This window comes from Ascaphus truei, chromosome 1, assembly GCF_040206685.1.
Source record: "Ascaphus truei isolate aAscTru1 chromosome 1, aAscTru1.hap1, whole genome shotgun sequence".
Lineage (NCBI taxonomy): Eukaryota > Metazoa > Chordata > Amphibia > Anura > Ascaphidae > Ascaphus > Ascaphus truei.
In genome coordinates this window covers 57,525,413-57,597,501 of record NC_134483.1, presented here as the reverse complement: position 1 = coordinate 57,597,501, position 72,089 = coordinate 57,525,413, and the positions used below count along the sequence as shown (strand labels likewise).

At 44.1% G+C, this 72,089-nt stretch overlaps 1 protein-coding gene across 1 annotated transcript; it reads right to left on the bottom strand.

The window, feature by feature from the left end:
- Window positions 1-51,275: 51,275 nt before the first annotated feature.
- Window positions 51,276-65,947, bottom strand: PTGER4 (prostaglandin E receptor 4). The gene is made up of 2 exons (XM_075588607.1): window positions 64,517-65,947; window positions 51,276-52,958 (listed from the first exon to the last, which is right to left on the bottom strand). The coding sequence occupies exons 1-2, from the start codon at window positions 65,357-65,359 to the stop codon at window positions 52,362-52,364; spliced, it is 1,440 nt and encodes a 479-aa protein (XP_075444722.1). The 5' UTR covers window positions 65,360-65,947; the 3' UTR covers window positions 51,276-52,361.
- Between the last annotated feature and the right edge of the window lie 6,142 nt (window positions 65,948-72,089).

Here is a 72,089-nt window from a genome sequence, read left to right as displayed (position 1 = left end):
TGTGGCTGCTGTTGGGAAGCTACAACAATTTGGGCCTGTGGCTGCTGTCGATAAGCTTCAACAATTTGGGCCTGTGGCTGCTGTCGATAAGCTTCAACAATTTGGGCCTGTGGCTGCTGTCGATAAGCTTCAACAATTTGGGCCTGTGGCTGCTGTTGATAAACTTCAACATTTTGGGCCTGTGGCTGCTGTTTGGAAGCTTCAACAATTTGGGCCTGTGGCTGCTGTCGATAAACTTCAACAATTTGGGGGTGTGGCTGCTGTTGGGAAGCTTCAACAATTGCGGCCTGTGGTTGTGGCTGCTGTTGGGAAGGTTCAACAATTTGGGGCTGTGGCTGCTGTTGGGAAGCTTCAACAATTTGGGGCTGTGGCTGCTGTTGGGAAGCTTCAACAATTTGGGGCTGTGGCTGCTTTTGGGAAGCTTCAACAATTTTTGGCTGTGGCTGCTGTCAATAAGCTTCAACAATTTGGGCCTGTGGCTGCTGTCGATAAGCTTCAACAATTTGGGCCTTTGGCTGCTGTCGAAAGGCTTCAACAATTTGGGCCTGTGGCTGCTGTCGATAAGCTTCAACAATTTGGGCCTGTGGCTGTGGCTGCTGTAGATGGGCTTCAACAATTTGGGCCTGTGGCTGCTGTAAGATAGACTTCAACAATTTGGGCCAGTTGCTGTGGCTGATGTAGATAGGCTTCAAGATTTTGGGCCTGTGGCTTCTGTTCTGTGTCTTCATCATTTTGTGGTTGCTGCAGCAAGGGTGGTGTGGGTAGAATACACTGTGGTACACAAGGTTTCTAAGTGTGAAGAGATGTAGTAACAGCACATATAGGATATAATTTTCGCTTTGTGCTACTTTTTGCTTGTGTGTCAGTAGAGCCTTCAATAATGGCAGACAATAGTGCAGTGATCTTTGGTGCTGACAATTGAACAGGTGTTCTGGGAGATTTGCCAACAGATGTCTCTAGAGAAAAAACAGGACAATCAAAGGCTTCCACTTCTTCGGAAGTACGCATTCCTGCATCACCAGGTTTTGCAGATCACGAAACTGATGATGTTATATGAAATTTGCAGCTATTGATTGAATAGATCTGTTCAGAATTTGAAACTCAACAGTATTTTGTACTATAATATCTTTTATACTGCTTATTTCAGATACCATCCTTTCCTGAACCCTCATCAGTTCATTATGCAGTGTAATTTGGCTTTGCAGTAACCGATATTCAGCTAGCTCGATAGCGGACAAATTTTCTTGGTTGCCAGGATCAGGAGGTGCAGTTGAAGGCTGATTTGGTGGTAATTCCAGACTGGGAACATCAGTATCGAAAAACAGACACGATGAAGCCTCAAGTCCAGAGATTTGTCAAGGAGATGGAATATCTATTTTGACAAAATGAGTAGAGCATTAATAGCTTGTCACATAAAAAATATCATGCAGATTGTTAGTTAACCAATGCATGTAGATTTCATTGACAGTAATACATTCAATTGTGTCATCAAAGTCATAATAAATGAATTTTTTAAATGAAATTGTGCATCAATAATTGGTCCAAATGTTAACAATAACTATTGATTGTGAATCTTAACAATACAGATTATTTTTGAATTATCATAATAAATGCTTTATATTAACCAACTAAATAACTACATTTAGGTTACTGGATCATGATATATCTTAACTTTTATTATCTAACTGGGCAGATATAACTCACATCTGGTATGGTCCTATGCTCATATGAATGTGGAGTTGTGGCATCTAAATTGACACATAACATTTATAATTTTAGGGCCTCACCTTCAATTACGCGTGTTGCAACTTCTGAACCTGGTGCTGTCAGCTGCTCTTTTTAGGGAGATGCAGTTTGCACTATGTAAATTGGAGATAAGACAGGTGTTAATATTTTTAAGTATATTTACATAAAATTATGATTCCTTTTAAATTAACACTAATTTGTTTGTTAAACTTTGTATGTGATAGTTTAACTGATCAGCAGCAGCTGTATATGCTAATTAGTAGAAAGGTTAGCATTACATTAAAATGATAATTTCAAATACTATGTTAAATACTTTATTCTGGGAGTATACATAAACAGTATTTGTTATGTCTTTTTTTGTTCACCTACACTATAAAATAATGTTATGACACGCACAAAATTAAAAATGCTAATGATATATGTTTAATTTTTTAAACACACAATTAAGATAAAAAAACAATTTCTTGCAGTAAAAGTACCGACTGGGTGAAACGGCTGATCGTATACCCCGATATCCCTATCACCAGACAACCCTTCAAGCATTTTTGGTAATATTTTCTCCTTTAGCTGCTCTTCCAAAGGAGTCAGACTTATATTGGGTGCTGGAGGTCCTCCTCCAGTGCCTGAGGCATGCAAACGTTCACTTTGAAACTTTGATTTTAATTTTCTTTTTATATCATCAAAGCGTTTCCTGCAGTTGTCATACGTTCTGGCCTGATTTCCACAGGCGAATACAGACACTATAATCTTTTGCCATAACTCCCTTCTCACATGTGAAGTGGTTCTGCCTTTAAAAACAACAACATAAAGTTGTTCATGTAAATCTCTTAAATTCAAATTTGTGGTAAAACAAAATGGGATAACGCTACTAACATTTGTTTAACATGCTGTTTGACAAATAATATACTCTGTATGTAGAATTTATTTTAGCAAGAAATTTATTAAATGTTAAGTTTTAACCACCCAGGAGTGCATTTGATAAATGAGCTACTAGTTGGATAGCGGAGGCACAAATATGCTTCTGCTCTCCAATTTTTTGTGAATCCATTAATATCAGCTCATCAACTGCACCCAACTTCACACTAGGCATTTATGGGCACATCCACTTAAACATTACACCATTACTTTAGTGAGCTGTATATTTTGTTTGTATTTTAGTGTTGACAAATAATATCAATGACACATGAACATTATCAAAATTAAACTAGATAGTAAACAAATGATGAATAATAATATAAAATCTTAAAATACTATTCTACACTTGCTTGAAACTTATCCTGGTTGCAAACACTGAATGATAATGAGTACCTAAAAAAAACTAGCTGATCTACCCGGCATTGCCCGGGATTTAATTTTCCTGCTCCCCCTGTCTCTCCACTCCCCCTCTCTCCGCTCACCCTCTCTCTCCGCTCCCCCTGTCTATTTCTCCACTCCCCCTCTCCTGCTCCCCCTCTCTCCACTCACCCCTCTGTCCGCTCCCCCTGTATTTTTCTCCACTCCCCCTGTCTCTTTCTCCGCTCCCCCTGTCTCTTTCTCCACTCCCCCTGTCTCTTTCTCCGCTCCCCCTCTCTTTCTCTGCTCCCCCCTATCTCTCCGCTCCCCCCTCTCTCTACGCTCCCCCTGTCTCTTTCTCCGCTCCCCCCTCTCTCCGCTCCCCCCTCTCCCATCTCTCTCCGCTCCCCCCTCTCTCTCTGCTCTCCCCTCTTTCTCCACTCCCCCCTCTCTGTGTCCCACTTCCCCTCTCTCCCCCACTCTCACTTTTCTCCGGCGTTTACCCCCTTCACATAAATGCGATGGGTGGCGGTGGTGCGTTGTGGGGGGGAGGGGATGGGAGGGTGTTCAGAGGCACGGGAGTGGTGGCGGCCATGCTGTGCCCTGTGGTGGCGGGCGGTGGGGCTGGTTCCCAGCGGGGGCGACGGCGGTGCGCTACAGTGGCGGCGGAGGGTCGGTTGTCGGCACCGGCTCTGTGGGGGGGTGGTGCGGGAGAGGGGGAGGTGGTAGGGTGTTCACAGGCATTGGGGGTGGCAGCGGTGCGCTGTGGGGGCACCTGGCTTCAAGCTCACTGGGGATGGTGGCGGTGCGCTAAGGGTGGGGTGACTGTAACGCCCTGCGTAGGCGTGGCCTTGATGTCAGCCCACCCCACAGGCCAATGAGCTGTGGCCGTCCGCCGGCCAATCACAGGGGGCCCAAACTAACAGACAAACATTTTTTCACTTATATATATATATATATATAGATGACTTTTTAATGCAAATGTCACTTCAATGTGAATTCCTAAATGTAATGGCACAGATGGCTATAAGATTAGTAAAAATCCTTGTAAATAATTTTCTTACCTACTAAGTTCCCATAAAGCTGATCATAATGCTCCAAAATACCCGCCACAAGCACATTATTCTCTTCTTTATTGAAATGGAGATTTCTTTTTTTGCAACTTTCTTCTTACAACCAGCTGTCGCCACTTGCTGACTGCCATCCCCTTCTTCCAATGGAAGAGACTGCAGGAGCACAGCACCATCGCCACCATCAGAGCTACCACCACCAGACACCCCACCACCACCAGTCCCCTGACTCACACATGCACTCACATGCCTACTCCCCCCACCAACTCTACTCACACCACCACCAGCACTCCCCGCATCAACTCCACTCACACCACCACCAGCACTCCCCCCACTAACTCCACTCACACCACCAGTGTAAGGAATCTGCTCCTGGGTTTTGCTGAAACCTTTTCCTTACAGAGCCTTGCAGCTTCAAGACAACTCCCCCTTGAACCTGCAATCAAGAATCACCTGCTTCTGCAATTAGACTGCAGCCTGTTTCTTGCTGCCTCCTATGCAGCTTTGTCTCATTGGCTGTCTGTTCTATTTAACTCCTGCCCCGCCCACCAGGAAGTGGCTGAACATAGACTTTCTCTAGTAACTGTCTTTTTCACAGGCTGTGTTTGGCCTGCCTGGCCTTCTTGCCATTGCTCCTAGTTACTGGCAGACTCTGCCGCGGCTACACTGAAGCCTCAGTGTTTCTTGTCCTGTCTGCAGTGCCAATCTCCTGCTTCCAGTAGCCTCCACTACTCACAGCTGTACCCGGCTAGGGAGTGCTGTTTTGTGCTGAAGCACTGGATCTCCTTCCCTCCTGCAGAGGCCTGCATCGGTGTTCCTGTTACCTGCTGCATATTCTCCTTGTAGAGGCCTGCATCATTGTTCCTGTTACCTGCTGCAATCTCCTCCTTCCTTTGGCCTCCACTACTAACAGCTGTACCCAGCTAGGGGGTGCTGTTTTGTGCTGAAGCACTGGATCCCCTGTTCTTTTCTACGTTTAAGCACCTTTGCTCAAGCGTCCTGTTGCCAAACCCCAGCATGGCTATCGTTTACCCAGCCTTCTCTATCCTGACCCCGGCTTGTCCACGGATTATCCTGCCTTCTCCAGTCCTGACCCAGCTATGTTTTACCACGGAATGCGCAACCCGGATCAGGCTTCATGGTCTAAGGTCGGTGTATATCTATCCCCACCTCAGCCCCGTGGTCCGGTCCAGGTTTGTGATGAGCAAGTATGTTACAACCAGTCCCCTGACTCACTCGAGCACTCACACGCCTACTCAGCCTTACACCACCAGTCACCCCACCATCAGTCCCCTCACTCCCATGACCACTCACAAATAACAAATAAAGAAATGAAACGACAAACTTCCAGAACACTTTCAAACTAACAATAACACAAATGTATAAACAGAACAAAACAACACAAGACAAATCTCTCAAAATACACACCAACCGAATCAATCACCAAACCTCCAAACGCCTAGCAATGTCAGTCTCTCACTACTCACTCCCAACAACACAGGGAAAGATTACAACAAACGCTGCCTTTAAATAGACTGCTCGAGACATTTTTGAGTCTCGCGAGATTCTTGCCAAATTCAACAATCACATGAACACACCAACCCACCACATTCCCGAATTTACAGATGGCTGAGAATCTCGCCGCCGGAAACTCACTAAGTTTAAAATTGTGACTCTCACAGATATTCGGGCCTTTCTGCATATCGTGAGAGCAACTCGGCAAAAACATGGCGAGTTTAAAACCCAGGCGGATATTTATATCGAACTTTAGAGCATAGGCCCCATTGATTGTATTTTATCAATTGTGTATTTTTTTAGGTTGCCCATTGACTGGCAATGTGTTTATCTATGCTCCTTTGATTGTATAGATGACCACATTGACAATCAATGCCTTTTTTGGCAAATGTTTGTTTTTATTTAATTACTAGCTGATATACCCGGCGTTGCCCGGAGGCCGTGAGGGGGGGGCGTGAAAGGCAGGGGGGGGCGTGAAAGGCAGGGGGGGGGCGTGAAAGGCAGGGGGGGGCGTGAAAGGCAGGGGGGGGGCGTGAAAGGCAGGGGGGGGGCGGCCGGAGGCCGTGAGGGGGGGCGTGAAAGGCAGGGGGGGCGTGAAAGGCAGGGGGGGGCGTGAAAGGCAGGGGGGGGCGTGAAAGGCAGGGGGGCATGAAAGGCAGGGGGGGGCGTGAAAGGCAGGGGGGGGGCGTGAAAGGCAGGGGGGGCGTGAAAGGCGGGGGGGGCGTGAAAGGCAGGCGGGGGCGTGAAAGGCAGGGGGGGCGTGAAAGGCAGGGGGGGGCGTGAAAGGCAGGGGGGGCGTGAAAGGCAGGGGGGGGGCGTGAAAGGCAGGGGGGGGCGTGAAAGGCAGGGGGGGGCGTGAAAGGCAGGGGGGGCGTGAAAGGCAGGGGGGGGGCGTGAAAGGCAGGGGGGGGCGTGAAAGGCGGGGGGATGTGAAAGGCAGGGGGGGCGACACACACACACAGTGTCACACACACACACAGTGTCACACACACACAGTGTCACACACACACACACACACACACACACAGTGTCACATACACACACAGTGTCACACACACAGTGTCACACACACACAGTGTCACACACACACACACAGTGTCACACACACACACACACAGTGTCACACACACACACAGTGTCACACACACACACAGTGACACACACACACACACACACGTCACCTAGAGCGACAAACACGTGACACCTACCTCTACTTCCAGCCGCCGCCATCTTCTCACTCGGCGCCGCGAGGGAAGAAGAGTGTCCTTCCGGGCGCGCCGCCATCTTAGTCGCCGCAAGGGAGGAAGGGGGTCCGCTGCCTGTTCCCCCGCCGGGGATGGAGATGAGGCGCCGCGAGGGAGGAAGGGGGTCCGCTGCCTGTTCCCCCGCCGGGGATGGAGATGAGGCGCCGCGAGGGAGGAAGGGGGTCCGCTGCCTGTTCCCCCGGGATGGAGATGAGCGGAGCACCGGGAGAGGTGAGCGGAGGGAGACGTGAGCGGAGGAAGGGGAGAGATGAGCGCCGGGAGGCAGGGAGAGATGAGCGGCGGAGCTCTACTGGCGCTGCAAGGGAGGAAGGGGGGGGAGAGATCCGGGAGGGGAGGGAGAGATGAGCACCGGAGAGAGAGAGAGGTGTGTGTGTGTGTGTCGCGAGCTGAGGGGGAAGAGAGTGGCAGTTGGGTGACGTCACACACAGCAATCTGATTGGCCAGAGGCTGAGGACCAATCAGATTCACCGCAGATAGCACTAACCTCACTAACCATTCGATTTTATATATTAAGATGTATTTTATTTTTTGGATTTTGTTTTAGGGTGCCCATTCATTGCCATTGTGGTAATCCTTGCCCACTTAGTGGGAATAGGTTACCACAGTGACAATCAAGTGGTTTATTGCCTACTATGTAATGTATTGTACTGTTATTTAAATATTATTTTATTGTGTATTTATTTTGTTTTGAAAACAAATGGGCAAACATGCTACGAGCCATATTTGGCTATTAGTGCTTTTGCCCATGTGCATGTGTGGTGACAGCAGTAGAGGGGGTGGGAGATTGGGGTAATTGCCCAAGGAAGGGTGGTTAGGCCTCCCAGGTGGGTAGCAGGGGTTAGAGGTAAAGGAGGGGGAGGATGTTGGGTGACCATTGCTTGCTAATGTGGCTATCTGTGACCCCTTGAGGGCATAGATCACAGTTGTACCGCTAAGGAAAGGGAGGAATTAATCCCTCATGGAAGGACTGAAAACTCATCCTGGGGCAACTATGAAGGTGGTAGCGGGATTATTTAACCCTTCATTACCTTAGTGGGAGTAACCTCTAAAGTAATAAAAGGGTTAACTCCTCCTGCAACCTTCCCGGTAGGCCTAACCACCCACTCTATGGCAACTACAACCTTCACCCATCCCCTCTACCAACAACTAACCGGGCACTGGTATTTAACCCCCTTACATTAGCGGTTAGCTGCTAAGATAATGAAACTGGATGTAAATGTATTTTTATTACATACTGTAGGATGGAAGCGTGGGGTTTCCGGAACTGGTATTAATGCTGGTCAGCTCTGCAGACCCCTGGATTCAATATGATATAGTAACAATACATTTTCTCCATCAGATGCACATCACGTATCCCTGGAAACCTGCGAATTGCAGCTGCGATCTGCATCTCGGTGGTACCTAAATAGCTCGATTTATCAAAAAATACGAGTTTGAGCATTTGTTGAGCTACCACTCGGTTTTTCTGAGTGGGAGAGCTACCGATCCGGAAGAAACAGTTTTCTAGCGAGTTTGGCATGTTATCGGAGCTCTCTGAATAGCTACACATGCAAATTCGCTACAAAAGTGCTCAAAACCGTTGATAAGCCACTTATAGAAGTTTACTGAATAGGCCCCATAGTCTTTTATTTTCACATTCCTCAGGAATTAAAGTACTGGGGCAAATGTGCAGTGAATTATGGATCACAATCCAAAGCAATTTGAATACCAGCTCTGTACACCTTTAAACATGAAAAGCCCACATTCACAAGAGTTTATTGGGAATAATGTTAGAGTTACATGCTTACAAATCAATTTAAAGAATTCTTATTAAATTGGTTCATCTTTAACTCTTCCAGAAATTGAAACACCGGGGACAAATTGTATATTTAAATTACAAGAAGGCCAAATTTAAACACTAACTGAGCGATATATTTACTATGTGATGCTGTTCCATGAAACACCTTCTGGGGCTTGAAAACACCTACAGTTGTGTGAAAAATAAAGTACACCCTCTTTGAATTCTATGGTTTTACATATCAGGACATAATAACAATCATCTGTTCCTTAGCAGGTCTTAAAATTAGGTAAATACAACCTCAGATGAACAACACATGACATATTACAGCGTGTCAAGATTTATTTAACAAAAATAAAGCCAAAATGGAGAAGCTGTGTGTGAAAAACTAAGTACACCCTTACTGCTTCCATAGGAATTAAGATGCTAAGTAGCAGACAGGTGCTGATAATCAAATGCCCTTGATTAATTGATCATCAGCAAGTTTGACCACCTCTATAAAAGCCAAAGTTTTAGCAGTTTGCTGTTCTGGAGCATTCAGGTGTGTGTTAACATAATGCCAAGGAGGAAAGACATCAGCAATGATCTTAGAGAAGCAATTGTTGCTGCCCATCAATCTGGGAAGGTTTATAAGGCCTTTTCTAAACAATTTAAAGTCCATCATTCTACAGTGAGAAAGATTATTCAAAAGTGGAAAACATTCAAGTCAGTTGCCAATCTTCCCAGGAGTGGACGTCCCAGCAAATTCACCCCAAGGTCAGATCGTGCAATGCTCAGAGAAATTGCAAAAAAAACAAGAGTTACATCTCAGACTCTACAGGCCTCAGTTAGCATGTTAAATGTTAAAGTTCATGACAGTACAATTAGAAAAAGACTGAACAAGTATGGTTTGTTTGGAAGAGTTGCCAGGAGAAAGCCTCTTCTCTCTAAAAAAAATATGGCAGCACGGCTTAGGTTTGCAAAGTTGCACCTGAACAAACCACAAGACTTCTGGAACAATGTCCTTTGGACAGACGAGACCAAAGTGGAGATGTTTGGCCATAATGCACAGCGCCACGTTTGGCGAAAACCAAACACAGCATATCAGCACAAACAGCTCATACCAAGTGTCAAACACGGTGGTGGAGGGGTGATGATTTGGGCTTGTTTTGCTGCCACAGGACCTAGGAATCTAGCAGTCATTGAGTCGACCATGAACTCATCTGTATACCAAAGTATTCTAGAGAAAAATATAAGGCCATCTGTCCGACAGCTAAAGCTTGTCCAAAATTGGGTCATGCAACAGGACAATGATCCCAAAAACACCAGCAAATCTACAACAGAATGGCTGAAAAAGAAAAGAATCAAGGTGTTGCAATGGCCCAGTCAAAGTCCAGACCTCAACCCGATTGAAATGTCATGGCTGGACCTTAAGAAAGCTGTGCATAAACAAATGCCCACAAACCTCAATGAATTGAAGCAACGTTGTAAAGAAGAGTGGGCCAAAATTCCTCCACAACGATGTGAGAGTCTGATAAACTCATACAGAAAAAGATTACTTCAAGTTATTGCTGTGGTTCTACAAGCTATTGAATCATAAGGTATACTTAGTTTTTCACACATGGCTTCTCCATTTTGGCTTTATTTTGTAAAATAAATCATAACACGGTGTAATATGTCATGTGTTGTTGTTCATCTGAGGTTGTATTTACCTAATGTTAAGACCTGCTAAGGAACAGATGATTGTTATTATGTCCTGATATGTAAAACCATAGAATTCAAAGAGGGTGTACTTTCTTTTTCACACCACTGTATATAGAAATACAACCAGGTGAAAGGGTCAGCGTTCCCACGGATACTAGGAATTGCTGAAAAACACCTTACAGTCCATTCACTTATAATGGAGTAGCACCACTTAGTGAATATGTCCTGAATGGTTCACTAATACAGTATATAATATACTTAATGTTCATTTCCCACATTCACATAGCTAGATTGTCGAGCTAGAACAAAATACTCATTTTAATAGGATAAATTCGCTGGAAATTCATCCAATGGTGAATCCTATAGCTTACCACATGATTTCCATCTACGGTTCAAACGGAGAGAGATCGCATTTGATATTAGTGTCAATTTTAGTTATTGAATGTGTCCATCTTGAGCTAAAGGAGGTAGAAGTAGTGGTCAAGGGGCTAAAGAAAAGTAGTGAAACTGCGTCTGATTTTGAAAAACTTCTACTGAGTTTTTTATTTATTTATATTATTTATAAAATGTTTTACCAGGAAATAATTTATTGAGAGTTACCTCAATTATGTCCGTGGCACAAAGTTATGAAAGAGCAGCAAAGCTCTTTGCACTGAACCTTCGAAAGATTGAAACAATTGTTGTGCTATAATAATAGGAAGGCTGGGGGCTTCTTTTCTTTGAAAAGAAAGGTGAATTGTAAGTTTGTAGATGAATAAGTAATGGTACTTTGTGTTAAAATAAAGAAGTAGTGGTCGTCCGTGCCCGCTTGTACCGTCACACTTTGATAATTGGGGGACAGGGACGCTGACAGAGTATGTTCTTTGAGTCTCCCAAATGGAGGGAGGGGTTAAGTCCTGAAATGCTTTGCAAGTCATGGAGCCAACATTTACCTCGGGACTAACTAGGGAATTCAAAGAAGCTGAAGATGTGTCATTATGTGTCTGAATGCAGACTAATGTGAAATTCTTCTCTATTTACTGGAATAGACATTACCTCGTTATGCATCGGGATTCACTGAATTGTATTCTACAGGTGCACAGCCACAATGAAAGTTCTCAATTCTCTCCATAGAACAAGCTACAACCCACACATTGCAACAGTGGAATTATATTTATTTGGCCAAAATCCAAATTCCAGAGTATTAAGATTTATATTACACTGTATGATCAATCCCTTTGTAAGAAATATTTTCAAGAAAAAAATATGAAGAAAAAAAAAAGAATATTTACGTCAAATACTTACAGTAATAAGGTCTGTGAAAATTTCTTTAATTAGCTAGGAAAGGTCAGAAGGGGGAGAGTCTTGGTCGGAGGAGACTCTAACTTGGTTATGAACGGGCATCTTGACAGATCTAGGTAACAGGATACAATCAGAACGGTAACATAGCACCCATATCCATCAACACATTGCCATAGCAACATGTGTTGGTAGATGTCTGGAGGGCCCTAAATCCAAGTAAACTAGACACACATTTTACTTAAACCCCCACAAAACATATTTGAGAATAGATCACATGTGGGTGGATATTTCCCTAATACAGGCTGTGCAGATCCATCAAATTAGATGTTTATTTATTTATATTTATAAAAATGTTTTACCAGGAAGTAATACAGTGAGAGTTACCTCTCGTTTTCAAGTATGTCCTGGGCACAGAGTTATAAAAATACATGGTTACATTAAAAGAACAGGGTTATACAGTGAACTCGCAGACATTTCAGGGACATATAGAGTTGGAAAATTGGGTACAAAGGATAAAGGGCTGGAGAGTTTCAGATTGAAATAGAGCAGCTTTAACATCACCAAACATCAGCGAATGGCAGCAAACAGCTCACACCCTTTGGCTGCGCCAAAGGCTGTCCGCCTTTGGGGCAACGCAGATGTACACTGGGGGGTACAGATTCAATGCAGCTGTGAATACAATGTTCTTTGTATTCTTGGCTCATTAACATTCCAGTGGGTGGGGTTGACGTTCTACAAAGTACAAAGCACATGTTAACCCTTAGCACGCTGGTCCTGTGAAAAGGGAGCAGCTCTTGGAGAGACCATGCAGAAATTGACATAAGCCTGAAGGGTTGGCACACTTACCCACAGCCATTTTCGTGGAGGTTCAACAACTCCATGCTCAATATACCAGAGGTGGTAGAAACCATATGTCATGAGCTCGAGTTAGACTTTGAAAAGGGGAACAAACCTGATACACTACTAGCCCGTAAGCTTAGAAGCATACAGATCCAAAACCACATATAGTACTTGCCCTACGACTTAAATTAGAGGAAGTCTCTTACAATTTAGAAATAATCCTTGAGAGTTACATAAATACTACAGCACTCTCTATGATGGGGAGAAAGTGAGAAATGCAGCCAAGACTGAAAAGGCATTGGGCGCCTTCTTAGCATCATGCAATTTCCCACACTTAACCCCGGAACAAATGGGTAACTTAAACAGGGGGATCATTCAGGAGGAGGTTATGGAGGCTATTAGATCAACCAAACCCTCAAAGGCCCCAGGGTCGGATGGCTACACAAGCCTGTATTTTTTAAAAGTTTGCAAACATTTTGATTCCGTACATGGTTAAAATGTTTAACGGCCTCTTAGAGACCAAAACATTACCCTTTCCAAGATGCTTAAAACTTCCATAATTCTTATACACAATGGGAAAGGACCCTCTAGATTGTAAAAATTATCGTCTCATATCATTAATAAACTAGGATCTTAAGACCTAGCAAAAGGTGCTGGCAACAAGATTGAAGAGAGTGTTATCGGGCCGTGTACACCTGGATCAAGTGGGGTTTATGCCAAATGGACAGGCCCCGGAAAACATCTGTAGAGTAGAAGAAATGATACAGGTAGTCAACAAAACCAAGACCCCAGTGATGCTCCTGTCACTGGATGTAGAGAATAGTGTTGGACCGGGTCCTCATTTATAAAAAAAAACGGGTAACGGGTACCTGGCCAAAATCAATGGTTCTACCCGGTCGGGTACCCGGTTACCTGGTTTGGCACTTACCTGCAGGGTGGCGGCGACACCTAGGACCAGCAGCAGCGGTCCTTTGGAGGTGGCAGCATCGGAGGTGTCTTCAGCCGGCAGGGGAGCTGCAGGAATCCCTTCCACAGCACCGGAGCAGGTAAACAGTGTGTGTGTGAGCCGCCGGGGAACCACGTGACCGGAGCAGGAGACGGAGCGTTCCTATTGTATAGGACCGCTGCTGCTGGTCCTAGATGTCTTTGGAAAGGTAAGTAATAAGATTGTTTCCAGCTGCCCTGACATTAACCGACGCCGGGTGAGCCCACTTCTCAGTTGCCGGGTCCGGGTAATGTCCGGGTAGCTTGAAATGTGCCGAATAATGCCGGGTACCGGGTAATTCCGGGTACTCAGTACACCACTAGTAGAGAAGGCATTCGACAGAGTGGATTGGCCATATCTCTTCAGGACCCTTAGAGCCTGTTGGATTACAGGGAACTTCCTGAGCTGGACAAAATTATTGTACAGCTCACCAACAGCTTCATAAAAAGCTCTGGTTTGTGCTCAGTGACCCTAGAGATTAAAAATGTTACAAGACAGGGGTGTCCCCTCTCACTGCTGCTGTTTGCTCTCTTGCTAGAACCCCTAGCTAGCAGAATCTGGGATAAAGTATGGTACCGATTGAATATAAAATCAGCTTGTCTGCAGATGATGTGATAGCTACACTAACCAAATCAGTGACCACACTACCCAACCTGTACAATACACTAGAGAAATTTGAAACCATTTCAGGATTCAAAGTTAACAGTAGCAAATCTCAAGCCCTAAACATCAATCTGCAACCAGAAGTAGTTAAACTCTTGGACATTAATTTTCATTTCAAATGGCAGAAATAAACAATTACCTACCTAGGTGTTAAAATTACTTAAAATTACAACACACTATACCGGGCTAACTATCCAGACATGCTTAAAACTTTGAAAAAGGACTTAGAGATCTGGTCAAATTATTCAATTTCATGGATAGGAAAAATGTACTCAATTAAAATGACACTTCTTCCAAAGCTCCTTTACATTTTTAGAGCACTTCCACTTAAGGTTACGTTTCAAGATATAGAGGACCTACTGTACAAAAACAAACTATGAAATTGATTTGGAGTAACCGAAATGTAAGAATGAGGAGAGATGTTCTCCTTCAGACTAAAGCCAGGGGGGATTGGCAGTTCCCAGTTATTGGGAATACTTTTGAGCAGCGCAAATTGCTCAGTTGGTCCTCTGGCACAGGGGGCCGCGGCGGTTGCAGAGGCACCGCAATTTTCCCCAAAGCATTTAAGTTAAATACTGGTGGACAGCACGATGCCTCTGCAACCTCAACTTACCGGGATTCAGTAGGCTTCTGGACGCATCACCATGGCAACGCGGCATCCTGTTACGTGCGTGTCACCATGATAACGCGCTTCAAATGACACTGCGGCCTCATTTGATGCCGGGTCACAGGAAAGGGGGGGCTGAGCGCTGGGGCTGGCACACTAGGGGAGGCACAGCTCAGAAACTTTGCAAACCCCTGCTTTGGCACACTGTAAGAGATGTGTGCAGAGGTACATTTAATGGAGACCGATTAGGGTGAAATTAAATCCGGGCTTTATTGAGCCTGTTCCTTTAACAAGGCAAAACATACAAAATAAACAAAATAAAGTCGTATTCCACTTTGGAGAAATAACTATACCTTTACTCCAGCCCTACATAACTGGGTGGGTAGCTAGACTACCACCCCAAACAAACAAAAATATATATATATATATATATATATATATAAAAATAAAATATAAAAATAAAGTAGCGCCTCAGTGATTATACTATCCGATTGTGAAATACAGATATTAAGGGATAAAGCATATATAGATATATAAATACAGCATGCTAATATATAATAAATACATTGTTTAGTAAATAATCTAATTGTGCAAAAACTATGATTATAAAATATATTGAAGGAAGAAAAATAGAACCAGTCCTTTCAAATAGTCCAACAAATGATGTAATAGATCGCTGGTGCGGGGGTCTCCAGCTGCTCTCAAAGGGGATGAACCACATCCAATGGGAACCTAGAGGAAAAAGAGAGGAGAGAGCGCACGCCATATAGTGTAAAACCGTACATTTGTTGTTGGGAAGGAAGGGGAGGGGAAAGAAATTCACTCACAAGGGTAGATAAAATATAAGCAGTTTGTGAATATATCACCACCAGTCCGATGTACGAGATGGGATCCGTAGTTCCAATCAGCCTCAAAGGTAAGGAGGGACAGTGGTCCGTGCAGGAACCCAAGGGTGCCTCAGATATTCACAAAAAGCGTCTAAAAGTCCCAGAGAGTGTCTCCTGAGCTGAATTGCCGCAATGCTGTTCCGCGCTTGATCCGGCTTCTTCGTGCGCATGCGTATGACGTAGTGTCGGTGCGTGATGCGTAATGACGCTCCCTGACGCGTTTCGTCGCACACTGGCGACTTTTTCAAAGGGGATGTAGAGGGACATGCTTTGTCTAAGTATATATACCCTATTGGTAGCCTAGCAACCTGTTTTTGCCAGCTGAAAGTTAATTGCTGATAGAAATACATTCAATGACTGATTACACTATAATTGCATGCTATCAGATGGCATAAATATCAGGAGATCAAAATGAATGAATACAATAAAATTACTTATAAGCTAAAAATATATGCATACAATAAACAACTGTATATTAATGAGGTTTAAATACATGAATACTAACACAAAATATGACATTGGAGCACAATATGCATATTTCACAGGTTTTGACACAGAAATACCTCAAACAGTGATAGACAGATATATCATATATTGATAAACAAGGAATGGAGAGAAATTCTGGTAGCACTAGGGGATGGGGGGGGGGGGGGGGGGAATATAGGGGGTGAAAGAATCTTGGCCACCCCTACACTATCTAGAGAGTAGGAATGGGGATAGCCCTGGTGGAATTGTATATATCTCCACAATACACATCCTAGTTGAATAAAGATATTTGCCAAATATGCTAAATATGATCATTTAGGTAAGTATATTAAGATGATAAGGATGTGTAAAATGAGATGTATACAATAGGATAGCCAGATCCTGGGAAAAAATATAATTGTATTAAAGAAAAGGAATCTGGTGCTTGAGATGCAGAGAACACAGAGAAACCAGAGGATTAAACAACCTTGGAGGTATAGGGCAGGGAGAGTACATAGGAGGAAGGAGACTAGACCAGCGTGCTCACATCTAAACACTCATTTAATCCACCAGGGGCTAAAGTGCCCAGCTGGTGGATCCAGAACGTTTCCCGCCGACAGGTTTTTGAAACGATCGCCACCTAGAGCACAGGGAGAGATGCCCTCAAGCCCCATGATGGTCATCGATTTAGGGTCCTGATTATGTGTTGACTTAAAATGTCGGGAAATACTATGAGTATTTAAACCCTTGATGACATTTCTCCTGTGCTCTAGGAAGCGAACGCTAAGAGACCGGGTCGTGCGGCCCACATATTGCTGGCCGCAACCACACTGAATAAGATAAACTATATAGGTGCTCTGACAATTGATGGAGCTGTTAATATGATGTGTGGTACCTCTGCTGGATGAACAAAAATGTGATTTGATTAGCAGGTGTCTACAAGTGATACATCGGCTGCGTCCACATCTATGGTTACCCATAGAACCCTCACTTTGGGAGGATGTGGACTGTCTAGCTGACTTGAGTTTGGTGGGAGCCAATATGTTCTTGATATTTTTGGCCTTCCTATAGACTATAGAGTCTTTATCTGGAAGGATGGATCCCAAATAAGGGTCGCACTTGAGGATGCTCTAATGATCATATATGATATATATGTAACGGGTATTCCCCACCCCCACCCAATCGCATATAGTGTGTGTGCGGGGAACCTAATGTTACCTGGTGTGGTGCGTTATACCTGTCAGGCTCACAGGAGGCCTGAGCCTCCGCTAGTGAGAGCCTGGGGTGAATCTCTGGAACGTTGTCGTCGGTCAGCGCCTCCACCTATGTAGGATTCTATAGGAATGTAGAATGGGCCTAGCATAGGAACCCACCCAGAAACCACATACACCAGGGTTATGGCTAAAAGGTTTACTGAACGAGCAAATAACACAATAACATCACATAACATCATATTGTATTGCAACACAACACAGAGTATCATACTTTCACAGTGCAACATCATCAGTATGCACAACGATATATATGCCACCCTTTGCCACTAGCTGGCAGCTATAACCTTGCCCCTAACTGAGCTATAACCTCCTTACACAGTATTCTCAAAGTCCTTGTACCCAAAGTCCCAAGAGTCCCACAACCCCACCCACGTGTGGGACAGCACTGCCCACTAAGATGAAGTGTATAAGTGGTGCACTTGGTGACTTGGATAATACCTGCCCGGTGCTCCGGGTGCGCAGATGACCTTTGCTTGGAATCCCTTGCTCCAGGAGATGATCCAAGATGCCTCCGCCTCAACGGTGGGTGGCTCCCGCATGGAGTGATCCACCTTTATAATGTTTCTTTTCTCTGCTAACGCAGAGGATGTATTACCTTCACAGCAATTGCCAGGATAGTCACGGTTCCTGGCTGGACCCTCACTTGTCTAGGTTCTACAGGACCCTGTCCCTAGTCTAAGGGGAGTCCCTGTAGTAACCACAAGCTAAGGTGAGTGGGGTAGCTGGGGACTAAGGGGAGACTTCTGGCCTAGTGCAGGAGGCTACTTTCCTCCCTGCACAAACACACCCTCCCCTCTCTGTGTCCCAGCTCCTAACTGACAATCCCTGTCTTCAGACAACATTGTTGCAACTTTGCAGCATGAGAATCTGTCAGCCTTATTGGCTGTCTGGCTGCCTGTGACCAGGGTGAAAGTGCAGTCCCCAGAGGCTGCTGGGAATTGTAGTCCTTGGTGGCTCTCTTTAACATTGGGGCCTCGTGCGCGCTGTGTAATGGCCGCCGCCGCTGCTAACTGCCCATGTGCGAACTGGGGATGTCCCTGACTATGGAGCGTCTCTTCTCACTCCCTGTAATGGCTGCCATATCGCATCTGAGGCTATACTGCACGCGCGCGAACTTCCGCGTATGCGCAAACGCACACAAGATGGTGGCGCCCTGTAGCTGATGTTGCCGGGAGCCCCCGGTGACGCGATCACCTCTGCAACGGCCCTCACACTGCCGCAGGTGAGAGCGAGAGAACCGAATGTCTGGGGAGCCAGAGGGGACCTGGCTACATATATATACACACACACACAACAGTCCAAAAAGAAAGTCTCTTATCTGCTTCTGTTGTTGTTGCTGTAAGGGAAGGCCTCTCTGTTCTCCTGGGTCAGCATCCTTGTGTGCTATGGCAATCTCTGTGTCCAGGCTTGTCCCCTTGTCTTGCTGTCAGCATACAGTCCTTCTGTGTGCATCAAGACATCTTTTCCTCAGGTCAGCTCAGTTGTGGGCTAAGGAAAACTCTGGTCCGTCCTCCTTTTCCTTATGTCACCCAAATGTGAGCTAAGGAATCTCTCTCCTGTGTCTCACATGAGGCTTTTTACAGAGCTTTCATTAGTCCAGGTGGAAACTAGATAATTTAGTGGCTGAATTAACTATCTCTCTGCTGGATTCTTTATTTAAACAGGGATAAGTCCCTGTTACACACACCCTACCAAATATAGTTTGATGGGTGGACATTGAGAGCCATTACACCTCCCCAACATCACCTGTTCCTCGGTGTTGTTTGTTGCTCCACTGTGTATTAGGAGGAGGTGGGGAGGGGCAGTTACTGGGTTAGGGGGCAGTCCTCACTGTGTATTAGGAGGTGGCAGGGAGGGGCAGTTACTGGTGTTAGGGTGGCAGTTAACTCTGTGTATTAGGAGGTGGGGAGGGGCAGTTATCTCTCTATTAGGAGAGAGGGGCAGTTATCTGTATTAGGAGGGTTTGAGGAGGTGGGGACGGGCATTTTACTGGTTGGAGGGCATTAGGGGGAGTTGAGTGGAGGGGGTGGTAGATTTAATATGGGTACTTTCCTGATAACAGGAATATGGCTCCGGACAACAGGAAAGTATCGGAACTTCTCATCAGGCCTGATAGGCCAGAGAGTGCGACATCTGTATATGGGGGTACACATTTTTTCCCGCCCTAAACCTGGGCCTAATGGGAAATCTGCTACTGTTAGTAGGCAACATTTTACGGAGCCTTGAGTATCTACCACTAAAACAGCAGAATTCATGGCACCTTGAAAAACAAAATCTTTTTGACAACAATAAACCATGTTGTGGAGCTTCTATTAGGCGTAATCTATGTACATAACCCATCCAATCTTTTCACCAGGCAGATCTTCTAAAATAAGTCTTCTACAATTTCCCTGCTGGCTCAATGTCAAGAGATTTTTACTCTAGATCATAACTGGAGCAAAAATTAATAATTTACTCCCTCTTAGTCCCCACCCCATGGCAAAGTTTGTTAGCTACTCCAATAGTTGGGTAATAACAACACCCTCTGGTGCTGTTTAATGACAAAACCACAACTATTCCTTTTATCTTTTTTAATCTGCTTTATGTGGTTATAAAATATTGTTGATTTAGAGTTAATGATAGGTAAACTCTGACAACTTCTCTACATAATTTGGCAGCAACAGTGTGTGAAAAAATTCAGAACACAAAGACACATGAAAAATCTATGTGTGTAGGTGTCATGGAAATCTTTTTCCATGAGCAGAGAGATTTTTGCCAATACTATGGCCAGAAGTCATCAATCTCCATTAAAACTGAGTTAATATCACAGTCCTTGGAAAAAAAAAATTGTGTGAGCAGAACACGCGCATTGTAAGTGAAACTTCTTTGTGTTTTGTCATTGAAATTGTATTTGTGATGGTGATGTTTTTAATTCAATTAAAGATTTTTGAGTATAATTTATTTAAAAAAAAATTATGTTGAAATTTCCATACTATCACTTGGAATACATGATATAATTGACTTACTACAGTATGATAACTAAAGTAAGATACGTATATTTTGGTTTGTAAAGTATCTAAATGTTGTTACTCCCAAAAGTCTTTAATTTAATGTAAATCATAACAATCAAAACACAATTTCACTGGCAAAACGCAAAGAAGTTTTACTTAGAACGCGCGTGCTCGGCACAATCCCCCTGTTTGTTTGTTTTTTATAATCATTACCGTTACTATATTATATTAATTTACATAAAATTAATGTGTTATATGTTTACACACCTTGCATATTTTTCACTTCTGGCTTTTTTTTATTATAAATGGTACATTTCTAAAGTGTTTGCTACGTGTATTTGCATGTCTATATTTATACACACTGGGAATTCCTCTAATGTGTGTGTGTTTGTGTGTGTGTGTTTGTCTCTGTGCCCCTCTCGCCTCTGTGCATGCGCCGGTGGAACTGGCCACCTCTGCCCATGTGCGAATGGCGTTGACGAGCTCGGCGCATGCGTGGAAGGCGCAGGCCACATCTGTACATGCGTGGACGGTGCTAGCTGCCTCTGCGCAAGCGTCTACAGCATGGGTGCACAAAGTTTTGGCCCTGCGCCCCCTGCCTGCTCATCCCCAGTACTCACGCCGCCCCCCTATTTGGTATCCAGCTTCAAATGAGGCTGCGGGGGTCATGTGATGTGACCCCGCTGTGTCATTTGATGCCTCGTCGCCATGGCAACGTGGGTCAATGTGACATCACATGACCCTGCGGCGTCATTTGCCAACGAAGCAGTCAGAGAGAAGGTAAGTGAGTAATACAGAGGCCTCGCGCGCTCCCTGGTGTTTAATGTAAATGCTTTGGGAAGAGCGTGGGACCTCTGTAACCACCACGTCCCTCCAAAAAATTCTCACGCGCACCCCTGGTCTATGGGGCTGGGCGCCTATGCACATGCACGAACACACAGACAAAACACACACTCAATCACAACACACACTCAATCACAACACACAGACACACAATAACAATATACAGACACAGACAACACATTCAATCACAACCAACACAGACACAATCACAACACTCACACAAAATCACAACACAGACATAGCACACATAATCACAACACACACAATCACAACACACACAGAGACAACACTCAATCACAACCAACACAGACACAACACACACTCAATCACAACACCCACAATCACAACACAGACACAGCATACATACTCAATCACAACACACACAATCATAACAGTCACACACTTTCACCTGGGGGGGAAGTCATAAGCATGCTCCCGTGTGCTGCAGCAAAATGAGGCAGGGAAATAGACAGTAGGAGGAGGGGCTGTCTGTGTGCAGTGAAGGCCCCGCCCCCACAGCAAGGCCCCGCAGCAAGCAGAGAGCACAGAGAAGCCCCGCCCCCGAAGCATGCCACAACAAAGTGTGCCCCCGCAACAAACAGAGAGCAGAGAAGCAAACAGCATGGAGCTTGTTCAGCCGCCCGCCCGTGCACAGCATCTGCCGGCACGCCGCTGCGCCCCCCCACCTAAATAATTTTGCGCCCCCCAAGGTTGAGCCCCCCAGCTTGCGCACCGGTGTACTAGGGTATACTAGCAAGGGTGGCTAAACTTGGGAAGTGTACAGTGGGTTCATTTATTTTTAATTGTGTGGGAATTGAAAGCCTGTAACTAATGTTTTTTTTTTTCCCTCTCCTGCCTGGTTGAGCCTGCAGTGGGTGTGGTTAGTTGATTGCTAACCTACAGTAATACACCTGCTTGGTGTGTGTGTCCCTCGTTAAAACAAATGTTTGTAACGAATCCTGAGCTTGTGTGTACTGATCTGTGCGACTGAAACACTGTTTAATTTCAAGGGCTGTTGTGTTGTGTGGAGTTAAAACCAGGAATTGGAACAAGGAAGGTGTGTAACAATTGTAGATTGAATTGTATATTTTTATATCTGTACTGCAGTGCCGATGAGTATTCTAAAACAAACCAGGGGCAATCACCAACAAGACCCAGGCACATGCTGGGTACATGCTGCAACATTTCAGTGACATTTCTGCAGACAGACTAATGACCCATCGGATTAAGAGCGGGGGACCCTGGCAGTCCCATTCAATCTGAATGGGACTGCCATGGACCCCTGCTGTGTTAATTCGATGGGCTATTAGTCTCTGCAGAAATGTCACTGAAATGTTTGTAGCATGTATCCAGCATGTACCTGGCTCTTGTTGGTGATAGCCCCAGATTTTCCAAGTTTAAGGCAAGTTTTAGAATACTCGTCGGCGCACCTGTACTGTATATTGGAGTACAGTAAATAGTTAGCACTTATAACTACATAGTTGCACAAATGAGCAGGATTGAGAATGCCACTAAATGCACATCTTTCCACATGTAGGTACACTTGGAGCAGCTGCTCCAGGGAGCATACCGCTGTGGCAAATGTGAGCAAGTTGTCTCTTTGGAGGCTCAGATTGCTGATCTGATGGAGAGGCAACTTGCAATATTGAGGGACATTGACAATCTTGAAAGGAGTTTAGTGCTCACTGAGCTAGCCCTGACTGGGACTACTGGTGAAGAGGTGGGAGCTGTGAGTGAGGAACAGGAAGGTAGCTGGGTAACAGATAGAAGGGGAGGCAGGGGGAAGTGGAAGAGGCAGGCCAGTTCTGATCTGATCCATCCCAATAGATTTGCCATATTGAGTGAAGATATTGGGAGTGCCAGGGCAGGAATTGTAAGGCTGGGGAGACTTATTCTAGCAGCCAGGGGAATAGTTCATCCTGCACAGAGGGGACTTAGGATTCTCAGAGACCAAGAAAGATTGTGGTGCTAGGGGACTCCATTCTTAGGAAGGTCGATAGATGTTGCCATGTCCGCATGAACCGAACAGTTTGTCTTTCAGGCGCTTGGGTTCGGCACATTGTGGATCGGGTAGACAGATTGCTGGGAGGGTCTGGGACTGATCCGGTGGTCTTGGTACACGTTGGCACCATTGACAAAGTTAAAGAACGATGGAGGGTCCTAAAAAATGATTTCTGGAAGCTAGCCGCAAGCTTAAGGCAAGAACCTCCAAGGTAGTATTTTCTTTAAAACTACACAGTACCATGCGCTACCCCAGGGAGACAGTCGGAGATTAGGAAGGTTAATGCATGGCTAAGAAGAGGAGATAGAGTATGTTCACAGTTGTGTAAAAAAGAAAGTGCACCCTCTTTGAATTCTATGGTTTTACATATCAGGACATAATAACATTCATCTGTTCCTTAGCAGGTCTTACAATTAGGTAAATACAACCTCAGATGAACAACAACACATGACATATTACACAGTGTCATGATTCATCTAACAAAAATAAAGCCAAAATGGAGAAGCCATGTGTGAATAACTAAGTATACCTTATGATTCAATAGCTTGTAGAACCACGTTTAGCAGCAATAACTTGAAGTAATCGTTTTCTGTATGACTTTATCAGTCTCTCACATCATTGTGGAGGAATTTTGGCCCACTCTTCTTTACAACGTTGCTTCAGTTCATTGAGGTTTGTGGGCATTTGTTTATGCACAGCTCTATTAAGGTCCAGCGACAGCATTTCAATCGGGTTGAGGTCTGGACTTTCACTGGGCCATTGCAACACCTTGATTCTTTTCTTTTTCAGCCATTCTGTTGTAGATTTGCTGGTGTGCTTGGGATCATTGTCCTGTTGCATGACCCAATTTCGGCCAAGCTTTAGCTGTCGGACAGATGGCCTCACATTTGACTCTAGAATACTTTGGTATACAGATGAGTTCATGGTCGACTCAATGACTGCAAGGTACCCAGGTCCTGTGGCTGCAAAACAAGCCCAAATCATCACCCATCCACCACCGTGCTTAACAGTTGGTATGAGGTGTTTGTGCTGATATGCTGTTTTTGATTTTCGGCAAACGTGGCGCTGTGCATTATGGCCAAACATATCCACTTTGGTCTCGTCTGTCCAAAGAACATTGTTCCAGAAATCTTGTGGTTTCTTTAGTCGGTGGTTTGGGGCATAAGTCCCAATCACAGTGCTCAATCCAAATCTGAACCTTTAGACAATAATGAGTACGAGTCCACATATCATGGTGACAGGAAACTGTATCAGCCAGCAGGTAGAGTAATGAGACCCAGTGCTATATGAATGCAGCAAAAAGACACTCAGTGTAATGGCAATAGTCCATGTGTCATAATAAAATAAAGGTTAACATACCGTTGTTGTATGGGACTCGGCCATACCAGACCCTTATGCTGCAGCACTATTCCAGGTCATCCAGTATCCCTGTGAGGGAGAAATATACTCACAGCAGGCTTGTTCCAATGCAGCGTGCAGCACGCTCAATATTCACATAGAGGTTGAAATCCAAAGATTCCTGCGGTGCACAGCCAAATAGGGTAGAGGACCAGCAAGGTGTAGTTTAAAAATATACTTTATTGAAACAGCATGGTACAGGGGACACACACTCTGACGCGTTTCGGACTGGTATATATCTGGTATATATCTATGACTAAGGACTATACCAGTCCGAAACGCGTCAGAGTGTGTGTCCCCTGTACCATGCTGTTTCAATAAAGTATATTTTTAAACTACACCTTGCTGGTCCTCTACCCTATTTGGCTGTGCACCGCAGGAATCTTTGGATTTCAACCTCTTTGTGGTTTCTTTAGATGCAACTTTGCAAACCTAAGCCGTGCTGCCATGTTCTTTTTAGAGAGAAGAGGCTTTCTCCTGGCAACCCTTCCAAACAACCCATACTTGCTCAGTCTTTTTCTAATTGTACTGCGATGAACTTTAACATTTAACATGCTAACTGAGGCCTGTAGAGTCTGAGATGTAACTCTTGGGTATTTTGCAATTTCTCTGAGCATTGCATGTCTGACCTTGGGGTGAATTTGCTGGGACGTCCACTCCTGAGAAGAATGGCAACTGTCTTGAATATTTACCACTTTTGAATAATCTTTCTCACTGTAGAATGATGGACTTTAAATTGTTTGGAAATGGCCTTGTAACCCTTCCCAGATTGATGGGCAGCAACATTTGCTTCTCTAAGATCATTGCTGATGACTTTCCTCCTTGGCATTGTGTTAACACACACCTGAATGCTCCAGACCAGCAAACTGCTAAAACTTTGGCTTTTGTAGAGGTGGTCAAACTTGCTGATGATCAATTAATCAAGGACATTTGATTAGTAGCACCTGTCTGCTACTTAGCATCTTAATTCCTATGGAAGCAGTAAGGGTGTACTTAGTTTTTCACACATGGCTTCTCCATTTGGCTTTATTTTTGTTAAATAAATCATGACAGTGTAATATGTCATGTGTTGTTGTTCATCTGAGGTTGTATTTACCTAATTTTAAGACCTGCTAAGGAACAGATGATTGTTATTATGTCCTGATATGTAAAACCATAGCATTCACAGAGGGTGTACTTTCTTTTGAAATATCAATTTCTACAATATATACAATCACATATTAAAAAACATTTGAATACCTAGATTTATAAATGTACAGTATAAGAAACAGATACAAGAATACACTATATTGTACATTATATATAAAAGATATTAATGATGGCAATATGCATGAATTGGAACAATGAACATGTGTACATGCTCAATTCTCTTGATATGTGCATTAGGAGAAAACATTTATGTTCTTCATACAATATTATATGTATTGTGACAGGGTCATTGACTCTGTATACATTAGTAGGAGATGGCAGTATGCCTGCTTTCCAGTAGACGAGGGGTTAACCCAGCTTATTAAGCAGTCCACAGGTGATTCAAATTAAGCTAGCTCACCTGCTTTAAAACAGGAAGAGGAAATGCCTCTGTAGCAGCAGTCTCTCTCAGGCACAGAGAGAAGACAGAGGAGTGTTGACAGACAGACACATGCTGCTCAGATTGATCGGGAATAAAGCTCCCAGGTAAGGAGCCAACTGGTGTTGTTGAACATTGTTGGGCTGGACTAGGTTAGCTAGCCAGCCAGGTAGATAGCCTGCACTTTTGTTTAGTCAGTAACCCGACCGGGGATAGGTTTTTGTTTACGTTTATTGCACTTAAAGGGACAGAGTACCCATTGTTTTGGTTACACTTTTGGACAAATAAATCCACCAGCATTATTTCAACAGAAGAGTCGTGTTGTCTCCTCACTAACCACGGTCATCCTGCCACACGTGGTGTCATAAGTCGGATGTCGAACACCCTGTAAAAGGGGCGGAGCTACGGATTGCGACTGGTGGAACCTGTCCACGCGGTAACTGTCAGTATGGAGGACGTTGTGAAGGCCTTAGTACACAGCACCACTGTCCAGCAGGAAGCTAACAAACAGGGACGGGAAAGCACGGCTGCACAACACGAGACAAACCGGATACTTGCAGCCCAGTTTGACGCTATCGCAGAAACACAGAGGGAGCTGATTGAACGCCTGGCCCAGGTTAATATGGACTCGACCAGTACGGCCCAAGCGCGGCCCTTCCAGGCGAACCTGTACCTGCAGAAAATGACGCCGCAAGATGACGTCGAGGGATACCTCCGGTCCTTTGAGCGAATCGCTTCCCGGGAAAGTTGGGCCCACTCCAAATAGGTGGGGATTATCGCACCCTTTTTACTGGGGGAAGCCCAAAAAGCATATTGGGACCTCGACGAAGAAGCCGCAGCAGACTGTGACTGTCTGAAAAGCAAAATCCTTGCAAGGAGTGAGTGACTCCCGCAGTCTTTGCGCAAAGGTTCCGTACCAGGAACCGAAGTCACCCAGATCCCAGTTATGGGATTTGATTCACCAAGTGGCTAAAACCAGAGGTATATAGCCCGGCCCGGATCCTCGAGATGGTGGTGTTGGACCGCTTCATTCGAGCATTACCCCAGGACCTTCAACAGTGGGTGGGGCAGGGAGATCCCCTCACTTGTGATGCCATGGTAGGTGCAGTCAAGTGTTTTCTGGCCACCTGGGAACTGTCACGCTCCCCTCATACAAGCCACATCCCACGGCCCAACACGAACGGTAGAGTCCAGCGCTGGCGCCAGGACCCGCGACCGGTCGCACGATTTGAGAGAGTGGAAGAAAACCTGGATAGGGACAGAAACTCTAAATCTCTGAAAGGGTTTCAAGAACGAACTGGGCCAATTGTTTGTTTTGAGTGTGGGGAGGCGGGGCATATTAAGGCTCACTGCCCACAGTTGTCTGAACCAATGGAATGTGCGTATGGCTCTGTGAAGTCAGAATTTTGTGGAGTGGTAGGTATGACCCGGGGGGGAAAACATACCCACAACTTCCTCACCACGGGGATTTTAAATGGTAAACCAATTTCCACCCTGGTAGACTCAGGGAGTGATATTAACTTGGTATCCGGGAAGTTGGTTAAGCATCTCCCGTTACACCAGGGTGAGAAGTTGCGGGTTTTATGTATGCATGGGTGTACGCTTCCGTATACCACGACTCTGATAAAAGTGAAAGTCGAGGGGCAAGTCGTCCAAACTACGGCAGCAATTGTACCAAAGTTACCCCATTCCATAGTGTTAGGCTGTAATTTCCCTGGTTTTGCCACCCTGATCAGAGGACAACTCACCTTAAACAATCCTACTCCGGATGAGCTTTTTCCGTTTACAGACCCTGAATTAGTCTCCGAGGTGTCTAAAACAAATAAGTCGAAACGAGAACGTAGGAAGGAAAAAAAAGGAGGTTAGCCCCCACCCCAGTTAGCACTGGTTACTACTCCTAATGGAGGGAGACCAGAGAGAGAGGAGTTGTCCGAGACAGGGCCTGTAGACGCTCAGGAGTCCGAGTTACCCGTGGATGTAACCGGCCAAACTCCAGATGAGGAAGGTTTTGGAAGTCTAGAACTTTCCCTGACTAACTTTGGTAGGGAACAGGCTAATGATCCCCAGTTGAAAAATGGGTTTAGCCAGCCAATAGAAGTTAATGGGGTCCCGGTAGAAGGAACAACCAAGGAATCCTATCCCTATTTTTGTATTCAAAATGATTTGTTATACCATGTGAGCCAAGAGGAGGGCCAAGAAATAGAAAAATTGCTAGTACCCACCAGGTCATTAGTAAGGAAGGTCCTAGAGCTAGCACACTCTCACTTATTGGGGGGTCATCTTGGAGTAGAGAAGACACAGCAAAGAATCCTAAAAAGATTTTACTGGCCAGGGATATAATGCAGTAAAAAGATTCTGCTCCTCTTGTCCCGAGTGTCAGTTAACAGCCCCCCGACCAAGTTTGAGGGCCGCATTGATCCCTATACCTATTATTGAGATCCCATTTGAGAAGATCACTATGGATATAGTGGGTCCATTAGAGAAATCTGCCAAGGGTCATCAATACATCCTAGTGATCCTAGACTATGCCACTCGCTATCCAGAGGCGCTGCCTTTACGTAATACTTCCTCCAAAGCCATAGCTAAGGAATTGTTACAGGTATTCTCCCGACTCGGGATACCGAAGGAAATTTTGACAGATCAGGGTACCCCGTTTACATCTAAATTTATGCGAGAGTTATGTGTAGAGCTAAAAATACTGTCCCTAAGAACCTCTGTTTACCATCCGCAAACGGACGGACTGGTAGACCGATTTAATAAAACTCTGAAGATGATGTTGAGAAAGGTGGTTGCTAGTGATGGGAAGAACTGGGACACCTTGTTGCCTTATCTCTTGTTTTCTATCCGAGAAGTACCACAGGCCTCTACAGGGTTTTCCCCATTTGAACTCCTGAATGGGAGATGCCCAAGAGGGATTCTGGATAGCCTCAAAGAAGAGTGGGAGCAACAAGCTGTTCCAGGCAAAAATGTCGTCCAATTTGTGGAAGATTTTAAAGAACGCATTGCTCATATTACTCCCATAGTCAGACAACATTTAGAAGAGGCACAGAGGGCCCAACAGAACCTTTACAACAGACAGGCTACGGTTCGCAGCTTCCGACCAGGGGACCGAGTAATGGTGCTTGTTCCCACGGCCGAAAGCAAGCTGTTATCACATTGTCAAGGGCCATATGAAGTTCTAGAACAGGTCGGCCCGGTGAATTATAAAATTTGACAGCCAGATCGGAGGAAGGTAGAGCAAATCTATCACATAAATCTATTAAAATCCTGGAAGGATAGAGAGGTATGTCTGACGGTAGTAGCTAACAAATCCGGGAAAGGGGAGGATCCCCTCATTTGAATATCGGCAGAACTCACTCCTGAACAATACAGAGAAGCTGTAGACTTGATTAAAAGGAACATGAATGTATTTTCCAGCGTACCAGGGAAAACTAGGGTGATTTCTCATGATATCGTCACCAAGCCAGGAATAGCTGTTAAGATAAGACCTTATAGGATCCCAGAAGCCAGAAGAGGGGCTATTCAGTCAGAGGTAAAGAAGATGCTAGAATTAGGGGTAATTGAGGAGTCCCATAGTCAATGGTCCAGCCCTATTGTCTTGGTACCTAAGCCGGATGGGTCAATACGGTTCTGTAATGGCTTTAGAAAAGTCAATGAAGTTTTGAAGTTTGATGCCTATCCTATGCCGCAGGTATACGAGTTAATTGAGAGGTTGGCGAGGGCCTGTTTTCTAACTACTTTAGATCTTACAAAGGGTTATTGGCAAATCCCCTTAACAAGTTCAGCAAAAGAGAAAACAGCCTTCTCCACACCTGATGGCTTCTTCCAGTATACTGTCTTACCATTTGGCATTCATGAGGCACCAGCAACCTTCCATAGGTTGATGATTAAATTGTTACACCCACACTCGAACTACGCCTCAGCGTACTTAGACGATGTGGTAATTCATAGTTCAGATTGGGACTCACATCTACAAAAGGTTGAGGCAGTGTTGAGAACCTTTCGGGTCTTACAGCCAACCCAGCTAAATGTTCAGTCGGCCTAGCGGAAGCAAAATATCTTGGCTATGTTGTGGGAAGGGGGACAGTAAAACTTTAGCTCAATAAAGTTGAAGCCATTGAGAATTGGCCCCGTCCCCGTAAAAAAAACAGGTTAGGACATTTCTAGGCATTGTAGGTTACTACAGGCAATTTATACCCCATTTTCCAACCCGGCCTGCACAGCTTTCAGATTTAGTAAAGGCAAGGGCACCTGAGGTTGTAAAATGGAGCAGTGGTGCAGAGACCGCATTTTTAGACCTACGTACAGCACTCTGTAGTCACCCAGTCTTGGTAGCCCCGGATTTTACGAAGGATTTTTTTCTGCAAATGGATGCCTCCGAAGTAGCCTGCCTCGGAGCAGTACTGTCCCAGTTTGTAGGAGAAGAGGAACACCCGGTCCTCTATCTAAGTCGCAAATTGTGTCCCTGCGAACAAAGATATGCCACAGTAGAAAAAGAGTGTTTGGCCGTAAAGTGGGCAACAGACACATTGAAGTATTACCTTTTAGGCAGGTCATTTACGCTCGTTACAGATCATGCACCCCTACAGTGGATGCATAGAAACAAAGAAAAGAACTCGAGAGTTACCCGTTGGTTTCCATTTTTGCAACCTTTCAACTTCACAGTCCAACATCGGCCAGGCATACTGCACGGTAATGCTGATGCACTCTCTAGGGTGCACAGTCTCGGTGCACGGGCCGCTCCACTCAGTAACGTTACGCTGGGAAGGGGGATATGTGACAGGGTCATTGACTCTGTATACATTAGTAGGAGATGGCAGTATGCCTGCTTTCCAGTAGACGAGGGGTTAACCCAGTTTATTAAGCAGTCCACAGGTGATTCAAATTAAGCTAGCTCACCTGCTTTAAAACAGGAAGAGGAAATGGCCTCTGCAGCATCAGTCTCTCTCAGGCACAGAGAGAAGATAGAGGAGTGTTGACAGACAGACACAGATTGATCCTGTCCCAAGGGAGAATAAAGCTCCCAGGTAAGGAGCCAACTGGTGTTGTTGAACATTGTTGGGCTGGACTAGGTTAGCTAGCCAGCCAGGTAGATAGCCTGCACTTTTGTTTAGTCAGTTCCCCGACCGGGGATAGGTTTTTGTTTACGTTTATTGCACTTAAAGGGACAGAGTACCCATTGTTTTGGTTACACTTTTGGACAAATAAATCCACCAGCATTATTTCACCAGAAGAGTCGTGTTGTCTCCTCACTAACCACGGTCATCCTGCCACAGTATCCAGATGTGTCAGCCAAAATATACGACATACGTACACTTGCCTAGACAAGTGAAAAAGCGACCCCTATACAACTAGCACTCATTAGATGGGTATGTGATATATACAAAATAAAACTTAACCTTTATTGGTTTTCCAGATTAATATATATAATTGGGATGGACACTAAAACACCGACAAACAACACTTCTAACAGCTAATCACGTAGATAATTAAAACAAGTATTAAACAACACACATCCGAACCAAAGCACACCTAACCAGTTCACCACACTCGGCAATTCAGTTCTGTGGTGTTCATTAATTCACCACGCTGAGTGGGGCTGTGTAACCTGTATGTTCGCTGGAGCTGAGACCTGCCTTTATTATGAGGCAGACGCTTACTTAGCTTCACCTTACATCACTATGCTCTGTTTTCAGAGATACAGGGTATAGTTGATACATACTGTAAGTATCCATTACTGGAATACTATACATTGAAACAGTTGAAGAACATTGTTACAGTTCCAGAATATGACATCAGGCACTTCCAACCATTACTATAGTGGTCACATCAGAGAGTGTTATATACCAATCTCTCCTTACCCAGCAATTCAGTTCTATGGTGTTCATTAATACACCAAGCTGAGTAAAGGGCATAACTTGTGGTTGCTAACAGTTACCAATACTTATCTTAAACATTAACCAATAGTATACTGTTAGACACTTAAGGACCCACTATATGTATTCAATATAGAGAAACACCTGTGGAATACCTGGGATCACTGGTGTAGTGATATACGCTTATGGAGTCTCTATAGGCTATTCTCCTATTTCAGCTATCTTGAAACTGTGTGGTGTTCAGTAATACACTACGCTGATTAGGGTACCTATCTGTAAACTATCTGACGGGCGTTCTATATCCAATGTACCCCTTACTACTTAATAAGATATTAATATTAATCAGTTGATGCCATCACAGAGTAATGAAGCAGTAGTTCTCAAATAACACTATGTGTTAAGACCTTATAGTTTAATATCAAATACTGGGTCTTACTATAAACTGACAAAGTGACTACTTGATCATATACTGCTCCTAATAGGCTTTGGTATTTGGATGATACTACACACCATTGCCAGTTTGCTGAGTGGATACTTTTATTGTTAGCTACCAATACAATTAATTTAGGGATTTCCATTCACCAACCATATACTTTTAGCTACACTGTAGCCTATCTTGACACTAGCCAAGCTTTTTAATTACGTTGCCTACAAGGACTACTTGTAAGTGTCACTTATTTTGAATATAATGTGAATACAATCAATCTGGCAAGACCTAGCCTAAAGTATTCATACTATATGCTGCATCAAGTATACTTGGTTGAAATTGTTTTTTTTTTATTAAAACCAACCATTATTCACAAGTGGGGTGCTGTCTAGAACTGCACACGTCATTGTTTTTTCATTGCAGATTGTTATTACATCTTTTTAGTGACTATTCAATCAGGAGGGCATGTATGGTGTTAGGTTGCTACCTACTACACACCATACTTTTTGGACGTTCATATATTCACCACCCTGAGGCATCTCCTACATTACTATTATAACTAATTCAAGGTGCCAGTCTTTATATCTGTATCAATTAGTCCCTCTGTACACCACCCTAACCACTGTGTTTTGGTTCGGATGTGTGTTGTTTAATACTTGTTTTAATTATCTACGTGATTAGCTGTTATAAGTGTTGTTTGTCTATGTTTTAGTGTTCATCCCAATTATATATATTAATCTGGAAAACCAATAAAGGTTAAGTTTTATTTTGTATATATCACATACCCATCTAATGAGTGCTAGTTGTATAGGGGTCTCTTTTTCACTTGTCTAGGCAAGTGTATGTATGTCCAATATCTCTTCACCCCTGGCACCATTCCATAGACTGTAGCAAGAGCAAGCTTTTCTCCCCTCTCTCCCCCATCTTTCCCACTCTCTCTCCGATTTTAGCCAAAATATACAGACCATTTTATATCATAATTATTTGGAAGGATAGAACCTGTGCAAGCAATCAGAGTAAATATGACAAATAAGAAAAATATATAATAAGATGATACATAATTTCTGTCTATTCAACTAATCTAAAACATAACATTCTAAACGTATTCAATAAACATTTCTAATAGAAATTGCACACATGCTGCCATCCATACAAAAACAACTACTCGCAATATAAAGATGTCAGTACTGTATATTGAAAAAGGGGGATGCTAACTGTAGTGCACAATTAAAGATATCATGATATTTATGTGGAATTAAGTACACCTTTATACTGAAAGAAAAGACCCCAAATCAATATCCACTTTGAGACCACATGGTGTTAATGTTCTCAATTATCTGGATCCAGAACGTCTCCTGGTGTGTGAGTTTTGTGACCTCATTACCACCTCTCCAATTTGATTTAAATTTTTCAATACTAATACATCCAAGGCCTTTTGGATCCCGGGGCTGTGCTTCCTTAGGCCGTGCTTATAGTGCTGGCGACGCAAATTCGCCCAAAAACAAAAGCATTGCCACAGCCGCGTGCGCTTATAGTGCACGCGACGGCGACAAGCGATGGAGCGACGTCGCCATTGCGAAAACCCGCTGCCGGCAAAATTAGATTTTTCAAGGGCCGTCGTGTCACGTGACGGCCCTTTAACAAATGAAATTGCGGGGATGCCGCCGACCGGCGAAACATAACTTTTGACGGTGACGGTGACGATGGGTGACGTCACCCGCCGCCGTCGGCGGCACTATAGGCAAAGCCTTAAAGTGTCTTGAAAGGCTATGTTGTTTAAAATCTATCTGTAGATTTCTTGTATGTTTTGCTAATCTTAATTTCAATTCGGGTGTTGTTCTCCCAATGTATTGCTTATGACAGGGACAGTGCAGTAAATACACTACATTGCCCATGTCACAATGAATCAATTGTTGAATCATATAAGTTTCTTTCGTTTGAGTTGAGGTACAGTGTTTGCAATGTTTCGATTCATATGGATCCAATCTGCAAGCGTTACACTGTAGACATTTATAGAATCCTTTGATCTTATCTTTAGAATATTCTGTTAAAGATTTGGATTTCATTAGATGGCTTGGAACACATTTTTGTTTAAGAATTGGAGTCCTGGTGAAGATTACCTGAGGTCCAGCTGGTAGAACTGACTGCAGAATAGGATCCTTTTGTAGAATGTGCTAATATTTGTTTATTATTTTTAATATAAGGGGCATAATTGTTATATTGTGTTGTGTGAATGGGATTTTAATTTCCTCTTTAGTGTTCTCTCTTTTGTTAATTCGCATTCTATTATTGTACGTAATAAGGTCCTTGCTCTCTAATTTCTGTACTTTCTCATGCTTTTAGAATAATTTCCTGTTTACAATTTATTTTCTTAAATTTCCCCATCAACCCTAACCCCTTGTTTTTATACAAACCTCTATTTTTGTACAGTTACGTTTTATGTGTCATTATTTATCTAAATTGGATATTATCCAACCATTTGGTAATGACAGCTTGATCAATCAATGTAATTGCTACCAGTCTACAGATTTGTTGTATGTTTGGATTTCTATTACTTTTCTTCTTCGATGTAGATGCAGCCAGATCTATTATCGAGTATTCAGTAAGGAAACCGCAGTTCAAAACTGCCTGACCACTGCCTGTTCGCGGAATCCCTGTGATCAGACTAATTGCTCATCAGGATTAACACAGCAGGGGGGTCCCTGCTTTAGAATGGGGTCCCGCTGTGTTACTACTCCAAGGCTGCACCAGTCTAGCAGAGCTGCGCAGTGAGAGCAGACAGAAGCAGTCCCTCTCTCTGCGCGTCTCTAGCAGGCGATAGTGCTGCTTTTATTATTTTTATTACATAGTATTGAAGCAGGGGGTCTTCAAGGTGAACCGTGTTTATTTGAGGTCCGGGGACCCCCTGCTTCCCGAAATACAGGCCCCCGGTATGGGGAGCCAGTATTTCCTGCACATTTAAATGTCACGGTCTCGTGGCACGGCAGAATTAAATGTGCAGGAGATACCGTCACCCCATGGGAAGCAGGGGTCCCTGGACCTGAAATAATAAAAATAAAAGCAGCCTGATTGCCTGTTAGAGATGCGCAGAGAGAGGGACTGATTCTGTCTGCTCTCACTGCGCAGCTCTAACAGGCGATCGTGCTGCTTGTATTTTTTTCCTTACATATTATTGAAGCAGGGGGTCTCCTGCAGCGGGAGTCCCATTCAGAAGCAATTTTTTCCTTACATATTATTGAAGCAGGGGGTCTCCTGCAGCGGGAGTCCCATTCAGAAGCAGGGACCCCTGCTGTGTTAATCCTCACAGGCAATTCTGCCCTGCTCTGCACTTTGCTGTGAACACTCTATGTTAGGTCCGCGGTTCACCAGCACATGTGCGGGGCGGTTTGGATATAAGTCTGGCTACATCTGTAAATAAGTAGGTCTAAAAAATAAAAATGTTGCTGTTTCTCAATATACTGTAGCAATGGCAGAGCAGCAGTATAACTGTTCCCCCTCCTTTATCAGCAGGCCGTATTACTATTTCTTCTTTTTTGTGTTAATTCTCTAAGAGCTTCCAATTGCTTGTTATTAAGATCATTAGCACAATACTGTACTTATTTTTATTTTTCAGTTTCTCAAGATCATCTTGTACTATTTTACTGAACATTTCAAAAGAACCTCATTTTATATAACCTGGATAGAAAATTGACACACACACACACATATATATATATATATATATATATAAATATATATATATATAATATATATATATATATATATATATATATATATATATATATGTAGCCAGTCCCTCACCTCTCTGCTGATCGCGGGTGCCGCCGAGTCCAATGGCGGCCCCGTCGGGCGCTACGGGAGGTGAGGGCGGTGAGTTCCCGGCTCGGGGGTTGCCGGGGACACGTGCGGCCAGTTGCCAAGGGGATCCCGGTGCGTCTCGGAGCCGGGCGGAGAGGGCGCCGCCATTAGCCTTTAGCTCGTGCATGCGCAGTGGTCGCACATGCGCAGGTATGGCCCCAGAGTTAGGTAGGAGTCGCGCGAGCATGAGGCTAGGCAGGGAAATGTTGAGGGAACTCCTGACAGCTCGCGCATGCGCAGAAGAGAGGAGGAAAAGCCCGCGAAGCCATAGCCTACCAGGGGAGGCTGTAAGCTGGGACTACGTGTCCCATGAGCCTTTGCGTGCCTCACGTGATACCAGGGAGCCAATAGGGCTTAGGAAGTCTGCAGAGGCAAGTGGATACAATTTGCGCGCTGAGCCCACATTAGGCAGTCAGAGACAGGAGCAGCCCAGGCAAGGAGGTAGGGTACAGGAGTCATGGACTCCCTGTACTAGTCCAGCACCCCCAGGGCCCGAGATAGCTCTGAGTTACCCCAATGTAGTGAGTGTTGCCAGGGACTGCCCTAGGTTAAGGGACCCTGTCACTCAGGTTTGTCAGTTGGAGTCAGGGAGCTGTGAGGGAAGGAAGGGTGCGGGGAGCGAGTGCAGCTCCTGCACCCATATAGGTACCCACACCCCAGGTAGGCCCCAACTCCCCACTAGGTTAGTGGGTAAGTGCTGAGGGAGGCCCAAGATAGGGACGCTGCCCTTAGTGTAGTGCTGCATTGTCAGAGTCACGGCTGTCAGTGCTGTGAGGTCTGACAGGCAGGCACCTTGTTGCGCAGCACGTTGGCTGCCAGCCTCCAGTGAGCTACAGCTTGCTGCTGTAGGCGCTGGGACCCGTTAGGTAATAGTGAGGCTGAGGGGACTTGCATAGTTCGGGAGGAGGTAGTGCGGGTGCAGGGGGTCAAGGACCCCTGCATAAGATAGGCTAACCCTATAGGCCCCTAGGAGTTTCCCCCAAAGCCATTTCAGGTTGCTGTGCTGTAGGGACGGCCTATAGTATAGCGCGTGTCACTTAGCGCTGTAGGGACAGGTCCTATTTTAGGGATCCTGTCACAGTAGGGAACATTAGATAGGGACACAGCGGACGCTGCGGTTCCTGCTAAGAGGTTCGGATCCAAGTTGGGGTCCTAAGAGACTGTTTCCAGGTTGGGACCGCCCTGGCGGTCTGCGTGCAAGGAGTCCGGTTGGGGATCAGACGGAACCATCACACGACTGATCCTTTGTGAAGCCAGTTGGAGATCCGAGCACGGGAGTGCTCGGCAGGTACTATCTAATACACAAGTGCACCAACGGGCCCTTAGTATAAATAGTGACTGCGCAGTCACCCATTGACTCTCTCTGCAAGAGTGCGGGACATTGGGTGGGGTTCTTTGGACACTGGGTGGGACCACCTGGTGTTGGGGAAGCGTCCTGCGTGACGCAGTAAGTGTCTCCTCTAGAGAGGGACACAGGTTATTAAGGTATTGATGTGATATGGTTGCTTGCTTGTTAGTAAAAGGTTATGGTTAATATACATGCTGTGTATGGTATTATTGTCCTGCGAGGAACCACTCCCCCTCTGGTGGGAGCCATCGCAGGTGGAGGCGCTGTACCGAGTAAGTGGTTGTCCATAGTATTGTAATTGCCCCAGGTTCCCCGTGGCGGAAGCTCAGGCGTCCTGTGAGTCAACAGGTATAGCACCAAACACCGAGTAACACTGTATGTTCCCTGCACCCCCACACAGTATAATCTGCGATTGGGGGGGGGGGGAAACCTGTTACATTTGGAGGCACTGCTGAGATAGACCTGGGGTGCCCTGTTTCAAATTTTTCCAAATTGTCCAATTCCAATTTTTGTTGTCCACCATGTTTGTGAAGTCCGGACGCGAGGTCCTTGCCTGGGCTTTGAGGCAAGATTTTAGCCCCTGCCATGTGGTGGCCGTAGGAGGCCTTCCCGCACATCTATCAGATATAGAAGTCTGTAAGCATATGCGTAAAATCCCCGGCTGGCCGTACGCATGTGACTTAGCTGCAGAACAAAATCCCACGTCCACCTGGAAAACCATACTTTTTGTGGCAATCCCCTTTAAGGATATATGCCTGGCAGAGGCACCGTCTGTTTTGTTTATGCCTGGGTGCCCCCTGAGGGCTACCCTTTAGTATTCGCTGACCCCGCGCCATGGCAGCTTTCTCCAAGTTGGCAACATGCACGTGGTGCCGCGCTTAAGGCGCAGAATGACTTTGCAGAAAACCGTCCGGGAATGGCGGGAAAACCTAAGCCCCACCCCCGCCAAGTGAGTGGCACAGTGCAGAGCCCGGCTTGCTCGTTGATAGAAAGCGCCCCTCTTCTAGAATCCACCAGGGGGAGAGGACGCCTTGAACAGCTATTAGCCATAATTGTTCACCCTATGGGAAGTAACGGGTGCAGTATACCACACCCTCCGTGGTATGGCGAGTGGCGACTAAAAGGAATGAATACGATCGCTTTGGTGTGTCCTTGCTTCCAAGATGAATTGGGTATGCCTGCTGGCGCTGAATTGCATCCCCTTGCTTTACCAACCGGGGTTGTATCGATAGAAGTGGAAGGGAAGACTTGTCTTAAATGCCTGTGTCCCGACTGTGATTTTCCAGGTTGTGAATGGACCAGGGGACCCCGGTGTAGTGACTGCGGGGTACAGTTCCTTCGCCCCGAGTTGCCGCAGTCTACAGAACCATCAGAGGTAGGGGAGAAAGACACTGATGCAGAAACGGATTATCCTTCCTCTGAAGACGAGATAGACTGTCAGGGAATACACCCTAGTGTGTATGTGGCCTGGCGCGCGTCCGGAGTAGATTCTCTTCTCTTCATGTGCTCCTGCCTGCAAGTAGCCCACGCTCAGGGAGCCAACGTGGCTCGGTTACCCCTCGACTTCCGGACCATCGAGGTGGAAGGAGAAATGGGCATACAGTGTTTTAGCCCCACGTGCGGCTGTTCTAGAGAGACCTTGACATAGTGGTCCCACTGTGAATGCTGCGGTATGCGGCTATTGAAGCCTATTGTACCCCAGCCTGCCGAACTAACAGAGGACGAGGAGCCGGTCAGTATAGCTAACCCATCTACCCCTCTCATAGAAATTTCGGAGGGATCGTGTGTCCCTGTGGACCTTTTAGACCTGATTCCCGAGCAGGAACCACAGAACCCAGTCCAGCCAGCTATGGAGCCGAGCAAACCAATGGAGGAGAAGAGCGCGACCGCAGTGGAGGTACCAGAGCACGCCAGCTTCGTACCAATATCCACTGGCTGTATCGCAGAAGACCCCGGTGACTCCTGGGCGGAGGATCCTATCGTGATATCCTCAAGGGAAGAGGTTGAAGTCCCATCGGTGGCGGTGTGCCTACCGGCGAACCACCCCAGCGGTGATACAGAGGAGACGGAGGAATCACAGGGTAAGGTGTATATACCCCCACCTTCTTGTAATGAGTCCAGCGACCAATCACTTGTGGTGATACGCCTGCCGGTGGACCACTGTAGTGAAGTCATCGAGCCAACTATCTCGGCGGATACAGAGCCTGCTGTGGGCCCGTGTGCCCTAGAGGAGGTGTATCCAGATGTGGCGGACCCTGCTGTGGGCCCGTGTGCCTTACAACGGCCAGTCCGGCCTAATCCAATGGTACCTTCGGTCCTAGGCTTGGGACCAGTACCTAACGAAGACAAGGGTGAGTTGACTGCCCCAGGGGTGTGGGGTGTGAGCCTCCAGGTGACCGCGGAGCACGATAGCTTCTTAAGTCTGGACACCCGGGTGAATGGCTCCACTCGACATCGCGTCCTGGCGGATGTGTCCCCCCTAGAAGATAGCTGTCCCGCCGTGCGAGTGGACCAGTACCCACCGCCTATCGTTTCAGATGAAGAGAAACCCATCGCAAGCCAGCAGAGTGGTAAGGAACCCCCTTGCTCCCCACAGGCTCCGATGGAGGTGGCCGTGAAAAAGGCCAGAGTTACGGCTTCTGAATGGAGTATGAGCCCGTGCGCTCCGACCCAAATGGTCCCAGGACTGGGATCCAACGCTCCCGAGTTTCGAGTCAGTGAGTGGACTGTCCCAGAAGTGTTGTGAGCAGGTCCCAAGACAGTTGAGGTGGGAACTGACAGCGTCCCCGAGGACCTGTTGGCCACCGTGAATCACCGCAGTGGTAAGGTATCTACCCTTTACCCCTTGCCAGGTGAAATAGAGACTTTGCCGAAGGAGACATGGCCCAATTCTCGTTTCCCAGTGGAAGCCTCGCCAGTACGTAGGGACAAGGACTGTGTAGAGAAGGATTTAGTGAATATTTTCTCCTTGGAGCCCAAAAAGGAACGCTCCATTCACCATGTAGTGGACCGCGGGAAAGGTCCTGGCCTCCTGGTCTACCGCATCCATGCCGCGGATGGCCGGGTAAAGGCCTGGTTAAAGGACACTGTGCTACTCCTTCCACCAGGGGGAGGAAGTAGTGAAGAACCGGTGACTGTCATCCCAGAGTGTGCTCTCCGAGAGAGTTTTCTGGGGGAGGCTCACGGACGCAAAAGTGAGGTACCCTCACCTGATCAGTTAGGGGCACCCCACAAATGGTCTCAGCTAGCCTCGGGTGGTATTGTGGGTGTTGTGTGGGATGCCAAGCCATACCAAGCTCATGTGATGTGTTGTATATTCGATGTACTGCATTTTTATTATATAATGTTTGTGCATGATTATGTCGTTCTCCAAGCGAGGGCGTTGGATTTTTCACCAGGGGGAGCAGGTCTCCCCGGTCTCCCCAGAGTGCCAGCAACCCCCTCACCTCTCTGCCGATCGCGGGTGCCGCCGAGTCCAATGGCGGCCCCGTCGGGCGCTACGGGAGGTGAGGGCGGTCAGGTCCCGGCTCGGGGGTTGCCGGAGACACGTGCGGCCAGTTGCCAAGGCCGCACGCGCGTCACGGGGATCCCGGCGCTCTTGGAGCCGGGCGGAGAGGGCGTCGCCATTAGCCTTTAGCTCGCACATGCGCAGTGGTCGCGCATGCGCAGGTAGGGCCCCAGAGTTAGGTAGGAGTCGCACGAGCGTGAGGCTAGGCAGGGAAATGTTGAGGGAACTCCTGACAGCTCGCGCATGCGCAGAAGAGAGGAGGAAAAGCCCGCGAAGCCATAGCCTACCAGGGGAGGCTGTAAGCTGGGACTACGTGTCCCATGAGCCTTTGCGTGCCCCACGTGATACCAGGGAGCCAATAGGGCTTAGGAAGTCTGCAGAGGCAAGTGGATACAATTCGCGCAATGAGCCCACGTTAGGCAGTCAGAGACAGGAGCAGCCCAGGGAAGGAGGTAGGGTACAGGAGTCATGGACTCCCTGTACTAGGCCAGCACCCCCAGGGCCCGAGATAGCTCTGAGTTACCCCAATGTAGTGAGTGTTGACAGGGATTGCCCTAGGTTAAGGGACACTGTCACTCAGGTTTGTCAGTTGGAGTCAGGGAGCTGTGAGGGAAGGAAGGGTGCGGGGAGCGAGTGCAGCTCCTGCACCCATATAGGTACCCACACCCCAGGTAGGCCCCAACTCCCCACTAGGTTAGTGGGTAAGTGCTGAGGGAGGCCCAAGATAGGGACGCTGCCCTTAGTGTAGTGCTGCATTGTCAGAGTCACGGCTGTCAGTGCTGTGAGGTCTGACAGGCAGGCACCTTGTTGCGCAGCACGTTGGCTGCCAGCCTCCAGTGAGCTACAGCTTGCTGCTGTAGGCGCTGGGACCCGTTAGGTAATAGTGAGGCTGAGGGGACTTGGGTAGTTCGGGAGGAGGTAGTGCGGGTGCAGGGGGTCAAGGACCCCTGCATAAGATAGGCTACCGCTATAGGCCCCTAGGAGTTTCCCCCAAAGCCATTTCAGGTTGCTGTGCTGTAGGGACGGCCTATAGTATAGCGCGTGTCACTTAGTGCTGTAGGGACAGGTCCTATTTTAGGGATCCTGTCACAGTAGGGTAGATTAGATAGGGACACAGCGGACGTTGCGGTTCCTGCTAAGAGGTTCGGATCCAAGTTGGGGTCCTAAGAGACTGTTTCCAGGTTGGGACCGCCCTGGCGGTCTGCGTGCAAGGAGTCCGGTTGGGGATCAGACGGAACCATCACACGACTGATCCTTTGTGAAGCCAGTTGGAGATCCGAGCACGGGAGTGCTCGGCAGGTACTATCTAATACACAAGTGCACCAACGGGCCCTTAGTATAAATAGTGACTGCGCAGTCACCCATTGACTCTCTCTGCAAGAGTGCGGGACATTGGGTGGGGTTCTTTGGACACTGGGTGGGATCACCTGGTGTTGGGGAAGCGTCCTGCGCGACGCAGTAGGTGTCTCCTCTAGAGAGGGACACAGGTTATTAAGGTATTGATGTGATATGGTTGCTTGCTTGTTAGTAAAAGGTTATGGTTAATATACATGCTGTGTATGGTATTATTGATTGTCCTGCGAGGAACCACTCCCCCTCTGGTGGGAGCCATCGCAGGTGGAGGTGCTGTACCGAGTAAGTGGTTGTCCATAGTATTGTAATTGCCCCAGGTTCCCCGTGGCGGAAGCTCAGCCCTCCTGTGAGTCAACAGGTATAGCACCAAACACCGAGTAACACTGTATGTTCCCTGCACCCCCACACAGTATAATCTGCGATTGGGGGGGGGGGGCGGGGGGGGGGGGAAGACCTGGCTAAGACATGTGAATGTGCTCACAAGTGATATTCTTTATTGAATATATATATATATATATATATATATATATATATATACATACATATATATAGTATATATATATTTGGTATGTATATATATATATATATATTTTTAAAGGGAGTGTGCATGTATCTAGTATAAGTAATTCCATTCTCTTTCTCCTGTTTCTCATTATTTTATGTTACATTTTGTTTAACAAAGTTTTTAATAAAGTACTAAGTAATGGAGAAGTGTAGATTTGTTTTTTTTTGTTGCTGTCATCTTCCAATGGAACACCACAAGAGTTCTCCACAGATGAAAATATCAAAATCCTGACTGATAGTTAGATTTAGTGACTGTACTGTAAATCTATCAGGGCTTTCTCTATGATGGCTATTTCCTCCTACAGAGACCCCTGCCTGTCATCTTCATTCCTCATGATTCTTGAATTAAAGCTTAATCTTCATGGGTTTATTAGCCATATTGTTGTATCCCAGGCAGCAGAGATTCCCAGAAGAACTTTCTCCCACTTTGAAAGGTCCAAGAGAGTTTAGGCGTAGTCTGCAAGATTGTAAAAAAATATAAATACTTCAAACAAGTAAGTAGAAACCGGTTTGCCACAATGTCTTAGACCTTGAAGTAATTTACATTTCATAATTTGTTTATCTGGCTTTCATTCTGTCATGTGAAAAGCGCAGTTTGAGTAAAACTATAAGTGAATGAGCATGCAGTAAATCAAGTGAACTTTGCTTTCAGAAGTCATAAAGATATATTTATTCAACACCAGGTGCTGCTTACGAGTGTGACTGCATTGCGGCATTTAATTGAGACCCTCAGGGTAACTATGTCTCTTTGATGCCAACATTAGATAATCAATATAAGGTACAAAGTAGTTCTCCTCTGCCTATATGAGTGAGAGAGCCTCTAGGGTGGTCCAGTAAAATAATAGGAGGAGTTAGGGATGCGTTTCTAGACACTTATCTTATGTATCCATTTTTGCATCTTCTGACATCATTTTTATTTTTCGTTTTCTGTGTTTCAAAAATCCCAGCTCAGTTTAAAGTGGTGTAAAGCACACTGTGTAACACATCTGTGTTGTGTGTAACAAACTTTACATTTCAGTCCGAAGCAAATAGAAATGTCAGACTTTGAAGTTTGCAATTTGTGCCCCAAATTCCAATTCATCAATAATATTCTAAAACGCAATCCATCAATCCGGGGTTAAAATTAACATGGTTCAGCTGTAGGGACCCCCAGTCAAAAAAGGGAGGTTGGTGGTCGACAGCTCCTTTTAATGCACTTCAGTTTGTTTTGATTCATTTTCATTCAGTCATATGCACCTTATAATTCTCGTTATAATTGCAGTGTTCATTTCAGAGCATTTCACTTTGGTAAATGATAAAATATTAAGAAATGTAAAACTATAAGGAAATTAAAATTACTGCAAGTGTTAAATATCCAATTCAGTGGTTGTGGGTAATGCCAGATTAAATTAATTTATATTATTCTGATATTATATTCTATACACAGTGCACACATTCACATGAGCGTAACAATTCAATGTTATTGTGATTTCCCCCCAAATATTTGGTCAATACAACTGCTTTTCTTATAATAGGCTCAGAATGTTATTACAATAAAGCAATTCACAGGGACACTGTAGTATAGGCAACATAACATGCTTATGTGCAGGGCCGCCAACAGGGTGGGTCTGCCGGGGTTGGTGTCCTGGGCCCGGTGAGTCGGGGGTCCTGGCCGGCCGGCACTGGAAATTGGGCCCGACCTCTTGCCAGTGCTCTCTGCTTCTGGCTTGTGATGGCATGAGAGGGAGGCCTGTCGGAAGCTCGGCGTGGGACAGAGGGATAGAGGCATGCATGCTGCTGCTGAGGGGAGAGTCGGGGTCCGACCGTGAGATCACCGGCAGCTGGGCCTGACCAGAGGTCGAGCCCAACTTGCAGTGCTGGCCGCCGGGATCCCACACCCACTGGACTTGGCCTGATCATCCACAAGGAAAGTCTTTTTTTTTATATGTATTGTGGGAGTCTTTTTAATATGTATTGGGGGATGGGAGTCTTTTTTTATATGTATTGGGGGTGGCTTTTTTAACATATGTATTTGGGAGGTGGGGGTCTTTTAAATATGTATTGGGGGTGGGGGTCTTTTTTATATTATGTTTGGGGTTGGGGGTCTTTTTATATGTATTGGGAGCTTGGGGGAATTTATATAGTGTATGTATTGGGGGCTTGGGGAATTTTTACATGTATTGGGGGCTTGGGGGAATTCTTATATGTATTGGGGGTCTTGGGGGTATTTTTATATGGGTTGGAGTATTTTTTATATGTACTGGGGAGGTTTTTTTTATATATGACGTGTGTGTATATATATATATATATATATATAATGTATGTATGCGTATATATGTATATATATAGGCATACATACTGTATGTATAGATATATATGTATATATATGTATACATACAGTATGTATGCCTATATATATATACATATATACACATACATACATTTTATATATATATATATATGGGGTTGTATGTATTTTTTTTTAATGTATTGGATAGGTGGGTTTTGTGTATGCATTTGGAGGGGTGGGGGAGGTTGAATATATTTGGGGGTGGGGATTTTTTTGTATGTATTTGGGGGTGGGAAGTTTTTTGGTATATATCTTGTGGGGGGAATTGTGTGAGGGAATGAGTGAGCGTGGGGTAATTGACGGAGGGAGAGGAGAGAGGGGGTGAGTGAGGAAAAGAGGGAGTAAGAGTGAGACGCGGGGAGAGAAATACATGCGAGGTGTGAGAGTGAGAGGGGGTGAGACAGAAGAGAGAGAAATACATGGGAAGAGGGGGGGGGAGAGAGGAGGTTCGTGAGCTGTGAAATAGTAGGGCGGCTCACAATACCGCCGACACAAGGGGGGGGGGGAGGGGCTGCTTAAAATGTTTGTCCTGGGCCCCACGATTACTTTTTGCGCCCCTGCTTATGTGATTGTTTTTATGAAAATCTTCCATGCATCTGTACATGACTTATAAAATGTGTTAAAAGGGACCAACAAATGCTTGACTTGTACTGTACCTTCATACCATCCAGAATCACTCAGGTAACTGAGCGGAATTTGACTCTAAACGAATGTGAAAATTAATTAATTAAGATGTCATCTTTACTCAACCATTTGAAGGTTGTATCTTCTGCTGGTTCAAACAGTATGCCCCTTTCTAAATACAAAATTAATGTGTCACAAAAATGCTAAAACAAATAACTGGATGTCAGTATAACCTTTTATTTTCTACATACAAAAAATACTGTAGGTTCTATCCTATCCTACTGTAGGTTCTATCGTCACCTAACTACTCCAGTCTGGCAAAGAGCTGCATGTCTTTCTATTCAACGTATATTATTTTAGCCAACTACTTGGTACAAATTGCAACTCCAACCTTTAGTATTGTCATAAACTTTCTGCTTAAAGGGGCCTTTTGCCATTAAAAAAATGAATGCAGCAGTTCCTTGCATTTAAGGCAATGTAATACAGGGATGGAAACATTTCAGATGCCTAAACCCCCTCCCCCCCCTCCGCCCCCTGGTGCCTATGACTGATCTGTCAATCACTATTGCCATTGGCGAAAGTGGTCCCCAGCAAGATCAAAGTCGGATCGATGCACTGGGACCGGCAGTGGCGGTGATTGACAGGTCAGCACCGCTCAGTGAGGAGAGAGGGGGGACCCTCATCACAGAGCAGGAGGCAGAGGCTGCTCAAGGGCTGTGGGTGGACCTAGTCAGGGGGGGAGGGAGAGTGGGTAGAGTTAGTCGGAGCCCTCCTGTACTTTCCCTGCCCATGCTCTAAATGCACACTGAGGGAGGAGTGTCTGTGTGTGTGTCTATGTGAGATAGTATGTTTCTGTGTCACTGTCTAGCTGCTGATAGGAGGGGGTAGCCGGAACAGTCTTCTACCCCCAGCCCGCCTAACAAAACGCGAGCTCCTAAAAATTCTGGCTGGTTCCTGTGTATTTTATATTTTTGGGCACCCCTGTGTAATTATCTAGGCTGCCGATTGATTAGTTCTCTCGTGATCGAACGGTGACGGCCCTGCTTCCTCAGGTTCACAGTACAAAGAGGAAGTGCTGTGCCTTTCTAAATGACTGCTATAGAAACCCAAGGAAACGTAATACATTAAAATGCATTAAAATGGACATAAAGAGTGGGAGGTGGGGGGGGGGGGGCAGGGGCGGGCTGATCAGGGGGAAATTGCCCCACCCGGACAATCAGAATTAAATATTTGGGCTGGTGGGAGATAGGAGAGAATTATATTTGTGCGTCAGCTCACTGACTCCTGCCCATAGGTGGTGCTGCAGCACTCACTTCACAGCTCCTCCTCTCCCGGGCTGGCTCCTCTACAGTGTGCTGGCAATGGTAAATGTACATTTGTATGGTGTGTCATGTATGTACATATATGATGTGTGTGTGTGTATAAATGGATGTATGTGTGTATAGATGTGTGTATTTGTGCATAGTGTACAGTACATTTTATGTGTGTGTATAAATGTGCAACACCCTGTCCCCACGTCTCATGGGAGATCTGCCTTTTACATGTACTCTGGTGCTGGTTAGCTCACCTGCTGTAAGCCAGGAAGCCTGAGTCTCCGCGGTGGTAGTGGGAATAGCAACAGGACATATCAGTACTTCCTCGGTGCAGCGCCTCCATCCTGCAGTGAAGCCGCCGGGGGCAGGTAGTATCCCCTGCAGGGACCCCCTTTTCCATTAATAATACAGAGATATGGAACCATTCACCAAAAGAGCTACTTCTCATATGACCATCACATAATATCTTCCCTCACATCTTGCATCATGGTCAGTCTCTGACTAGGCCCCCCAAGGCTGGAGGCCCCTGAGGCTAGTCGCCACCCCATTACCCCCTGATGGGGTAAGGCAAAACCCGCCTCACTCACTGGGGAGCAGGCTTCACCCAGGAATCGTCTTGCTAAATTTGGGTTAGGAGTCTCTTATATACCTAGGGAGGGGTTATTGACAAGGCCCCAAACTGGGCAGGTGTTGGAGGAGGTCCCGGTGTCACCCATTAACATCCCCCCCTCCAGGCATTACACTACCAACTGCCATCCAGCCTGCAGCTGGTTGTGGCAACAATTTTGCTAGTGTGCAATGGACTCACATCCTGGATATGTGGAGGGATTTAACCCTGATACTGCCTGCACTTAGCAGGGCCAGGAAACCCATAGCCAGGGGCACTAGGCTACATATATATATATATACAAACACACACACGTGTATAATATATACACACACTATATGAATAGTGTGTGTGTATGTATATATATTTATATATGTATAGAGTATATAGTCTGCGACACACACAGCCAGAATAGCCAGCCTGGATGCACCTGAAACTGAATTGGATGGTCAAAAAGTAGAAAAAAATTCAGGTACTGCACAGGACTTGAAAAAAATGCAAAATAGTTACCCTGTATTTATTTAATCAACGTTTTGGCTTATACGGCTTTCTTGAGAAACATTGATGAAATAAATAACTATTTTGCTTTTTTTTTAAAGTCCTATGAGTGCTTGAATTTTTTCTACATATATTCTGTACAGCAGGCCTGCACAACACGCGGCCCCCGGGCCGAATGCGGCCCGCCGGCACTCACTGTGCGGCCCGCGGCGGCTGCTGTTTCCCCCCCCCTCCTCCTCCTTCCGAGTCCGCTCTCCCTCACCCCGCGAGCCGAGTCCTCTCCCTCCCCCCGTGAGCCGAGCCCGCTCTCCCCCTCCTCCCCCCAGCCCGCTCTCAAGACTGCATGCTCTTGTAGTGCGGCACTTCCGGTGCCCGCTGCTTGCGAGCGCGCGCAGTCCTGCCGTGATCTGAGGTGAGATTTAGGAGAGATGCAGGGGCTGATGTGAGGTGAGGAGGTGCAGGGGATTGAGGTGAGGTGCAGGGGGATATGTGCAGGGGATTGAGGTGAGGTGAGGTGCAGGGGGATATGTGCAGGGGGGTGATGTGATGTGCAAGGGGGGGATATGTGCAGGGGGGGATATGTGCAGGGGATTGAGGTGAGGTGCAGGGGGATATGTGCAGGGGGGTGATGTGATGTGCAAGGGGGGGATATGTGCAGGGGGGTGATGTGAGGTGCAGGGGAGTGATGTGAGGTGCAGGGGGTGATGTGAGGTGCAGGGGGGTGATGTGAGGTGCAGGGGGGTGAGGTGCAGGGGAGTGAGGTGCAGGGGGGCGAGGTGAGGTGCAGGGGGGGTGATGTGAAGGGGGTGAGGTGCAGGGGAGTGAGGTGCAGGAGAGTGAGGTGCAGGAGAGTGAGGTGCAGGAGAGTGAGGTGCAGGGGAGTGAGGTGCAGGGGAGTGATGTGAGGTGCAGGGGGGTGATGTGAGGTGCAGGGAGGGGTGATGTGAAGGGGGGTGGGATGTGTGTGGTGTGCAGGGGGGTATTGTGTGTTTGATGTGGAGATGGGAGTATTATGTGTGTGGGTGAGGGAGAGAGATGGGGGTATGAGAGATAGATGGGGAGTATCGCAAAGGTTGATAGTGAGGGGTTCTGGGGGAGATATGAGGATGATGATGAGGGGTGCTGGGGGAGATATATGAGGATGATGATGAGAGGTGCTGGAGGAGAGATGATGATGATGATGATTTTACCCGTGCGGCCCAATTTTTTTTTACTTGGAGCAGTTCGGCCCTTCTCGCTTTACGAGTTGTGCAGGCCTGCTGTACAGTATACACACACACACACACAATATATGTATGCTGTGTGTATGTGTATAGTGTATATACTGTATATGATTCATGAATGCATGGATGGTGTGTGTGAGTATATGGATAAGTGATATTTCCATTTGCTATATGCTATACGGTGGAGTTTTTTTTGTCACTTTTTTCACCCATCATAACTTATCTAATGTGTGGTGGAAACCTATCCAAGCTTCAAATTGCAAAGCTAGTATAACCAGCCTCACACTGGAGACCCAAAAGGTCAAAACAGCTGTCTGTGAGTAGGTTTACTGGCTATGCATCTTAACCAAGGCTGTGCTTAAAAGCTGTGTAATGCAGCGAGCATAAGCTTATAAGGGTCCATGTCAAAATGGATTTGAAGCAAAAGGTGACACTGTGTGCTCATTTGCATGTCATTTCCCAGAATCCCTTGCTGTAGTGTACTATATGCTAGTCGATATTGGTGAAAAGCAGGGTTGCAGACCTGTCTAAGACGTGAATATGCTCACAAGTGATATTTTCATTTGCTAGATGCTATACGGTGGAGGTTTTTTTGTTACTTTTTTCATCCACCATAACTTATCCAATTATACATACATACATACACATATACACACACTCACACAATGTGTTTATGTAAAAGGTGCATGTATTGCGTGTGTAAAAATGTAACACACATTATTATTCTGGCTGGTGTGGTGCGTGTATCTGGTGTGTGCATATGTGTATGATGCATGTGCCTGGTCTGTGCATCTGTGTATGGTGTGTGTATCTAGTGTGCGCATCTGTGTATATGGTGTGTGAACCGCCTGGTTCTTGGGTCAGTTTGTTGGGCATGCCCCCTGGGCTAAAATGTGGCTGCCAGTCAGCCCCTGGGGGAGGGGTGGGAGAAAAATATACAGATGCAGCGGCCGTTATTCGAACAAATCACGGTGCCGTTTTCATGTGTGCTGCTGTACTCCACGCGGCATGAATGCGGCCAATCGCCCCAGGCACACGTGTTTATCGCGGTTGCTTTGTTTGAATTTCATGGATTGTGTGCAATTAAATGCAATGAAATGAATGAATTGTAATGTGTACAGTACTGTGCTACTGTGTCAATTTCAGGTGTTTAAAAGCCAGAACACTAAAATGCCATTTTCTGCACTTGCCTGCACTCGCGTCTTAAGGCGGTACGGTTGGAAGAAATCCCGCGCCATGACATGGGTATTCCGAGGTATACACCGCGTGAAGTGTTTCAATAACGGCCGCTGCACCTGTACAGTAAGTACTATCTAATAGTACACAATGGATTTATTTAAAAACAAAAAACACATTAGATTTTGAAGGTAATGCTGCTTTAAGTGCTACTCAGTAGGATTATTTAACCAATTATTATTTAGCTCTGCAGGAGGTTTAACTATTGTTTTGCAATGTTTTTCTCGTTGCCCCAGTGGAATATGGGTTGATGTCTCTAAATGTTATGACCCTATTGTATCCATGTAGTTGACAGCTGAAAATAGATGTTACAAGTGCATTACCATTACTCTAAACCCCTTGAAAACATTTATATGATACAACATGACGCAATACTGCGAGTGACAGTATAATTGCAAACCGGCATATGCTTCTTTTATTTAAAAAAACATACATCAGAGAACATACTACCGATGGATATTACTTTGGGTTAAGTGACAGTGGGGTAATCACAACACAAAATATAAACATTTTAGAGGTGTCGGTGGTGGGCTTATTGTAGTTTTTTTCTTTGAGTTCTTTTTTTACACTCTGCAAGAGTGAAATAGAGAAAATCAGTATTATTACATAGTGTACCATGTTTTTTTCAAGAAGGATAATGACTTACATTTCCTTGGTTCCCCGAAACAAGTAATGCCCTTTTTTTTTATACTTATAGTGGGGATGATATGAGAGAGAATTTATCAAAGCTTTACTACAGCTTTGCCGAGCACACATCTAAAAAAAAATAATTGTCTATTTTCATTCATAAATCTGTCGCTGTTTATTTTTAATTAAGTGCAAAAATGTAGTAGAACATTAATACAGCTCTCTTTCTGCTAATATTTGCAAAGAAAGTAGAGGATATTGCATTTTATATTTTTTTTACTACACATTTTGATCTAAAAACCTTCTCACAGAGAAGACAATAAATAACATTACATTCCAGATACACACATATATTCATCAATAAAAATTCACATTTTAAAGCTTAGCAAGACACATTGACATCATATATTAGACAGACACATTTAGTTTGTCCGAGAAAAGTCAACAGTATTTGACAAACCATGGGCCATATAACACAAGATCTTCTGTCCCTCTGACGGAAAGCTTACACCTTTAATAACAAAAGGTGACTTATTCACTCAACAAAAAGTGCCAGTAGCATATAATATGTGATAGTGTCAGACACAGTAAAACAATGTCTTAAATAAGCTGCACTCCACATACTCAGTTCCAATTTTTTCTTGACCTTCGGGTCCTCTCAAGCCCACTCAGTAGTCTGGAAGATGAGTTCCGTCCCTTGACTGGAGAAATTGAGCCCTTGTCATATGACAGACATTGGGTGAAGGTCTTGTGGGGTGACTGGAGTACCATGTTCATTTTTTTTTCAGCTAACTGAAAACTTACTCAAAAGTATTTGTGTGACTGAAGTACCCCAAACTCCTATATACATTTTTCTGAGAAGTTCAATGTTTCCTTAGGAAAAGTGACATGGAGCGGGTTCCCCATTGGAGAGGTCCCATTCTGAGTTATCTGTGTAGGGTGAATCTCTTTCACCAACAACACTTGCTCTGAGTCTGGACCCTGAGAGGAAACTGACTGATCGGAACCACGTAACGTCCTATCTGAAGTTCCAGGCAGGTTGATGGCCATGGTGGCCCCTGGCAACACAGTGCTACCCTTAAAACTACCGTCACTCAGCTCCAGAGGGTAAAGTAAAGTCTGAGAAGTTGAACTGACATCTCGTAGTTCCCGGGAAACAAACGAAGGGGAATGACTTGAGGTGGCTGATGAGGCCCTCCTATCCTCTCTGCAGTTGAAATTTCCAACAGAGTGTGGCCGCCTGACCCCTCCAATCCGACAGAATAGGCACTTTATCTTCTCTATAACTTTGCTTAGCACGGTCTTCCGGAGGAGGATGTAAATCCAAGGATCCAAAATAGGATTCACTGAAGCAATTCGGATGGCTTGCAAATCGAGATTTCTCCTCACATCCATAACCAAATCTGGCTGGTAGAGCTGGTTAATAAAAACACGCACCTGCAGCAGAAAGACAGACAACAGTCATTAATTACTTGCGAAAATAAACACGAAAATAGATTTAAGATAAAAAAACATTGTTCCATGTGACCAAACCAAAACAGATAGCAAGGTATGTTAGAAAGGCAATGTAAAATAAAATATCTTTACCACAGCCATGTTCCACTTCTTAACAATATAAACAACTTGGGTCATTTTTATTTTTAGAAATGCTTTGTAGCTTACATTATGAACTAGCACTTTTATTATCCTTTTTAAGTTTATTTTGTCACAGATAGAGCACACTATTTGCCTCTATTGCCTATCTTCAATAAAAAAATAAACCCTTCATAACATTACATCTAGAAAACTTTACAATATTTGTGTTTTCTAACTTTTGCAATATTGCATGCACACTGCAGTGAGAATACATTCTGACAGCTAAATATGGATAAATGTGAAGGACTCTTGACACGGAATTTATAACACAAGGCACCTCTTGACTATTATAGAATAATTAATACACTGGCGGATGGGTAGGATGTTGATCCAGGGAGTAATCTGACTGCCAATATTTGGAGTCAGAAAGGAATTTATTTTTCCCCTTATGAGATATCATTAGATGATATGACACTGTTTTTTTTTTGTTTGTCATCCTCTGGATTAATATACTGTTAATACAAATATAGGATAAAGTGTCTGTCGTCTAAATGTAGCATACGTTGAACTTGATGGACGTACTGTATGTCTTTTTTCAACCTCATCTACTATGTAACTATGTAACTACTGTGTATAAACCTTCAAAACTAGCCTTTGTATGCACTAACGCAGGGGTGCTCAACCAGTCCTCAAGCCTATTCTCCCCTACCCCCAACGGGTCAGGTTTTCAGGACATCCCAGCTTCAGCACAGGTGGCTCAATCAGAGGCTGAGTTAAAGATTGAGCCACTTGTGCTGAAACAGGGACTGATTGAGCCACCTGTGCTGAAGCTGGATAATCCAGATAACCTCACCTGCTGGAAGGGGGGGCTTGAGAACTGGACTTGAGCACCCCCGCACTGACGTCTTAAATACCACCTCACAGGGATTGTAAAAGCAAAGTGGCCTCTTTGAACTCTGAGGAAATACACGGTGACTAGTGGTTTCTAATGTTTTACTTTTTACAGTGTGGGTTTGAAGAAAATAATACTGACCAATACTTACAGGTGCTGACCAAATTAGCGTAAAATATGTTGGAGAACTGCAGCTCTTTCCAATGTAATATTTTTGCTAATATGTGAATGATTATAAAAGTCAAATATATATTGTTTGCAAATGTAAACCCCAAACGCTAAAACAGGACAACACTGGATAACATTAATGCACATGCTACAGGAGATAGGTAGGACCTCATATCTAGGTCAGAAAAAAAATCTGCATCCATTCCAAACTTGCAATGTCCAATGCTTCATTACTGCTTAATGGAAGGTAAAATAATGAAAGGCTGCAGAGCACCATAGACATAACTGTATTCACACACATATAATCCATTGATATTTATATAGTGTCCAAAAAATTGTACAAACGCACTTATACTGACACATACTTATAAGTAAGATTACAAACATATTTATACATATGGCTATATTTAGAGGAGGCCAAAGACCTAAAGAACTCTTGTGTGGGTCCATTAAAAGGTATACCAAATACCAATCTATAACACACACACACATATATGTATGCCAACAACACCTATTTGCATTCACTCACGTAAGTATAGTACAGAAACATGCATGCACACATAAGTATACCCATGCATAGCAACAATTCACATTCACAAATGTATACAGACATACTGTATGCACACACACTGCAATTTGAAATAATACTGCTAATTAGTGTAATCCAACCTGCTGTAGTACTGTATATGCCAGTTATTCAGCAAAATGTTAATTATTTTGTTATCCTGAGCAAATAGGGCCATATTTAAGTGGTGCTATACTGTACCATAAGACACCTTCCAGTTGAATAGGCTTGTAAGGTTTTTTTTCCGGCGCTTGGAAGAGTTTTAGGACATAACACTGCTTAGTAAATATGGGTTTAGAGCTTTCTAAACTTCCAGTTCTGTTCTTGCACATAGTTATAAACTCAGTACTGAAAAGGCTTTTTTAGCCTGGCCCAACCGGTTTTCCTAACAAGTCTAGAGACGCCAATTCTTATATTCAGAAATAGCTTTCTTGGCATCTTGAGTTATTAGTATACTGTATTCAGGGTAATGTTAATCCCTTCCAAATGCAGCCTGTTAAAACTTGTACAAGACAGTTGTTTGCAACCAGAGAATTGTTCTGTGTAGCAATGCTTAATTAGGTCGTTTGCAAATTGACCTGAGCCTATGTCTCGAGCAAAAAACAACAACCACTTTATGTTACTGGACAAACCATAAAATTCATTGTGCACTAAAAGACCTACTAGCACTTACAAGGGTAAATAAAACAAGTGAAGGCACTTTTTTTGTTACAATAGTGTACTTTCCCTGCAATTACTGAATTATTGAAGAACATGCAATAAAACAGACATTTTATTGAATGTTCACTTTTTCATTACTTTACTCTTTTTTTACCGGAGCTGTTTTTATGTGACTGAATAGAGTACATCTGGTATAAAGTTCCAGTGATAGGGAGTTAAACAGATTTCTGCAAACAATCCTTGTACTGTACGTATACAACGCAACTTCTTCAGAGTTTGCCTATTTATGTATATTTCTATTTTTAGAGCGCCAACCCATTACGCAGCACTACAGCATTTTTACAAACATTATTATATGCTTACTTTTATGTTTTATGTTAAGGTCACTTAGTAAACCGACCTCTGAAACTACAGAGCAAGAGCACATATGCATCTCAAACTATTGTATTATTTGAAGCACTATTTTCTTCATGTATGGAATCAGTGTTCCAGTGCTGTGTCCCATTTTCCAAATGTTTTGGATTAAAACAATTCCATACATATTTTTAAAGAGTAACCTTAATGTGAAAATCCTGTATCAATAACATAATTGGAAAGGGTTTGTATGTCAAGGCATGCTGAAACCATGCTGGTAGTATGAATTTGTCACGCAATACCTGTAAATGAGAGATGCACATTTCAACATATCTTATGAAGCGTGCTCTAAATAAATAAATAAATAAATAAATACTGGCTTAAAGTTTTATGGCCAGTAGATGGCAGTTCTTTCTAAGCAAAATCTTCAATGTTCTACTAAACAGGTACTCTTAGGAATGATCTGCCTGGGTCAGCCTCTGTTGTACTTCTCATCTTACTTTGTGGTCAATGCCTTTGGTAAATAGAACTCATGAGTTGCTAAGTCTGGTTCTTATCATTCCCCGCCCTATTTCAATACTGTTTGCTCTCAGATAGCAGACAGTACCATACTGTACTTATTACAGAAATCTAATGGGCCATAAGCATTTTTATGAAACAGGGTGCAGCCTTTTTAAAAAAAAAATGTTTTATTATACAGGTGAAGTGTGTATTCACATACTACTCCTTTTATTATTGCTTGTCACACATATTCTCCTTTGTTATTAAAATCTTTTTCAGTCCCTATTTATTCTTCTCTCTTTTTGAGATATCTGCCATGAAGCCATCTTCCGCTTGCTTGGGAAAATTCAACGATATATATATATATATATATATATATATATAGATATATATATATATATATATATATATATAGGCCAATACATACTAAGCAGTGATATTCCAAAAGACACCTCCAAGTGAATGGGGTGTAAGGTGTTTTACGGGATAGCAACGCTTAGTGAATATGAGCCAAATTTTACACATTATCTCATTGGGGGTTATACATTAAACTGTGATATTGCCGACCAGGGCACCATTGCACGGAAACTTTGTTTCCCTGTGACAGTGCCCTGATCAATACTTTGACTTGACCCCCATTGACATAACTTTCCCTTTCTTTATGCAAATCACGTAATGAACAATAAACTGTTTTCAATTTAATCAATCTATACATCTATACTGTTGGGACCTTGTTTGATTCCACCGCCTGCTGGCCACTATGGCTCAGTCATGAATACTATCAGGCTAACCACGTTATACATGTTCGGGTTATCTTCCCACGATTAGACTCCAAGCAAACATTGAGTGCATCCTGTTGGGACCTTCCAGTTATTTCCCTATTTCTTGTGGGGTAACCTTTGGCTTCAGGATTTCTCTTTCTCTGTTTAGCATTGCACTTCTCTAGTGCACATGTTCACTCCATACTGATCTTTCTAGGTCGTGTCCTCACACGTATATTGTTGCACTATACCTTTCATTTTAATAGAATTCCAATATATGCTACAAGATCGCGTTGCCCTGAGTTGTAGACCCTGGCAATTATGTTCTAGTGTCCTTTGAAGATCTGTGTGGAAGTGAGGGGTTTAAACACTTCATCCAAAAACGACATCTCTGTAAAGGAGACGCAGGAAGTTTGGTCCTTTGGGGCAACATGTTTGTGAATTTTGATGAAAACTGTCTTGTTATCATTTATCTAGTCAAAGGATTAAAGAAAATGCAGTTGATATCTGAAAATACTACAGATAGAAAGAAAACCTGTCTGTATTTTGTGTACATAAGAAGAAAAGAATCAGCACTAAATCTATAAACCTAGATCAAATCTACACACAAATATAAATATAGCACTTAATAATGCAAAATATGATCAGTGAAAAACAGTGATGTTTTATAGACCTATAAACAAAATATCACTGTAAATAAATAAAGACAAGAAGTCTTTGGCGTATAAATATAAAGTCTAATGATGTGAATTCCAAAAAGGATATCAGAAATGTTGAAAGCCGTAGAATATCCAATGGAGGAGCAGCAGCTTCTGATTGGATAAACCAAATCCCAAAAATGCAATCTACAAAACAAAACAAAGAAGCGCATGTTCTATGGTGTATTAATAAAAACTGTTATAGAAGGAGAGGAAACACATTCACAAACATGATGGGAAAGCGCATTGGCATATAACCTGATGTCAGGTAAATGCAGCACTCCGGCCACTGCATCGCTCACGGGAGGCTGATCTTTCGATCAGGAACCGCCAATACTCGGTAACTTGCTGTCCGTTAGCAGGGAAGATGCAGTGAAGAATCCCCTCAGTCGGAAAGGAGCGGCGTGGGTTGCATGTGAGTGGTAACTATCTACTGCACCTTTCCGACTGAGGGGATACTTCACTGCATCTTCCCAGCAAACGAGCAGCAGGTTACGGAATACTGGCTGTATCCGATCGAAAGATCAGCCTCCTGTGATCGCTGCAGTGGACGGAGTGCTGCTTTTACCTGACATCGGGTTATATACCAATGCGCTTTACCATCATATGTTTGTGAGTGTGATTCCTAGCAGCCCTTTCCTTTTATAACAGTTGTCATTAAAATGTTAATTTAATACACCACGGAGCATGCACTTCTTTGTTTTGGTATATGTATGTGTATAAATAAAGTATTTTACACATTTTAATAGATTTTTTTTTACCCTTTTATGCCACAATGGAAATGTTCTACAGCAGCGAAAATAGATAAAGAAATGAGAATAACAGACATCATAAACAAATTGAATTACGCTCCAGATGCAGACGATTCATTTCCAGAAGATGTTCTAAATCCAGGAAATATATGCTCCCGATTTGGTTTTCTTCCAGTAATTAAATACATTGCAAACCTATTGCCGGGGTGATATCTGTATGCCTTTATGCACAACAAATTATATTTTCAAAACAAAGACAACATGTTCACTGTTTTGTTGCACACTGTATGTATTTTATTAAAAATTCAATGGCTTTATACACGCACTATATTAACAAGCTTGTACTTGAACAGTAATTAGGTGATAAACTGAGAGACTTATACATTCTAGTGTTTTTCTATGAATACTTTTCACATAAAAATTTCCTAGTTGAAGCTTGTTGGGCACATTATTTAAAACGGGTTTAATCCCATGACTTCCTAAGGCAATGAGAACACATGGCTGTGCGATGTGCTGCACACATCCCCAAGCGAGGTATTAGCAATAATACTACACTCAGGAAAATGTTTATTTAATATGCATGGGGCTCATTTTACACACTCACATCTTTACATGATAAAAGAATCAATACTGTCACTTTTCCGTGTTATCTGCTATTGTGACGACTAAATGATTGCCCTTTTTTTTTACATAATAATAGCTTATATTTATGTGACCTTTTAAATTTAAAAGCCCTCAACAACGTCTAGTAAATTACTTCGGTGTATTCTATTCACAAAACAATAATTTTAAGCATCTGTTTAACCACATGTTTAGATAAAAGGACACATCTTATTTCCTACGAAATGATGTACAGTAGTTATGTCAAATAAAAGCTGCCTAGCAATAACAGTGTACAAACATATTGAGGGGTTTGAAGCTTTGAACGGTCACGTGATTGTTGTGACACAACTCATACTTAGGAAAAGCCTTATTTTCATTCCGCGTCTCACATTAAATGAGGTGATAAATGCAAGAAAGGTTTTAAAGGCAAAGTTTAAGTTTAGAATATCATCTCATAGGACTTGTTACAACATGATACAGTGCAGCAGAGAGAGCTATATCTTTCAGTCTGCAACCATAACTCTATTCCGATAAAGTCTGATACACTTTGCGATGCTGCTTTAACTCTTTCACAGAGTGGCCATCTTAAGCATCAAAGGCTTATTGCGTAGCCATAAATAAGCATACTGCATTAAATTCCACTAAGGTCTGATGAGAAAATCTTTCTTCTAACCATGAAGTGAAAACATATTCAAGTCTGCAGTTCCGTCAAAAACAAATTTGCACAGCTGGCCATCATTATTCATGAATAAACAAGTAAAGACATATCAACTATGCAAAGCATATCAGAAACTAATACTTCATGTCCAGATATTACACTTGTACTAATCATGCATCGCCGACAACAAAGCAGAATGTGATTATCTTTTCAGTACATTCTTATCATAAAGCTGAGTTAATATTTGTCTGCGCAGGTAAATTCAATGAGCTGCCAATTCAGGAAAGGTATTACAATGTATCCTAATTAACTTGCGGGACCAATGTCACGGGAAGTTTTGGTGATAATCTACAATATTAAAGTAATTTCCAGCATGATATTAGTAGAAGGCAGCTTTATGGAATAACCCCTCAATGACCACTCTGAACAGTGATAATCTACACATCACTGTGAGAAGCTTGTACAGCTCTGGTCCTCTGGTGCTCAACCTGATTCAGAACTCCAGACGATCTATCACACTGGGAAAAATCGAAATTTCACAGCAATTGTCGAGAAAAACCTGCACTGGGCTATTGAATAATAACACTTTTGTGACTATAAACTAGCTCTTGTCCTGAACTATAATGAATGCTGTATTATAATATTTGACATGCCAGCATCACCCAACAGCTTATTTATAAACTGCACTAAAATCAGGAGCGCTAATTAATCCTTATTGTATCTATTTACATGTGGTGAGTGGATGGAAGCAGAGTGGCCCTCATGGCGCCGAGGTTTCTGTCCATTTTCGTTGTCATGGTACTCAAATATTTTTTTGTGGTTGTGATGTCATTTCTCAAAGTTGAAGTGCTTCTGCTGAAGTGCAGACACGTTACGGTGCCAGACTTAAAGACCTGTTCCTATGACAGCCAAATCAGCCATCAACAAGGATTAATAACGTGTTATCATGAGCTAAGCTAGTCTGCAATGTTTCACCTCCGCTGATGAGCCTTTGCTGTACTTATCAAACCTATCTAATGTCAGGCAGATGGACAATTGTAAACATAAACCTAATCAATGTTTTTATTAGCTATTCTGTCTTTGGCCCCGGAAGACACGTCCTGCTTTAAACAAGGTGAACGCTCTCTACGACATTGCAGGTAAATGCATAATGAACTCTGTTTCATTTACCGATCTACCAAGTGGTGGAGCCATCTTTCCAGAGAAATAAAATCTGTTCAACACCTGCGCTAAGCTCTTTGGGCCTCATTAAAGAAGGGTTCATCCAAATAGTAGTTTATGAATAAAATAGTAGTGATACTCCACAGAATTTTGTACTGAGGCACCTACAGGAAGCTATAAAACAAATAAATTACATTGTCAAAAACTGTATAGGGACACATTTTACACTGATATTATGCATTACTGTACCTTCCATTTTTAATACACGGATGCTGCAAATGTAGACAGTTGCTCTATTTGACCCCTCTCTCCCGCAAATTAATGTCATTACTTTCCCTAACAAAAATGATGCAGAATTAAAACAAGTGATACAAAGAAATCATTCAAGATATGCATAGGCTGGCGGCTATACACTCACTTGACCAGTCCTGTCAAGGACTGTCATAACTTCCATTGTTTTTTTTTTTTTTTTAACTTCAGAAACTACCAGGATTACCTGAACTTGTCCTTTTAATTCTGGAACTACTTGGTTACTTATATACTGTCGGCAGCATGACAAGTGCCCTTGCTCATTTTACAGTGTTTTACGAACGATGTCAATTAGGCATTTTGGGAGTCATTAAAAGATCAAAGATCCAGACTGCCGTCAAATGCAACAAAATGATGTGCTGCACTCTTATTTAGTGCCACAACTGTCATACATGTGCTTTGATCTGTAACCCCTGCTGTGCCAGGAGAAAAGACCCTTCTGATTTTCACCTAGCTGCCAGACTGGCCAAAAATGTGCTTCTGAACTTTTCGTTTTCAATGTCACAAGTTCTGCAAAACTTTACATACGGAAGTGATGCTTTTACAGCACACCTACAGTAACTTTGAAGGGTTAAATGGCATTCTTCCCCTTTTTTTTTTAATAACCAAGCAACACATATTTCTCAACACTTTGCCTCTGCAACGGCGTTGTGATCTGGAAATGGCATCTTCTTACCTACTGGTTCCCTATAATTAGTCAGTTTCCTGATACACAGCTTCTTTATCTTGGCTCTGATGTTAAAAAAAACCCACATCAACTTAAGACAAGTCTATGTGATTCACACTTGCGGTGATTTATATCAAAAAGGTGGAGTACATTCAGTGGCAATTATCTTGGTAAACTGGCAGAACAGGGAAATAAATGATAATGTCACTTGTAAAAAAAACATTTGCTACTACAGTACATACCATTTGAGTGTGTTTTGGCATTTCTAGTGGGACTGCAAGTTAAACAAACTTTTTGCAATTTGCAAAGCAAAACAGCTGCCAATTGTTTCGTTCATTTAAATGCATATATATTTCAAATATAATTTATAATGATCTCTTATATGTTCTTGCTTCTTTAATACCTTTTCTTTTTTTATGAAAAAAAAAAAATGATTCCAATTTAGCGGTCTATGTTTTTAGCGTCACACAATCTGTCTTTTTAGTGCAAAACTGGTGCAGGGAAATCTCATTTTAAATTGTGCGTGTGGACGCCTAAATATTAACCGGAATGGTTTCAATCTGCACCAGCAACAACAAAAACAATGTGGTTCTGTTTGTTTGGGGCACAGAAATGGACTGCATTAGGCGTACAGATGTTAATGGTATGTACGGGGAAAAAAGGAGAAAGTGTAAAAATTTTCTGCTAAAGTTCAACTTGACGTCAACTCTAAAAAGACGGTTAATAGTATTAGTACTAGAATTAGTAATATAATGAAGATCTATGTATCAACAAATGTATTTGACGCAGCACAGATGTTTCATTATATAGGTTAACAAATGTATTATTTGAACAGTTATGGCTAATATAAACAGTATTACACAAATAATGTATATTTACTAAATATGCATGATTGTTTTAATTTAAATTGTATCAATCAGGTGCTCAACATGACACCATGCATCAAATACAATATTTCAAACAAATGATATAAGTCAAACTTCATTCATACAACGCACATTTTATGAAGGTTTGTATTACTTTTTTTTACACTGACATTTTGAGAAACATTCTTTTTGTAAATATTATCTTAGTGCATAGCCCCCTAATGTCATTTAGAATCACAATTTTAAACTAAAAACATAAAATCCAACAATAAAACCTTCCATTAAAAGCTTGTTGTACTTACAAATAACAGAATTCTACATAATTATATATATATTTAATAATAGCATGTTCTTGTATAGCGCTGCTAGTTTTACGTGGCGCTTTACAGCGACATATTGCAGGCACAGGTCCCTGCCTCATGGAGCTTACAATCTGTTTTTGGTGCCTGAGGCACAAGGAGATAAAGTGACTTGCCCAAGGTCACAAGGAGCTGACACCAGGAATTGAACCAGGTTCCCTTGCTCCAAACTCAGTGCCAGTCAGTGTCTTTACTCACTGAGCCACTTCTCCCATATAATTTACTGACATTTTTGACAGAAAATATTATTTGGGTTTAATGTTAAATGAGACAATTGAGCTTGTTTTAAAGTAATTATTCATATGAAAATGATACACTGTTAAATAACTTTCATATTACAAATGTGGTTACTATTTTATGTCTGGTGTACCAAAAATGTTAAAATTGCTTCCTGATGTGCTTAAGATGAAATTTCTCATGCTAACTGTTATTCAACCGCACTGTCTCATATTAGTCACACTGACCAAAGAACTACTCACGAGGTCTATGAAAATGTGACCCGACTATGAAAGGAATACGTTTTTAATGAGAATGGTTGTATACTGTGCTTTGCAACAAAGCCGAGGCTTCCTCAAATACTTCAAGTAGTCCTTTGCCTCTTTATAGCACTGTGGGGAAATGTTTCTCAGTATTGTATGTGGAGGTAAATGTGGCACTTTCTCACCTTCATAAATCAAGATTTGGATGTGCCATTAATCTGCACCTTCTTGTCAAGTCCCAAGATGCCTCGGCAAATAATTTGGTTTGTTCTTAACACAAACTGATCTTGAACTAAGAACAAACATTAAAGCTCTGGTTTAAATGAATTATGTTACATTGTATAATGGGACTGAGTATCTCGAAATATCCCAACCTCCACGTAGCATCTTAAGTATCTCCTAAACCCTAAAGCACACCCGTATCAGGTTTTTCTTGATGGTTTTGAGTTATCTACACTCTCCAACAGTAGAGACATGTTGGCAGCATTTACAGATCTACTGATGTTTGTAGGGACTTGGAGTGAATGTTGAGCAGTAGTTATGGCTCAGAAGCTAAAATGGTTGTAGCCAAAAATGAGGCTAGTGATCTAAGTACAGTGTGCCCAGTGCAACACATATTAAAGCATGGTACTTGCCTAGGTGGGTTCAGGGTAGAAACAGCCCACAACAGGTAGCAAGAGATGCTGACTGCCATATGGGTGCACTAATATTGGGAAACTATAGACGTATCAATGGTTTAAATGCATTCCTGGTCACTTCATACTTGGGTTATACTTTACAAGGAAATAAGAGGGTGAGAGGGAAGATGAGGGGGGTAAAAAGAGAAGAGGTGGCATGAGCAAGAAAGAAAAACTAAGGAAGAGAAAAATGGATCAGAAGAAGACCAGGTGGAGAAGACAGTGAATAAAAAGAAGAAGCAGGTGAAGGAGATGGAAGTAGCCCAGGGACGCTTCTGCCTGGGACTTACCACTAGAGGGATGGAGCAGATGACCACCACCACCGAGGTGGCAATGAGCAGGATGACCATCTGGATCTCCGCCCCAGCCATCCTCCGAAAGCTCCGGCGCCTCCTGAAGTCCGAGAGCCGGGTGTCCGCCGTGCCCAGGGAGGTCCTGCGCACAAACTGGCGGTGCATGCGGATCAGAGCCACGCAGACCAGCACATTGCACAGCACCGTGACCAGGATCAGGAAGGAGCTGAAGCCCGCGTACATGTAGGAGTAGGCAGCGTGGGTGGACACGTTGGTCCGCCAGTCAATGAAGCACCAGGTCTTCGGGTACTGCAAGGTGGTCTTCCCCAAGCCCATGCTGGGCAGGGCGCAGAAGAGCACGTTGGAGACATAGATGGCAAACAGGGTGAGCCCGGCCAGCTTCTTGTCCACGTAGTGGTTGTAGAAATAGGCGTGGTTGATGGCCAGGTACCTCTCGATGGACATGGCGCAGATGATGCTGAGACCGGACAGCCCAAAGAAGAGCAGGATGAAGGAGCTGTACTCGCACAGGGCGTCCCCTCCCGGCCAGCGGTTCTGCACGTAGGTGGCGATGGTCACCGGGCTGACCAGGCAGGTGCCCAGCAGGTCGGTCAGCGCCAGGCCGCACACCAGCGTGTAGAAAGTGGTCTCCTTCTGCTCCTTGCGAGACTTGCACAGGACGATGATGGCGATCAGGTTCCCCACCACCCCAAATATGAACATGACCGCCGGGATGGTGGGGGGTCTGCTGCTGGCGGCGAAGCCCACCACGCCGGAGACGTTGGGGGCAGTCATGTTCTGCTCAAGGGACATCGTCAAACTTTGCAAAGTTGCTGTCATCAACTCAGATCCAGGTGTAGCTCATTATTCGGTTCCTCTATTTTATTTCTCAGGGGTTTACACTCTTTCCTATGTTAACTCACAACGCAAGTTATTTAACTAGCCCCCCCTGCTGTGCCCTTTCTCCTCACCCATCTACTTCTTCAAGTTATTGTCCTTTTCCTTTTTAAAACTTAAATCCAGAGATATTCACCTTCCAGAAACCAAGCTGGGCGGAGAAGCGGCAGTTTTAAGAGTCTGACTTTATTTCAGCACCTTTGCAGGCAGCAGCAGCAGCTCAGCATAAGCAGTTGCAGCAGCCCGGGCAGGTGCGTGTCCCTTGCCAGGTATACATTCCAAAGGTTAGACTATGTCACTAGGATGTCCCTTCTGATAAGAAGCCGGTCTGAGATTGGCTTGACAAATAGGTACAGGAGATCTCACAGTGGGGAATGCTTTGCACAGCTGCTTAGAACAAGGCTCCTGATGATGAAAGGCAGTGCTGTCCCTGGTCACGCCTCGCCGCTATCAGTCCTGACCTGTGTGTGTGGTTGGGCTGCATGTGCTCTCCTCTGGTAGCAGACACTGTGCTGAGCGGCTGTGCAAGTTTCCCCTGTTCAAGTTTCCTCAGTGGGGCGTGGCTTGGCTGCGCTCCTCCCCCGGCGGCCTGTGATTGGTGGCAGTGATGTCAGAGCGATGAGGTTAGTGCCTGCGGGGACGGTGGGGCTGGGAGTGCAGCGCTGTCTGCCCGCGCTCTCACCACGCTGTGCTGCTGTCAGCTCGCAGTGCTGCTCCTGGGGGGGTTGTAATACAAACTGATCTTACCTCAAAGCTTAATTGCGCGTGAAATGTGAATTCTCTTACCGCGCACCTACTGTCCCCAGCAGGGACTTCACACACACTATATCATGTAAACCTTATTATATTAGGGACAACAAGTGGTGAGGTGCAATAAAAAAAAGTTGCAACAGCGCAACCAACGCAGCATGTGTGTGTACAGTATATATATATATATATAGTATTATTAATAATAATAAAATATATATATAGTGCAGAATAAATGAGTATTTCAGTATTAGGTATTACCTTTTTTTATTTGGACTAACAATTTATGTCATAGGACAAGCTTTCGAGAGTTTTCCTCTCTTCCTCAGGTCAAGCAATACTGATTTGCAAATGTTTCTATGACTTAGGGATTGGAAAAGGAAAATAAAAGGATATATAATGAAATTGGAACTGTGTCTCAATACAAGTGCACTTTTACTCTGGGCTTGTAAACAATAATACAAAAAAGTTGTGTTACTCTTTTCTCTTTAGTACAGTCACACTTCGAACATTGAACCACACAGCAGCATAGGTAGGTTGAAAAAAAGACATATTCTCTTACAGTTGTTTGAAAAAGACAATATTTAAGTTCAATATAAAAATATATGCGCGTTGATTCATACTCTACATTTATACATATTGTGATATTCACACACATACATTTCAGTGCTCGGGGACATGGTTATTGCTGGCCGCTGCAGCATTGCAGGGGTTACAAGAACTCTGAGAAACAGACACCTGATGCTGACATTTCTTTAGACTCAAGGGGCCTCCCTAACAAATGACTTTCATTTAAGTCAGGACACCCAGAACAGATGTTTGAAAAAAGAACAGAGCCCACGTCATTCTGTGTCATACTAAGGGAAGGCAGAATGCCATCGAGCTTTCACTGTCAGTAGTGAAATGGAATAACTATTTATACAGTACGCTCTCGAGAGTATGTCTAGTGTTTGCTGCTCACAATATAGGAGGGCAAAAGAGAAAGTGGAAATTAAAGAGGCAATCCAAAAACTGAAAAAAAAATTAAAATATTTAAAGCAGAAATCCTTTAAAGCAGAAATCCTTTAAAGCAGAAATCTCCTACCTAAACAACCCCTCTTATTTTTATTTTGTTTACAGGGTGGGAACCAGAGCTCCCCCCTTTTCCTGAATTGCCAATAAAAGGGGGCTTGGTTAAAAAATATTAACAAACAGCCGGGATAGCTGCTTTAACCCCTTGAGTGCCACAGCCACTCCAGCACATTGCGATCACATAATCAAGACATCACTGATGTTCTTTTCCATTCCTCTGCTGGGCTGATTGCATTCAGCATTCCACAGGAGTGCAAATTGCTACCACCCCTAAAGAATTTGCAGAAAGCCCATGGCATAGCCACTAGTCACAGGGCCCCTGAAGTGTCATATACCATGACCTGGTAGCTACGCGATGAGTCACCCAAAGGATTTACTGACATTGTTCCGCTGCTAGAAATAACTCTAATACTAGAAGAACATGTGAGGCTTCATTTAAACTTTTATAATGATTCCTTTAGTAAGCATTTTTTTATCAAGACTATACTGAACAGGGCCGCCGACAGGGGGGAAGCGAAGGAACGTCTGTCCCGGCTCAAAGATGGGTCTGCCCAGGTGGTCCGAAACAAGAAGTTTGGCACTGCCAGAAGTTGGGACCAATGTCTGCTGTCAGCCACCTGGGCAAGCCTCTACCTAGCCACAAGGTAGGGCCTGAATGGACCTGACGCCTTCTGCTCCACAGAGAGAGAGAGAGGAAGAGATTAGAGAGAGGAGAGAGAGAACAGTGAGAAAGGGGGAAGTGATAGTGAAGGGGGGAGGTTAGTATGAGATGGAGAGCGAGAGGGGGGAATAAATGGGAGTGAGAGGAGTAGAAAGTGAAAAGGATGAAGACTGAGAAGGGTGCAAAGTGAAAGATTGGGAGAGACATAGAGAGAGGAAGGGGAGAGAGAGAGGGAAGGTAAGGCCTCGGTCCTGCTGCGCTCGTTGGCGCGGGCGGCCATGTCGCGAGTTCCCCACCAGCAGGGGAATCCTCGCGAGCCGGTCCCGGTCCCCCCTGGCGGCACAGCTGACTACACGCTGTGGCGCGTCAGCCGCTAGGAGACACAAGAGAATGGTGTTTCCTAGCGTTGACGCGTCACGTGGTGTGGCTGTGAGCCAATGGGGAGGGGAGGCTTCAGGAGGAGAGGCTTCGGGGAGCGGGGAGGAGTGTGGAGTGAAAGCAGGTGAGTGCCTGTCTGTGTGTGTGTCTGAGTGCATGCATGCCTGTCTGTGTGTGTATGTGTGTGCCTGAGTGCGTGAGTGCCTGCCTGTGTGTGCGCGCGTGTGTGTATGAGTGCGTGAGTGCCTGCCTGTGTGTGTGGGTGTGTATGTGTGTGTATGAGTGCGTGAGTGCCTGCCTGTGTGTGCGCGCGTGTGTGTATGAGTGCGTGAGTGCCTGCCTGTGTGTGTGTGTGTGTGTGTGTATGTATGAGTGCCTGCGTGTGTGTGTTTAAACTTACCCTCAGCAGCTCCAGCTCCAGCCCGAGTCCGTGGAGGGAGGGGTGGGGGGGGAAAAGAAGCGGGTCCCTCCGCTCAAGCCACGCCCCCCTCTGTGTATGTCAGCGCACCGCCTGTCTGCAGTGCGGGTGCGCTGACTCTGGGAGCGGGGCCTTAGCCTAAGGGGGAGTAAGGCCACGCTTATAGTGCCGGCAACGCGACGTTGCCCGAAAACAAATGCATTGTCGCCGCCGCCGCGTGCGCTTATAGTAAGCACGACGGCGACAAAGCGATGGGTTGACGTGGCAACGCAATTTCTGGTAACCGGGAATATTTGATTTTTCAGGGGCTGTCGCCTCATGTGACAGCCCCTGAACCAATCAATGCCTTGGTCGCCCGCGACGCCGCCGCAAAGCGAAATACAACCTTCGCTGGTGGCGACGGGTGACGTCACGCGTCGCCGTCACGGGCACTATACGCGCGGCCTAAGATATACAGAGCGGAAAAATAGAGGGGGTATAATACTGTATATATGACTAGATATACCGTGGGTATGAAGGGGGAAGGGAAAGGGGAAAGTAGTTGGAAACCCCTGCTCAGCTAATTGTGTATAAATAGTAATGTAGATACGGTGCTGTACTGAGAAAAGAGCAATAAATATACCAAAAGAAGAAAGTACTCGGTTTAAATTAGCACTCAGTTATCAGTAATGGTAAATGTCAATATTAAAATAATCTTTATTAGGAAACATGTATTTAAAATAAATGGTGCAATGAAATGAATAAAAGGAGAGCAGAATAGGGGTTAACGTATTTTTGGAGCTTGGGGCTGTAGTGTATGTGGTAGTAGTACAGTCCCATGTATTGCTCTCCAAAAATGTAGTCTATGTTCTATATCATTGTGATCATAGTGTTAAGCCCCTATTGAATACTAAGATGCTCTCTAAATGACAATCTGAGACTATACTAATGATAGCAGATCGCTACTTCTAGATAGACCCCTAATGTCGGTCTAGTAATGAGGCAGTGTCAGAATACTATTAGACATATACTGAACACTGTTCTCTCTCTCCTCTCTCTAATCTCCCCCTCTCTCTCTCTGTGGAGCAGAAGGCGTCGGGTCCATCCAGGCCCTACCTTGTGGCTAGGTAGAGGTTTGCCCAGGTGGCTGACAGCAGACATTGGTCCCAACTTCTGGCAGTGCCAAACTTCTTGTTTCGGACCACCTGGGCAGACCCATCTTTGAGCCATGACAGACGTTCCTTTGCTTCACCACTGTCGGCGGCCCTGTTCAGTATAGTCTGATAAAAAATTGCTTAATAAAGGAATCATTATAGAAGTTTAAATGTATCCTGTATCCATCATGTTTATTTGATATAAAATATATTTATTATTTAATGAGCAAATTATTATTATCTTCTTCTTCTTCTTCTTCTTCTTCTTCTTCTTCTTCTCCTTCTCCACTACTGATGTTATATAACGTTCTAACATGAAATAGAAGCAGTGCTAAAACAGATGCAAACAAAGTTAATAAACTCATGAGAGCTAATCTTGAAATGTTGCTACCTGCCCCAAGTCGTGGCATTTTATAATCTAATCTGTGACATTAGTTCACTAACACAAGTAAAAAAGTGCCACAATGCAAAGATATATCGCTTCTATATTGTAAGGCTAAATACACCAATGTTACTTAACTTCATATAATCTTGATCTTGAACTGATGATTATCATACCAGCCTCACACGTGATATGAAATAGAAATTACAAATAGCCATAGGAAAATACAGTTTAAAAAATCTTTACTAAAAATCATAGACAACAAACCACACCCCTGACGAAGCGGACAGTTAGTCTGAGAAACGCGTAGGTTCTCAGTGCGCATGTGCAGGTGTGACCAGGCAAATCTCACTGTGTTACAAACTGGCAAGGAGATAGGAATTCTACAGGGAGCCCCAGTCTCAGTTGCGGTACAGAGGAGGTGTGTCATCAGACGCTGACTGAGGAGAATCCTCAGTAACACGTGACCGCGAGCTTATATAGGATTGGACGAACGCGGAATTGACTCATGCACCATCACATGAGGGACGCTCGTTTGAAGACTACATGCAGGACGGACACATCGGGGCTTCGCAAACGACACTCCTAAAACATCGGGAAAACTGGAGAGAGGGGCTGGTGACGGCCTGAATGTTCAGACCGCATATTTTTATGTGGAAATCAGTGAATGATAATCCACTTGTTTGTTAAATATTTTTTTTAGTAAAGATTTTTTAAACGGTATTGTCCTATGGCTATTTGTAATTTCTATTTCATATCACGTGTGAGGCTGGTATGATAATCATCAGTTCAAGATCAAGATTATATGAAGATACGTAACATTGGTGTATTTAGCCTTACAATATAGAAGTGGTATATCTTTGCATTGTGGCATTGTTTTCACTGGTGTTAGGTGAACTAATGTCACATGTGTATGTGCTAACATCCACACACTGCCTCTACTAGTGATTTATAAAGTTTAAGAACACGTGGAGCTCTCATTTTAGATAAAACACTTGTGTGTCTGGGTAAAGTGTGTGAGAATACACTCTATATAGTGGAATCCAATATATCTGGAAGGGTGCACAATAAGGTGAATAATAACAAAGATTGTATAAATAACTTTATTGAAGCACGACTGTATTGTTATTTTCTCTTTATATTTATTGGAGAAAAACAGCGCCATCAACCAAAGTTCCAGCACCAAAGAGGACTGTCTTTTTCACATTTTCATTCAAGAAGGTTTTTGAACAGACCTTCAAGTCTTCTAGGCTGCAAGACGTTGGACTATACTTTTGTTGGTATCGTATTCATCAAGTGATTATATTACGTTGTGACACATTTTTTTATAGCGCTACTGTTGTGTTAATATTTCACCATGCTAACCTGACAACTTTATAAACAGGATCCTTTTAGGACTACTTTCTAAAGCATTCTCTAGAGGGTTCTGCAAGGTTCAGGGGGTGTGGCTAAGAAAGTATTCAACCTGAGAGTGACTTTATTAAAAATGAGAATATCATGTGACATCATCTACTGTACCTACTAAGAGTTACGAATCTGTAATAATGTCACAGAGGGGCATGTACTGACACCACACACCACATGGTTAAGAGGTAATAAAGGACAGATATCCATTTGTCGCTCAAATTTAGGATTAAGACGGTCGTGGTTAGTGTCGTTGTTACCGTGATGAGCGTCCAAATCTGTTAATATAGCTCATGTGTGTGTAAGAATTACAGAAAGAAAGTTATAAGTGCGGTTATATTTTGAGACAGGATTCAAACGTCGTTTGTAAAGGTTTTTTTTTCTCTGTCATAAAACTGTCGGTCTCGCAGCTGACTTACGACTTATGTTGTTTCCGTGGGAAAGAATGTGTATTTCAGTCTTAGCAAGGATTATGAAAA

What these genes read in the sequence shown, in the direction of transcription:
- PTGER4 (XM_075588607.1), bottom strand. Translation starts at nt 65,359, where the DNA reads ATGACAGCAACTTTGCAAAGTTTGACGATGTCCCTTGAGCAGAACATG. An exon ending in TCTGCTCCATCCCTCTAGTG is followed by an intron (nt 52,959 to 64,516) that starts GTAAGTCCCAGG and finishes TTTCTGCTGCAG; the next exon opens with GTGCGTGTTTTTATTAACCA.